The 60948-nt window shown below is 41.7% G+C and overlaps 2 protein-coding genes across 5 annotated transcripts; both read left to right on the top strand.

The window, feature by feature from the left end:
- Positions 1–974: 974 nt before the first annotated feature.
- Positions 975–26789, top strand: NONO (non-POU domain containing octamer binding). Of its 4 annotated transcripts, none has more exons than XM_060183323.1 (12): positions 1073–1131; positions 2534–2612; positions 15647–15800; positions 16650–16843; positions 17927–18228; positions 18642–18737; positions 18892–19088; positions 19989–20073; positions 22389–22515; positions 23334–23373; positions 23582–23691; positions 25786–26789. In XM_060183323.1, the coding sequence occupies exons 3-12, from the start codon at positions 15656–15658 to the stop codon at positions 25918–25920; spliced, it is 1431 nt and encodes a 476-aa protein (XP_060039306.1). In that variant the 5' UTR covers positions 1073–1131; positions 2534–2612; positions 15647–15655; the 3' UTR covers positions 25921–26789. The 4 variants fall into 4 exon arrangements, with proteins under 4 accessions (XP_016049297.1, XP_060039306.1, XP_060039304.1 ...); XM_060183321.1 differs by lacking the exon at positions 2534–2612 and adding an exon at positions 7799–7891 and having other exon boundaries at positions 1085–1131; XM_060183322.1 differs by lacking the exon at positions 2534–2612 and adding an exon at positions 7799–7891 and having other exon boundaries at positions 1087–1131; positions 22389–22491.
- A 495-nt stretch (positions 26790–27284) lies between these two features.
- On the top strand, positions 27285–32586 carry ITGB1BP2 (integrin subunit beta 1 binding protein 2). Its single transcript, XM_007535955.2, has 11 exons — positions 27285–27482; positions 27856–27905; positions 27993–28049; positions 28125–28270; positions 29986–30080; positions 30174–30232; positions 30365–30435; positions 30550–30649; positions 31469–31582; positions 31811–31873; positions 32196–32586. The coding sequence occupies exons 1-11, from the start codon at positions 27419–27421 to the stop codon at positions 32448–32450; spliced, it is 1074 nt and encodes a 357-aa protein (XP_007536017.1). The 5' UTR covers positions 27285–27418; the 3' UTR covers positions 32451–32586.
- The last annotated feature ends 28362 nt before the right edge of the window (positions 32587–60948 follow it).

Raw genomic sequence — 60948 nt, 5'->3', positions numbered from 1 at the left:
TTTTCTTACTGATGAAGACTTGATTGCACAGTACAGGTCTATATCGCTGTATTCCCACATTAAGTTGGTGCCAGCTGGGGTACTCTGGATTCCTGAATATATATTATTTAATTAGTGGGACTTAACCTCCTACACCTATCGGTTGAGTTTTCTGACCCTTGATTAACCAATTACAGTGCTAGTTAAGAATTATTTTAAAATGGTGATTACTTGTCTAAGGAAGACATAATCATCTTTATTTAGAGGCTTATAATGGCAATAATGACACCTGTTCAATCTCTGCAAATCAGAGGAACAATAATGGTGTTTAGACTCCTGGTTTCCATGGTTACCATGGAAATGAGGTTGCTCCTTACAATTCTGTGCACTCACACAAGCTAAGGTATCAATCTCCTTTCCTTTCTCCAGCCCCTTTCTAAAATCGTAACTATAGTGATACCTATTTCATTTGTATTTCAGGAGTAGAAATGGACAGTAGGAGAAGCTACTGGAAATCTGATTAAATATAGGGCGTTAGGCAAGTTCTAATGAAGTGAAAAAGAAATATGGCGGGGCTCCCCCCCCCCCAAGGAAAAGGCTAGGTCTACAACAGAATACAATGACATTGTTTCTCTTGTTTCTTGCACAGGCGCAGTGCAGGGATTTTTAGGACACGCCTACGCGCGGATTTTCTTCTTTCCACTCTCTTTTTCCTCCCTCTTCTTCCCCCCTCCCTCACTTGTTCTTTCAGTGTTTCCGTTAATAAGATTATGTCGCTCCTTCTGATCCTCCACATCTCCCTCCCACCCCTTTATCCTCCTCCTTCTGCCTGGCCGTTTCTACAGGATGGCAAGCCGCACATGCGCATTAGGAACAAAACGTTCCTCTTTGTCCCCCATCTGCCGTTCACACGAACTCAAATCTTTCTCATTCGGTAGCCAATGGGGTTGGCGAAATGGCGGAAAAATTATTCGACCTCTGGTCATAAACCTTGATAGGCAGGTCAGATAACCAATCAGTGACGCGGCTTGGTACCCCTAGGGAGGTACCGAGCTCCGTCGTCTCGTTTCCGGCGGTCGCGCGCTCTTTTCTCGGGACGGTAGAGGCCGTGTAGCGTCGCCGTTACTCAGAGGAGAGAACAGTCATCGGAGGGTGAGTTTTGGGGCGACTTGGCTCACGTTTGCGAGGGTAGTAGGGATTTTGCGACAACCGGTGATGGAGGAGACACGAACTCGACTCGATTTGGAAGGAGATCGGCCGTTTATTCCACGACCCCTTGAGGCCTTGTCCCCGCCGCCTCCGCAGCCCACCCGCGGGGGCCCATCGCTCTCAACTTGCCTCTCCTTCCGCCTTAACTTGGCCCTGCTTTCCTTTGCCGCCCTGTTTCTTTGTGCGACTCTTGCTTTCTATCTCAACCGCAGTTCCCCGGCTCTTGAGCCGCCCTGGGCCTGAGGCTATGGAGGATCTATTATCCTGGAGTCGCGACTTGTCTGGAAGTCGCGGCTGGAGGAGCCGCTTTATCAGATGCTATCTCTTAGCCTCTCTAGACCACAGGGAATGGGAAACGGGTCCCCTTCCTGTGGATGTTTCTTTGTCATAACTCTTAGATGGGAAGTTCATCTCGTCCAGACCCTGCCGTTTTCCTAGCCAGATTCCTGTATGCGCACCCCCCCACACACCCTTTTTATAGTTGCCTAAACTGCCCAACCTCCTTCATAAAATCCCTTTTGATTTAAACCAAAACCTAATTTTACGAGTTCCCTGTGGGATATTTCCACTTCGAGGAACTATTGTCGTAAACTCACCTCTTTGTGTTCAAAGAAGTCCAGGCTAGAGAGAACTGGAATATAGTTTGGTATCTTCACCTGAAGTTGAGATCTGTGTGAAGGAGTGGAGGGTGGGTTGCCAGGTAAAGTACTCAACAATGAGTTCCACATAAGCAAGAAATTAGCTATTACTAAATATTGCGTGGGACTTACAAGTTTTTTAAAAGCCCCCCTTTTTTTTAATCTGAAAAACCCAGTTTAACTATTGTGTTTGTATTTGATAAATCTGGCAGTTCTACTTGTGTGACACTACATTTATAATGTGTCTTTGTCCAACTTAACTACTTAGTAAATGAAAGGTCTTGAGAAACTAAGAAAAAGACCTTAGCTGTTAGAGCATTTCAGGCAGTCATCTGGGTCTGGTATTTTAAACACTTACTCTCTTAGCTTCTTTTAGAGAGTTGATTCATTTCTAAAAGTTAAGGTTTCAGATGGTCTGAGTATTTGGTCCCGTCCCTAGGTAACATTGTCGTACCCAGTGATCCCGATTTTTATATAAGCCAACTGGGAAATAGCTCAACTGACAGAGCTCTGGACTCCTGCTTGAGAATTCCTGTGCGATCCCCAGCACTGTGTACTGTAGTGGCACTCTGGCTTTTATTTTTCTCCTGAAATAAATAAGACGAGTAGTTTAGAAAATTACTTTTATCAGGGCTAATTTTTAGTACAGATAAGTAGACAAATCCTTGCTGCTGATCTTTTGTGCTTTGTTCTTCTTCGAGGTGCAGTGGTTAGAAGGCAGTGAATTTATTGCTCTGAAGATTTTTACACTTATTTCCAAGTTATATTTTTGGTCATCAGAAACAGGTGAGAAGAACAAGGCCTTTTTGAGTACTTGCTAAGCTTTTAAGGTGATTTAAGCAGTATTCCAAAGTTTCTATTAATACCTGCTTGAGGACAGAAGGGGGGGGGGACTGGAGAGACAGCATAATGGTTATGCAAGAAGAATTTCATACCTGAGGCTCTAGGATCCCAGGTTCAATCTCCCCAGCACCACCATAAATCAGAGCTGAGCAGTGCTGTGGTTAAAAATAATAACAATAATAAAATGGAAGAATAAGATTAGTGGAATAGGACAGAGGGTAGATAGCATAATGGTTATGCAAACAGACTCTCATGCCTGAGGCTCCAAAGTCCCAGGTTCAGTCCCCCACACCACAAGCCAGAGCTGAACAGTGCTCTGGTTAAAAAAAAAAAAAAAAAGATTAGTGGAATAAAGACAACTATTCAAAAACACAAAGATAGATAATTTGATAACAGTGATTTTTTTTTCTAGAATCCAGAAAAAGAATGTAGTTGATGACTTACCTAACTAGAACATACAATATATAGAAATAAGGGTAGTGGTAGCCATCCAGAATACATGGCTGCTGTGTACATGATATCATTTAGTCATATAATTATAACAAGCCCTGTGAGATAGTGTTACTCTCTTACATGTGAGGAGACAGGCTCACAAGTTAACTTTACCAGAGCACTGCTCATATCTGGTATTAGGGATTGAACCTGGGCCCTCAGTGCCTCAGGCATAAAAGTTGTTTATTTTTAATGAAAGAGCTAGAGAGGAAGAGACCAAAACATTGCTCAGCTCTGGTTTATGGTGTGCTGGGAACCTGAACCTGGAACCTAACAACCTCAAGCATGAAAAGTTTCTTAATGATAATTACACTGTCTTCCCCAGCTCAGCAGACCTCAGAGTTCTACTGTTTTCCATTACACTTAAGTGGACTTGGATGAGCAAAGTGTTCTCTAGACATCAGTTTTTTTTTAATATAATTTTCTTAAAGATTTTATTAATGATAAAGACAGGAGAGAAAGAACCAGACATCACTCTGGTATGTGTACTGCTGGGGATTGAACTCACACTTGAGAGTCCAATGCTTTATCCACTGTGCCACCTCCCAGATCACTAAATTTTTTGTTATATTTATTTATTGGATAGAGATAGCAGGAAATCAAGAGAGATGGGGGTGATAGAGTGGGAGAGGCACCTGCAACACTTTTATCTTGCATAGCTTTCCCCCATAAGTGGGGACTGGGGGCTCAAACTTGGGTCCTTGCACATTGTAATACGTGTGCTCAACCAGTTGTACTACCACCCAGCCCCCATCAGTTAGTTTTCTTATCCAGAATAGTTGTCAGTGCTAAGTCTTTGGAAAGTGCCTGACAAAATGCCTCTACTTCTCAGGCTGCCAGACTACACTGTATCTTTTTTTTTTTAATCTAAGAATAGCCAATCTTGAAGTAATCGTAAATGTTGGAGACCATTCTGTCACTTTAGTCTCAGGGAGGTAGGCAGGCCATTTCTGCAGTGATGTAAAAAGAAAAAAAAACCTTTGAAATGTAGTTTAGATAAGTTTTATTACTATTTTGAACATATAAGGACTTCTATTAAACACATAAATATAGTTGTGTACTCCTGAATGAGAGGTAGGATAATGAGAAAAAAGGTTCTGTGGATTTTAGCCAAAGGTGAATTAGAAATAACCATAGGGGCAGAGTGGTGGTGCACCTGGTTGAGCACATGTTACAGTGTGTAGGGACCCAGGTTCGAGCCTCCAGCCCCCACCTACAGGGGATAAGCTTCATAAGTGGTGAAGCAGGGCTGCAGGTGTCTCTCTCCTTTCTCCCTTCCTCTCAGTTTCTGGCTGTCTCTATTCAAATAAATAAAGTTAATTTAAAAAAAGAAGAAATAACCATGGAGATAGTTTGTTCTGTTTATTTGATAGACAAATTGAGAGGGAAAGGGAAGATAGGGAGGGAGACACCTGCAGCACTGCTTCACTGTTTGCAAAGGTTCCCCCCCCACACACACACAGGTGGGGGACTGGCTTTAACCCTGCTGGTTAACACTGTAACCAGCCAGACCACCACCTGACCCCTAGTTTGTTTCTTCTCTGGGTCACATTTGGGTCAGGGAAAGGGAGAGAAGTTGGATACCTGGTTCCTTGATCTGATTCTGATGCCTCCTTTACTCCATCCTCAGTTGTTGTTCAGGGAGACTTGAAATTTTTTTCCTGTTTTCCTTGCCAGGGCTTCACTATTCCCACCTGACCTTTACAGATAGAGGAAGAGAGGGAAAGATACCACAGTACCTTCTAGTGCAGGGAGGGCCAAACTCAAACTTGGGTGTCTTCCCAGGTGAGTTTTGTCCTGCCAGCCCAAATTCTGTATTTTCTTTAACATGGATTTATGTTGTGACATTCCAGGATACCACTCCTGTATATGCAGTGCTGGAGATCTATTTTAAGGCCTCATAAAATGCAAATCCTGTGCTCTACATGCTGAACCACCTCCTGGGCAGTTTTTTCACCAGTGAACTGCTTAGCTCTAGCTTATGATGGTGGGGGGGGTTGAACCTTGGAGTCCAGTGGCGTGAGAGTCCTTGCATAACCATTATGCTATCTTCCCCCACCTTGACAGTTACCTATTTCATAAAAAAAAGAGAAAAGCCAAAACATTACTCTGGTCTGTGTTGTGCCAGGAATTGAACTTAGGACCTCAATGTCTGCAAGCCCAGTGCTCTGCTTTTCCCCAGGAGGTGGGGACCGGTGACTGGGGACTTGAACTTTAGTCCTTGCATATGAATGCTATACTGGGTGTACCACCTTAGCTGCTGCTGCTTCCCCCCCTTTAAATGTTTGTTTGAGAGGGAAGAGACCAGAGTACTATTGAGTCTGGCATGAAATGCTAAGAATTGAACCTGATCTGGGGTATGGAGTTAGTGCTCTTTTTTTTTTTTAGATTTTATTTATTTATTCATGAGAAAGACAGGAGGAGAGAAAGAACCAGACGTCACTCTAGTACATGTGCTGCCAGGGAAACACTGGACTCTTGAGCATGAAGTCTCGAGTTCAGTCCCTGGCTTCTCTAAGTTTCAGTTTATCACGAAGCTACCACAGCAATTTGTAGCTTTTTAAAATTTTTTTTTAAAAGACCATATTTATTTACTAATGAGAAACAGAAAGAACCTGACATCACTCTGATACATGTGCTGCCCGGGATTGAACTCAGGAACTCATGCTTGAGAGTCCGATGCTTTATCCACTGCACCATCTCCTAGACCACATTTTATTTATTTTTTAATTTTTATTAAAACTTTGTGGGGAGGCCGGGTGGTGGCACTCCTAGTTGAGCGCACATGTTACAATGCACAAAGACGCAGGTTCGAGTCCCCAGTCCCCACTTAGAAGGGGAAAGCTTCACAAGTGGTGAAGCAGTGCAGCAGGTATCTATTTGTCACCCTCTCTATCCCTTCCCTCTCGATTTCTGACTGTCTATCCATAAATAAAGATAATAAAAAAAATTTTAAAAACTTTGGGATTTTTTTTTTTTTTTGTGAAAAAGTAGTGTTCTATGGTAAAAGTCATCTATTGTAAAGAATTTACCCTATGGGAATAATTAGATATAAACAAGAAGGCATTTACTCTAATATTCTAATTAAGGGAAAGCTGGAGACATTCATAAATGTTTTGTATTAGTGAGTAGTTTTGTGAGTTTTATGTAGCCATTAAAATTGGGGGTGCTGGGTACACTTGTATTGCCAGCATGGTTTGAGCCTTGACACCACATGGGATCAGCACCTCTTTGTCTGAATTAAAAAGAACAGGCAGGTTGGCCTGGGATTCCTTTTTTTTTTTTTAAGATTTATTTTATTTATTTATGAGAAGTGATAGGAGAAAGAGCCAGAATTCACTCTGGTACATGTGCTGCTGGGGATTGAACTCAGGACCTCATGCTTGAGAGTCCAATGCCTTAGCCACTGTGCCACCTCCCGGACCATTGGCCTGGGACTCCTACTTGCAAAATGAATTGTGTTGCCATGATAGAGATGAGGAAAAACTAACTATATAGTGGTAGATTGTGGTTAATTGAAATGATGTATATTTTGGAAGAACATAAAAATTGGTGGAGGGATATTAACTCAGATGTGATCAAAGATTTATGTGAACAGGGAATTTGGAGGGGCCAAGGTGGTACATCTGGTTAGTTGCACACCACAGTGTGGAAGAGCCAGGTTCAAAGCCCCTTGGTGCCCACCTGCAGGGTGAAGTAGAGCTGCAGGTGTCTCTGTCTCCCTCCCCTTCCTCTCAATTTTTCTGTCTCTACCGAGTAATAAATAAAATTAAAGGAAAGAAAAATCTTGAAAGAAAAGAAGGGGATTATAAGATCGCTAATGCAGTAAAGCATACATTGTACTGTGCTTGAGGGACCCAAGTTTTGAGTCCCCAGCCACCACATGGGGGGGTCACCATGCAAAGGGAAGCTTCATGAGTGATGAAACGCTGTGGTGCCTCCTCATCTGAACAAGAGTTAAAAAACCCAAGTGTCTCAACATGAAGGATGTTGATGAATACTGAGTTAATAGTTTAGGAGATTTAGTAGTAGGATAACTATTCTTGCAATAAAGTAGAAAAAGGTCACAAAATAGTTCATGTACTATCCCATAGCAATTACATACAAATAACATAAGTCAGTAATTGAAGGGCATACCAAAATGACAAAAGTGACTTCAGTTGGAGATATTTGAATACTTATTTTTGTCCTAAGGATGCATTTTGCAATAAGTGTCTTATTGTCAAGGAACAGAAGATTGATAAAATGATCTAAATGAGGAAGTTAAAGTTTTCAGCCTAAATTGTCAATTTTCCATTGAGGCCTGCTTCACAGTTCTATGTAAAATTGCAGTCCTGTAAAGTTATTAAGGAAACAGTTTTGGGAAAGAAGGGGAGTGGATAAAGGATTCTATTGGTGGGACACAGGAACTTTTGTGGATGTGAATTATATACATATGTGTGTATAACTACTAAAAGTGTATAGTACTGTAAACCAATGTTAATAGAAATTTAGGTTGTTGCACACACTTTACAATTAAAATAAATTTGTTTTGTGGGCTTATCTGGTAGAGTGTAAGTCCCTGGCCCTCATCTACAGGGGGCAAAGCTTCACAAACAGAAACAGTGTTGCTGGTGTCCTTTCTTTGTATTTGATAGAAACAGCCAGAAATTGAGAGGAAAATGGATGGCAGAGAGGGGGAGAGTCACCTGCAGCACAACTTCACCATTCGTGAAGCTTTTCCTCTGCAGGTAGAGACTGGGGTACTCAAACCTGGGTCCTTGTACACTAACGTGTGCTCAATCAGGTGTGCCACCACCCGGCCTGCTCTTCTCTATCACAAAATAAGAGGGCCTGGAACAGTGGTGTCATGCAGGTGCTGGGCCCCTACAGTAACCCAGGTGGCATTTTTTCTGTTATTTTGGATCAAGCAGTAGCTCACCTAGTAGTGGATGCTTTATTATGTATAACCTTGATTTGAGACTTCAGCCACCACTTGCTACCAGTGGAACAGCATACAAAGGGAAGCTTATTGGGGCCAAGTGGTGCTGTGGTCTTTCTGTCTTGAGGCTCTATCTTGGAAAAGAAAAAGTTGACTGGGAGTGATGGAATCTTGCAGAAGCAAAGACACGTTAAAAATTACTTCTTTTTAAAAATGTTTTATTTATTTTTGAGAGAGATGCAGAGAGAGAAACACCAGAGCACTGCTCAGCTCTGGTTTATGGTGGTGCAGGGGATTGAACCTGGAATTTTTGGAGCTTCAGGCATGAGAGTCTGTTTGCATAACCATTATGCTATCTTCCCTGCCCTCACATGAACTGGTTTTATGTGAGAGAAGCCAGAGCATATATTCAGTATTTGTAGAGGCTGGTATCATACCAGAAGTCTCAAGCTTACACAAGTCCTACTCTCTGCCAGTTGAGCTATTCCCATAGTCACTTTTGGAAGGAAAAAAAAACCCTCCGGTTCTCTCTATTAAATGAAAAAGAATTGCTTTCCTCTTAAAGGACCTAACATTTCTTAGGACTCTTTTTAAATTATTTATTTATTTATTTGATAGTCAGGAATCGAGGGAAGGGGGAGATAGGGAGACATCTGCAGCCCTGCTTCACCTGAAGGTGGGGACGAGGGCTTGAATCCGGGTCCTTGCTCACTGTCACGTGTGCTTAAAACCAGGTGTGTTTTTTTCTTTTTTCTTTTTTGCCTTGGTTTATCGCTAGGGCTCTGTGCCAGCACTAGGAATCCACTGCTCCTGGAGGCCATTTTTTTTCCATTTTATTGGACAGGACAGAGAGAAATAGAGGAGGGAAAGACAGACACCTGCAGACCTGCTTCACCGCCTGTGAAACAACCCACCTGTAGGTTGGGAGCCGGGGGCTCGAACCAGGATCCTTATGCCGGTCCTTGTGCTTGGTGCCATGTTTGTGCAACCCACTGCACTACCACCCGACTCCCTTTCTTTCTTTTTTTTTTAAGATTTTATTTATTTATTAATGAGAAAGATAGGAGAGAGAAAGAACCAGACATCACTCTGGCACATACGCTACCTGAGATTGAACTCAGGACCTCATGCTTGAGAGTCCAAAGCTTTATCACTGCGCCACCTCCTGGACCACTCTCCTTTCTTATGACCTTTTTTAAATGCTGTATTATGTTTGATAATACAGAGAAATTGAGAGAGGGTAGATAGCGAGGCAGGGAGAAACACCTGCAGCACTGCTTCACTGCTCATGAAATTTCCCCTCTGTAGATGGGTCCTTGGGCATGGCACTGTGCACTCAAATGAGTGTACCAGCACCTAACGTTTGCATAAAAAAGAGGAAGAGGATTCACATGCTTTTTTTTAAATGCATTTATTTACAAAATGATAACACTGACAAGACCATAGGATAAGGGGTACAATTCCCACCATCAGAGTTCCGTAACCCATCCCCTCCCCTGATAGCTTTCCTATTCTTTAACCCCATGGGAGTATGGGATGATCCCACTCAAAACTTTTTTTTTTTAAACCAAAGTGCTGCACAGCTCTGCCTTATGGAGGTACGGGGATTGAACATGTGATTTCAGATTTCAGAGCCACAGGCACAAAAGTCTTTTATATAACCATTATTCTACCCCTTAACCCCCAACTTCCCTTTTTATAGTAAGAAACATGACCCTAATTTGAAATATTAAAGTGATTTTTACTGTTTCGTTACAATAAAGGCCATCACAGTGAATATTTTGTGGAATGATTTTTTTTTTGTTTTGTTTTGTTTTATGCCAGCACTCTAATCCACTGCTCCTAGTGGACTTTTTTTTTCTTTTCATTAGATAAGACAAATTGAGAGGGGAGGGCCAGAGGGAGAAACATATCTGTGGACCTTCACTGCTCAGGAAGCGTCCTCCCTGCAGGTGGGGAGTGGGGGCTTGAACCTGGGTTCTTGTGCATAGCATAGTACTATGTGCACTTAACCAGGTGTACCACCCATCCAGCTCCCTAGTTTTTAAGAACTTAAAATTTTAAATTGTGTTGGCTGGGGGTAGATAGCATAATTGTTATATAAAGAGAGTCTCCTGCCTGAGGCTCCAAAGTCCCAGGTTCAATCCCCTTCACCACCCATAAGCCAGAGCTGAGCAGTGCTCTGGTTAAAAAAGATAAGAAACAAACAAAAAAAAGAATTGAAGATAAAGTTTCAGTAGTAGAGCTTTTTTTTTTTTTTTTCCACCAGCTCCGCTCTGGCTTATGGTGGTGTGGAGAATTGAACCTGAGACTTAGGAGCCTCAGGCATGAGTTTCTTTGCATAACCATTATGCTATCTACCCCCACTCAGTAGTACAACTCTTTTTAAAAAAATTTTTTTTTTATTATTGGGGAATTAATGTTTTACACTCAACAGTAAGTACAATAGTTTCTACATGCATAACATTCCCCAGTTTCCCATATAACAGTACAACCCCCGCTAGGTCCTCTGAATCCTACTTGGACCTGTAAAGTTCTTATACATGTGAAGTATGTCTATTCTAAATACCTATCTAAAGTCAATTGTTATCAAGCCTTTGCCGCATTTTCTTTGTCCAAAGACCTTGTTTTCTCTATTTTAAAGGAATCGTGAATACTGGAGAAATGACTCAGCGGGTAGAAACGTGCATGCCTGGGGTTCCAGGTTCAGTCACTGACCTTCTCTGTTCTCACATGAAATTAGTAAAAATAAATCTTGACTTTATTTAGGGTTCCAGGTTCAGTCACTGACCTTCTCTGTTCTCACATGAAATTAGTAAAAATAAATCTTGACTTTATTTAAGATAGAGAAGAAAGAAATAAAGAGGGAAGGCTGAGGGAGGGGGCGGCCTGCAGAATTCCTTCGAGACTCCTGGAGCTTGGCCCCCTGAAGGTGGCGACCAGGGGCTTTAACCTGGCTCCCTTAAATTTTGTTTTCTTAACCTACTGTAAAAGAGGATAAAATTATTTCTCAAGGTAGTCTTATAAATATATGAAACTACAAGTTGTGGGAGTCGGGCGGTTGCGCAGCGGGTTATGCGCCACAGCAAAGCGCAAGGACCTGCGGGAGGGTCCCGGTTCGGGCCCCCGGCTCCCCACCTGCAGAGGAATCGCTTCACAGGTGGTGAAGCAGGTCTGCAGGTGTCTGTCTTTCTCTCCCCCTCTCTGTCTTCCCCTCCTCTCTCCATTTCTCTCTATCCTATCTAACAATGACGACATCAATAACAACAACAGTAATAACTACAACAATAAAACAATAAGGGCAACAAAAGGGAATAAATAAATATTAAAAATTTTTTTTTTTAGAAAGAAAATACAAGTTGTTACTGGCATGCACTAAGCACTCAGATATTTTTATTAACCATGACTGAAAGACAAAACTACCAAATCGATATAAGCAGCAAATACAAAAAGATGAACATACTTTTTTTACAATTTTTTTCTTTTTTATATTTATTTACTCCCTTTTATTGCCCTTGTTCTTCTATTGTTATCGTTATTGTTATTTATGTTGTTGTTGTTGGAGAACATACTTTTTAAAAATTTATAAAAAGAATACACTGACAAAAACCATAGGATAAGAGGGGTACAACTCCACACAATTCCCACTACCAGAACTCCGTATCCCATCCCCTCCCCTGATAGCTTTCCTATTTATCCCTCTGGGAATAAGAAGAACATACTTTATCTGAACAAACACAGATCAATGAAGACTCAGTGATGGGTGTGGTGGCTTACACACACACACTTTAGCAAGTGTGAAACTGCCCCTGATAACTTTGTAAACCACTAAAATCACTAAATTTAAAAAAATGTAGGGGTGGGGTGATAGTACAGAAGTCATACAAAATATTTAACTGCCTGAGGCTCTGAGGTCTCAGCTTCTATTCCAGGCACCAACATAAGCCAGAGCTGAGCAGTACTGTGGTTAAAATTAAAAAAACAAAAACCAAAAAACTCTCATCTTTGGGGAAAGGATTTAAGATTGTGTTTGAAGAATTTAGTTGAAGAAGGTAGATTATCTAGATTAGTTAGGAATTTTCCATTATAGTGGTCCAGAAGGTGGCATAGTAGATAATGTGTTGGATTCTGAGCCATGAGGTCCCAAGTTTGATCTCTGGCATTGCAAGTGCCAGAATGATACTCTGGATCTCTCCTCCTTTCCCCAATAAATAGAAACTTTTTTTTTTTTTTAAAGTGGTCCGGAAGTTGGCACATGTACCAGAGTAATGTCTGGTTCTTTATCTCCTCCTATCTTATTAATTAAAAAGTCTTTAAAAAAAAGAATTTTCAGGAGCCTGGTAATGTCAAACCCAGTTAAGTACAAATATTATAATGTGCAGGGACCGGGTTACAAGCCTCCAGTCCCCACCTACAGGGGGGAAGCTTCACAAAAGATGAAAGCTATAGGTTTGTGTGTCTCTGTCTCCCCCTTCCTTCTATATCTCTAATAAAAAATAATAATGTAAACAATTCCATTTTAATATATATTAACTTAATCAGCGCTCATCTCTGGCTTATGTTGGTATCTGCTACTGAACCTGGGACTTCAAGTGTGAAAGTTTTTTTTGTGTGTAATCGTGCTATTCTGTTATTAATTTCTTCTTACTGATTTAATAGTGGGTTATAAAACTTGAATTTTCATGGGCATGGTTTTTTGTGTGTGAGAGAGCCATCACACTGTTGTTAATATGCATGTATATTTTGTCATTACTGAGTTACTGCTCTGCTGTCTTTTTCAGAAGTGACTGTTCATCTTTTTATATTTGTTGCTTATACTAGGTAATAATTTGTCTTTCCATTTTAATTAAAGCTATTTTGAGTTTACTACAAGTCTGTTGAACCTGTGTTTTCCCATATTAATATGTGTAAAGTCATTTTGAGAGGTGTTTTTATTATCCTCTTTTAGGTTAATAAAAATTGATTTAGGTTAAATCAACATGAGATTAATGTACTAATGAACAGCTAGTAAATATTAAGACCTAAGTAAAACTTTGTGGCTCATACTTTTTCCATTGCTCTTTCCACAGTATCTACAATAGGCTAGAACTACAAGATGGCAAAGAATAATTCTTACCCTTGTGGTAAATCTGTCAATCATTACGTCCTTTTAAAAGATTTATTTTACCTATTAAATATGAGGACGAATTTCACATGAGACAACAGAGAGAGAAGCCTGAACATCACTCAGTACATGTGGTACTGGGTGATCCAATTGGGAACATCAGGCGTGAAAGTCTAATGGTCTGCCAATTGAACCATTTCCCCAGCCTCATCATTACGTTTTTTTAACCAGTGACTCAGCTCTGGTTTATGGTGGTGCAGGGAATTGAACCTAGGACTTCAGAGTCTCAGACATGAGAGTCTCCTTGCATAACCACTGTGCTATCTACCCCCACCTTCATTATCTCTTTTTAATATGCTTTTATTACAGGGCAGGAGAGTAGCATAATGATTTGTACAAAAAGACTTTCATGTCTATGGCTCCAGTGTCCCAGCTTCAATTCCCACCACCACCATAAACCAGAGCTGATCAGTGCTCTGATTAAAAAGAAGGAAAATAATCTTCTTCTAGCGTTTGCCCTTCTTCCGTAGCCAGTTAATGGCTTTGAAAGTGACTGGGATCCATGTGGATTCAGTCGGCAAGGAAGGATCGTCAGTTTCCCCAATGAATGGGTACTCACGGGATGCACCACGGGAAGGTCGATCCGATGCATCCCAAGGAAAATAATGATAGTTTTTATTAAGACAGGACCAGTTTTTAGGGGGGAATTTATTAGGCAAAGTACTTACCTAGTAATGTATAAATTGTTGGGCTAGAAGTTACCTTAGGCCATTCTAGTATAAGCTGTACTTGGGTATTTCCTACTGGTTTTTAAACATTTATTTTTTATTTGTTTAATTTTTTATTATCTTTATTTTTTGGCTAGAGACCGTCAGAAATTGAGAGGGAAGGGGAGAGAGTGAGAGACAGAGACACCTGCAGCACTGCTTCACCACTTGTGAAGCTTTCTCCCCTACAGGAGGGGACTGGGGGCTCGAACCTGGGTCCTTGCTCATTGTAATATGTGCACTCAACCAGGTATGCCACCACCCGGCCCCTTATTTTTTATTTTTTAAATTTATTTATTGGACAGATACAGCCAGAAACCGAGAGGGAAGGGGGAGAATGAGAGGGAGTGAGACAGAGAGACACCCGCAGCCCTGCTTCACCACTTGCAGAGCTTTCCTTCTGCAGGTGGGGACGGGGGCTCGAACGCAGGTCTTTGTGCACTGTAAGCTGTGCACTTAACCAAGTGCGCCACCACCAGGCACCTCATTTTTTATTTATTTAAATTATCTTTTACTTTATTTTTAAAGATTTTATTTATTTATTAATGAGAAACATAGGAGAGAGAAAGAACCAGGCATCACTCTGGTACATGTGCTGCCGGGGATTGAACTCAGGAACCTCATGCTTGAGAGTCCAGTACACTGCGCCACCTCCCGGACCACTATATTATTTTATTTTATTTATTATTATTATTTTTTAAAATAATTATTTATTCCCTTTTTGTTGTCCTTGTTTTATTGCTGTAGTTATTGATGTCGTCATTGTTGGACAGGACAGAGAGAAATGGAGAGAGGAAGGGAAGTCAGAGAGGGAGAGAAAGATAGACACCTGCAGACCTGCTTCACCACTTGTGAAACGACCCCCCCTGCAGTGGGGAACCGGGGCTCGAACTGGGACCCTTCCGCTGGTCCTTCCACTTTGTGCCACATCTGCTTAACCCACTGCACTACCGCCCGATTCCCCATTTACCTTTTTTTTTTTTAAATTATTTATTTATTTTCCCTTTTGTTGCCCTTGTTTTTATTGTTGTATTTATTATTGTTGCCATCGTTGTTAGGTAGGACAGAGAGAAATGGAGAGAGGAGGGGAAGACGGGGAGAGAAAGATAGACACCTGCAGACCTACTTCACCGCTTGTGAAGCAACTCCCCTACAGGTGGGGAGCTGGGGGCTGGAACTGGGATCCTTACTCAGGTCCTTGGCGTTTTGCGCCACATGGGCTTAACCCGCTGCGCTACCGCCGGACTCCCTCCCCATTTACTTTTATTGTAGCTATTCATTCATTACTTTTATGGTAGCTAGGGCATCATTGCTCCAGGGTGACATTTTTCCCAGATAAAGAGACATGGAGGGTGGTGTGTTAAATAGCATGGTTATGCAAAGAAACTCTTAATTCCCGAAGCTTCAAAATCCTGGGTTCAATCCATTCCTTGTACCACTTTTTTTTTTTTACCAGTGCTTTAAAAAAAAAAAAGTGGGGCATATGTGGATAGGGAATGAAGCAGAAATACCACAGTACCTGGTTTATTTATGGGGGAGGGATAGAGAACAAGTATCACTCTGGCACATGCTGATAGGTAGAACTCTGAACCTCGTATTTTAGAGTCCAACATTTTATTCATTGTACTACCTCCTGGTCTGCCTTAACAGCATTCTTACATCAGTGTATTTGACACTTGACATTTTCTCTTAGGGTGTAAAAATGCAGAGCAATAAAACATTTAACTTGGAGAAACAAAATCATACTCCAAGGAAGCATCATCAGCATCACCACCACCAGCAGCAACAACAGCAGCAACCGCCACCTCCACCAATACCTGCAAATGGTCAACAAGCCAGCAGCCAAAGTGAGTGTATACTGGGTAATGGCATAGAAATAAGAGTCCTCTTGGGAGTGACTTCCTAGTTTTTAGATTAGTCTCTTGGGATTATAAAGCAGTAGGCCTTTGTCACACACCTTTGTTCATTTTACCATTTACTTAAAAATCCTTTAAAAGATTAATATGAAAGGAGAGAGTCAGAGGGTCACTCTGGCAGATATGATGCAGGGGATTGAACACATGCATTTATTTAATCTAGCCACTGTACCACCTCCTGGGCTACTGTTTACCTCTTAATACTGAATGGGGAGAGATATTTTTGAAAACCAAGGAGCTGAAATGTAGAATAGCAGTTGAGTATAAGTTGCTCTGCATACACATTCTGTGGCTAAAAGATTACTGTTTTAATCCCATAACCCCCAAACCTGAGTGAATATGAACTGCTGTCTTCTGAAAATTGGTTAGAAATTAGGAAAATGGAGTCAACTGTGTTTTAAATTTTAAAATCTGATTTCTTCTGACTTAGATCTCTTTGTCAAGCGTGGCTCTTGACCATGATAGAGCTGTGTACTCCCAGAACTCCATGTACTGCTTTCATATTTTAAAATAAATCTACCTGTTACTCATGAGAGAGTGAATTTCACGTGAGACAGAGAAGCCAGAGCACCACTCTGAGCTGAGATCAGACTGGAAAACTTAGACATGTACATATAGTATAGTGCTCTACCAGTTGTTGTATTTCCTAAGCTGTTAATTTTACATTTTACTAATAAATAATGGATAAGTTTTATTGGAAGAACAATATTTTCAGCATTATAGCGATACATTTTTCCTAATCTAGTAGTCACATAAGTCTCTTTGAATTGAATCTTGCAGATGAAGGCTTGACTATTGACCTGAAGAATTTTAGGAAACCAGGAGAGAAGACCTTCACTCAACGCAGCCGACTCTTTGTAGGCAACCTTCCTCCTGACATCACTGAGGAGGAGATGCGGAAACTGTTTGAGAAATATGGGAAGGCAGGCGAAGTCTTCATTCATAAGGATAAAGGCTTTGGCTTTATCCGCTTGGTGAGCAACTGGGCAAAGGTGGGAAGGTCAGGGAGTGATGAATGTGGAATTTATTTATATGCCTTTGGACCTTTGTACACGTATAGTTTCAGGACTCCCAGACTGACTTTGTATTAAGTATATGGGGGGAGACATTTCTGGGTGTTACCTTTATAAATGAGGGATCTAGTGTGCTAGGAAGATTACTATCCATTTCACTTCAGACTAGGCAAGTCATTTTTCTCTGGGCTATTGACTCCTCCTCTTTAGTAGTTCCTTCAGGGTTTCTGTAGGTATTGAGGGGCATTCGTGACTTTTTAGACTTGTGTACAATGTGCTACAATTAAAATAATTCTGGTTGTTAGGGTATGCTTCAGGCTGATCATTGTCAATATGCTTTATTTATTTTACCACTTGGGAGAATAAACTAAGTATTCTAGGGAGAATAACCAGTGACCATTGGAGTGGTATTCTAGCTTTTAAGTTGCGTTATTATAAGGACATCAGCAGTTAAAAACACAACTCATCCAGTTATATTCATGCTTTAAAATTTTAAAAATTTTATTTATTTATTGGACAGAGAAAAATCATGGGGGAAAGAGAGAGAGGCCCTGTAGCATTGTTGCTTTTTTTTTTTTTTTTCACCAGAGCACTACTCAGCTCTGGCTTAATGGTGGTGTGGGGAGAATTGAACCTGGGACTTTGGAGCCTCCGGCATGAGAGTCTCTGCATAACCATTATGCTATCTCCCCACGCCCACATTGCTTCTCTGCTCAGGGCATTTTCCCTTTGCAGGTAAGGGTGGTGGTGGTGGGGGGGACCTGAACTCCAGTACTTGGACATTGTTATAGGTCCATATACTCTTTCTGTACTTGTTACCAAGGTTTCTGGAGACATTTCTGGAGCATACTAAGCTATGCTACGTTAGACTTGTTGATGACACTGCAGGTTATCTTTGTCAAACAGATTGTTTTTGTTACCAGAGGGTTGTTCATCTCTGACTTGTGTTAGTCCTAGGGATTGAGCCTAGACGTCCAGTACCTCTGGCACACCAATAATGCTGTCTTCCCAGCCCATAACAAAAAGTCCAACTTTATGTCCTAGGAAACACGAACCCTAGCGGAGATTGCCAAAGTGGAACTGGACAACATGCCACTTCGTGGAAAGCAGCTTCGTGTGCGCTTTGCTTGTCATAGTGCATCCCTTACGGTTCGAAACCTTCCTCAGTATGTGTCCAATGAACTGCTGGAGGAAGCCTTTTCTGTATTTGGCCAGGTGGAGAGGGCTGTAGTCATTGTGGATGATCGAGGAAGACCCTCAGGGAAAGGTATTGTTGAATTCTCAGGGAAACCAGCTGCTCGCAAAGCTCTGGATAGATGCAGTGAAGGATCCTTCCTGCTAACCACGTAAGTGAGGGGTCATTGTAACACACAGACTTTAGACTATTCTTTCTGTGGTCTGGGGAATTTGCCTCTAGGAACCTGTTCTTCTGTTCATGTAGAGATTATGTTATTCTAACTTAAGCTCTATAGATACTCTTTAGACTGGACATAAATAGTCTATTTGCCTACTTTGGACATTCTTTTAAAGCCTAGATTCAGAGATCTGAAAACTTTAACTCCATCCTTACTATAACTCCAGATTCGACATAAAGCCTTTAAAAGGATTTAGAAACTTGGAGCTTGGTTGAAAATAATCCTCCCATAACTTTACTTGTACATCTCTGACTTGTGATGGGTTGGCTATGAAAAGGGTAGATCTAGAAAGGATTCCCAGTATAGCTTATAATTTTGATTAAGTCTTGAGTTTCCATTTTCAGGTTTCCAAGGCCTGTGACTGTGGAACCTATGGACCAGCTGGATGATGAAGAGGGACTTCCAGAGAAGCTGGTTATAAAGAACCAGCAGTTTCACAAGTATGTTATCATCACAGAATCCTTAAGCCTGTGCTTAAGGAAACCTGTAAAGGAATGTGAAAGAAGCAGATAGTTACTGAATTGTATTAGCTGGCATCTTGGCTTAGCTGAGGAAATCTCGAACAAGTTAGTAACCCAGGAACTTTATCTATAGGGAACGAGAGCAGCCACCAAGATTTGCACAGCCTGGCTCCTTTGAGTATGAGTATGCTATGCGCTGGAAGGCACTCATTGAGATGGAGAAGCAGCAGCAGGACCAAGTGGACCGCAATATCAAGGAAGCTCGTGAGAAGCTAGAGATGGAGATGGAGGCTGCTCGCCATGAGCACCAGGTCATGCTCATGAGGCAGGGTTAGTATAGATCTGAACTTCAAGCTGAGTCTCAATAACTTTTTTTTTCTTCATCTCCAGGGTTATCATCAGGGCTCGGTGCTGCACTACCAATCCACTACTCCTGGAGCCTATTTTTTTCCCTTTTGTTGCTATTATTATTGTTACTGGATAGGACAGAGAGAAATCAGAGAGGAGGAGAAGACAGGGTGTGTGGGGGGGAAGATAGACACCTGCAGACCATTTCACTGACTGTGAAGTAACCCTCCTGCAGGTAGGGAGCTGGGGGCTCGAACCAGGATCCTTAAGTAGTCCTTGCGCTTTGCGTCATGTATGCTTAACCCACTATGTCACCACCTGGTGCCCCAATAACTTTGTTCACTTCTCCAGGCTAACTTATTTCCCCAGTAGAGAGGCGTAAAGAAAAACAAGGAAAGTAACCAGAGTTCTGAAGCTTCCTCCAGTGCAGTGAGGATCTTTGTTTCATGTTTAGAATCTGTATATCTCTGGTTGGGGGTATAGCATAATGGTTATGCAAAGAAACTTTCATGCCTGAGGCTCTCAAGTCCCAGGTTCAATCACCCACACCGCCATAAGCCAGAGCTGAGCAGTGCTCTGGTAAAAAAAAAAAAAAAAAAAAAAGAATCTATATCTCCTATGACTACTTAGGGGTGATACATATGCCTCCTTTCTGGGTCTTTAGTTTTTTGTTTGTTTTTGTTTTACCAAAGCATGGCTCAACTCTGGCTTATGGTGATACTAGGGATTGCACCTGAGACCCTGGAGCCTCAGGCAGGAGAGTCTCTTTCTTTGTATAACCATTATGCTATCTCCCCCCACCTGCTGCTTTCTGGATCTTTATGGAGAATTTTACATGTGTGAATAGAGTGAAGAGCGCTCTTAATCACTCTGTTTTTCTAGATTTGATGAGACGTCAAGAAGAGCTTAGGAGGATGGAAGAGCTGCATAATCAAGAAGTGCAAAAACGAAAGCAACTGGAGTTGAGGTAATTTGAAGATATATTTATTCCATGTTAGAAAAAGTCTATGCAAGGCAGTGGTGCACACATTACAATGCGCAAGGACCCAGTTTCAAGCCCCCAGTCCCCACCTGCAGGGGGAAAGCTTTGCAAGTGGTGAAGCAGTGTCGCCGGTGTCTCTCTGTTTCTCTCCTTCTCTATCCCCTCTCCCTTCTTGATTTCTGGCTGTCTCTAGCCAATAAATAAATAAAGATGATAAAAAATTTTTAAAAAAAGAAAGTGCATGCAAAGGAAACCAGAGTGCTGCTCTGGTATTTGCAGTGCCAGAGCTTGAACCAGGAACTTCAGGCACATGAGTCCAATGCTCTGCCTATTGATCTATCACCCCGTCCCCCTGAAGTTAAGGTAATTCTTAAACCAATGTTCTCTGACAACTTTATACAAGCAAAAGACACTCTTCCTTTCTACCACCATTTCTCTTCATGCCTCCAAGGTTATCACTGGGGCTCAGGGCTGGCACCATGAATCCACTGTTCCTGAAGGCCATTTTTTACTAGATAGGACACAGAGATTGAGAAGAGGAGGAGAGAAAGACACTTGCAGACCTGCTTCACTGCTTGTGAAGCACCACCCCTTTTTTTTTCTTATAACCACCGTTATGATATCTGTGGCCCCTTGCCTAATGCTATTTGTTGGTTTGTTTTCGACACCAGAATTATCATTGGGGTTTGGTGCCTCCACCACTACTGGTAGCCTTTTTCTTTTAGGATGTGAGAGAGAGAAGAGAGACGCTACCTCTTACGAAACACACCCCCCCCTTTTTTTTAAGTTTTTTTTTTATTCCCTTTTGTTGCCCTTGTTTTATTGTTGTAGTTATTATTGATGTTGTTGTTGGATAGGACAGAGAGAAATGGAGACAGGAGGGGAAGACAGAGGGGGAGAGAAAGACAGACACCTGCAGACCTGCTTCACCGCCTGTGAAGGGACCTGCCTGCAGGTGGGGAGCTGGGGGCTCGAACCGGGATCCTGACGCCGGTCCTTGTGCTTAGCGCCACCTGCGCTTAACCTGCTGCGCTACAGCCCAAATCCCACCTCCCACCCCCCTTTTTTACAGCTACTTTAATATGGTGGCTCAGGGCCTTGTGCCCAGATCCTTGTACATGGTAGTATATGTGCACTCTGCCTTTATGCATTGGTAAACATGCTAGCAGATGGGAGTTGGGCAGTAGCGCAGCGGGTTAAGCGCATATGGCACGAAGCACAAGGACCGGCTCAAGGATCCCGGTTTGAGCCCCCGGCTCCCCACCTGCAGGGGAGTCACTTCACAGGTGATGAAGCAGGTCTACAGGTATCTATCTTTTCTCCTCTCTCCATTTCTCTCTGTCCTATCCACCAACGACTACAGCAATAAAAAGGCAACAAAAAGGAATAAATAAATACTTAAAAATAAGCAAACATGCTAGCAGATATTTGGTTGTTTCTGAAGTTCTCCCTTAGGGTAAGAGATATTTTAGCTACCCATGATTTTAGGAGTTACCTGAGGCTACATTATTAAAGAGAAAGCAGCGGGGCTGGATGGAGGCGTACCTGGTTGAGCATATATGTTACGATGTGCAAGGAGCCGGAGTTCAAGCCCCTGGTCCCCATCTGCAGAGGGAAAGCTTCACAAGCAGTGAAGCAGGGCTGCAGCTGTTTCTCTTACTCTTTACCTCCCTTTCTCCTATGATTTCTGGCTGTCCCTCCAATACATAGTAAATAAAAATTAAAAAAAAAATTAGAGAAATCTGAGTACTAGTCTCATAAAGCTTTGGATAAAGAAAAACACACACACACACCCCTAAGCTGCTTTAGAACCAAGTACATTTAACAGCTGTAACTTCTAGTTGACTCTTAACTTATTTGCTTAGTCCCTTCTTAAGATAACCATTTTGGGGATTCAGGCAGTAGTGCAGTGGATCAAGCACACATGATGCAAAGCACAGGGATCTAGATTCGAGCCCCCGGCTCCCCACCTACAGTGGAGGGTCGCTTCACAAGTGGTGAAGCAAGTCTGCAGGTTTCTTATGTTTCTCTCCCCCTCTCTGTCTTCCCCTCCTTGCTCCATTTCTCTTGTACCATCCAAGAACAATGGCATCAATAACAATAATAACTACAACAATGATGAAAAGGAAAATGAAATATTTTTAAAAGATAGCCATTTTATTACATTAATGGTTTTTGTTTATTAGCTTCGCTCTGGCTTATGGTGATGCTTGGGAATTGAACTTGGGACCTTTGGTTCATTAGGCAAGATACCTTAATTATTGGAATGCTTCTGCTTACTCTGGTGACTGACTCTGTAGGCAGGAGGAGGAACGCAGGCGACGTGAAGAAGAGATGCGGCGACAGCAAGAAGAAATGATGAGGCGACAGCAGGAAGGATTCAAGGGAACCTTCCCTGATGCGGTATATCTCCCATGTGTCCTTAATGTAATTGACCAGTCACGACATAACAAATCCATCATGAATTTTCCACTAGTTCTGTAAAATGTACCAAGCCATGACCAATTTTCCCATTCTGTGAAACTATGGAAAGGAATCATGGGAAGGAAAGGTAAGATTTGAAGGCATACTCTTGCCTTAAAATCAACTTAGAATAAAAAGCTGGTGCCAGTGTGTACTGTTTACTCTTTAACTGCAGGAAGAGACATGCCCAGCCATTTAGCAGTTTTGACCAGATCTCTGCTGTCCTCAGTTGATATAGAGGTTGGAGTCATAGAAGAAATCAAATATTCCCATTCCTTTCGCCTTTCTTTATGTTCCTTTTTAAATTAGTTTCCCCCCTTCAAATTTACTTTTATCTTCAAATTTACTTTTTTATGCTTCAAATTTACTTTTATCTAGAGAGGAAAGGTAAGCACTGAAGCATCTTTCAATATAGCAGGGTTTGGGTTTGAACCTGGGTCACAGACTGGGCATGGCAGCTCACTGTCCAAGTGAACCAGCAGCTATAACCTTGAACTCATTGTACAACTATCAAGGGACTGCTTAACTTGGATTTAGTGCACATGCTATTGCTATCTATTTCTCTCCCTGTCTTGGGTTTTATTTATTTATTTTTGATAGGACAGAGAAATTGAGAGGGAACCTTATGGGGTGGGTGGGTGGTGGATAGCAGGACAGACAGACTGCTTCACCACTAGTGAAGCTTCCCTCTTGCAGTTGTGTGGACTAGGAGCGTGAACCTATGTACTGTATAGGGTGTGCCACTGCCAAACTCCTATTCTGAGTGTTCCTATACTTTTCAGAGAGAACAGGAAATACGGATGGGCCAGATGGCTATGGGAGGTAAGAACCCAGAAATTTATGGCTCTAATGTTCTTTATTGGGCTCATTTCTGGTGAACTATATAGCTTCTGCCTAGTCCTGATTTTGGGGGTTTGGCTGAGAGTATCTTTGGGGATTAGTGGTAACCTTCCTTGCTACAGAAGTAAATGAATTGTTTTCCTTTGTCACAAAGACATTATCTCCAGTATTGACGATTATTTTGTTTTAGGTGCTATGGGCATAAACAACAGAGGTGCCATGCCCCCTGCTCCTGTGCCAGCTGGTACCGCAGCTCCTCCAGGACCTGCCACTATGATGCCAGATGGAACCTTAGGACTGGTAATTGATTGCAGGGCCATTCATTAATTCTTTTTTTTTAATTTTTCTTTTTCTTTTTTTGTTGCCCTTATTTTTATCATTGTTGTGGTTATTATTATTATTGATGTTGATGTTGCCAGATAAGACAGAGAGAAATGGAGAAAGGAGGGAAAGAAAGATGGACACCTGCAGACCTGCTTCATCACTTGTGAAGTGACTCCTCTGCTGGGAGCTGGGGGCTCAAACTGGGATCTTTGCGCCACCTGCGCTTAACCTGCTGTGTTACCACCTGACTCCCACCTTTTTTTTTTTTAGATTTTATTTGTTTATGCGAAAGATAGGAGAGAGAGAACCAGACATCACTCTGGTACATGTGCTGCTGGGGATTGAACTTGAGGCCTCGTGTTGGAGAATCCAATGCTTTATCCACTTCGCCACCTCCTAGACCATAGGACTTTACCTTTAAATATATATATATATATATATATATGTAATTTTTATTTATTTATTATTGGATAGAGACAGAAATTGAAAGGTGGAGATAAAGAGGGACCTGCTGCTCTGTTTCACTACTTGTGAAGCTTTCCCCTGCCAGTGGGGACCAAGGGATTGAACCTCGGTCCTTGCATACTATAATATGTGGGCTTAACTAAATGTACCACCATTTGGCCCCCAAAAGGACTTTGCCTTTATATTCCCTGGATTCATAATGATTTTCCTAGATTCCATTCTCTAGGACTGTTGTTATGTGCCATTGAGATTTTTATTTGAATCTTGAGCAATCTCAGTCTCAAACTATACTTTATCTAGGAGTTAATGACAAATGTCTGTCTGACTGGCCAGTTATGTTGGTTAATTGTTATCCAGAGTGAACAGGTTCTTTTTTAGAGGTAAGGAAATGAAGGTTGGACATTATCATCAAAGTTAGAGAAGAAAGAGCCAGTTGATAGCATATCCTGTAGAGGACACATGTTAACAGGGATCCTTGTTTGTGTTCCCAGTCCCTACCTGCAGGGAGGAAACTTTTAAGTGGTGAAGTAGGGCTGTGGGTGTCTCTCTCCCTATCACTCCCTTCCTTCTTGATGACTGTTTCTATCCAGTAAATAAACTACACATTTTTTAAAATTAGAGGGGAGGGGAGGGCAAGGTTGTGGTGCAGTGGGTTAAGCGCATAAGGACCAGTGTAAGGCCTGCTGGTTTGAGTCCCCCACGCCTCACCTACAGGGGAGTCTCTTCATAGGTGGTAAAGCAGGTCTGCAGGTCTCTTTTTCTCACCCTCTCTGTCTTCCCCTCCTCTCTCTTGACTTCTCTGCTCTATCCAACAATAGTGATAACAATAACAGCAAGGGCAATAAAAATGGCCTCCAGGAGCAGTGGGTTCATAATTATCACTGAACCCCAGTGATAACCCTGGATGCAAAAAAAAAAAAAAAAAAAAAAAGATTAGAAGAGGATCCAAAGAAATTTTTTTGAATATTTTATTTATTTATTCCCTTTTGTTGCCCTTGTTGTTTTATTGTTGTAGTTATTATTGTTGTTGTCGTCGTTGTTGGATAGGACAGAGAGAAACGGAGAGAGGAGGGGAAGACAGAGGGGGAGAGAAAGATAGACACCTGCAGACCTGCTTCACCGCCTGTGAAGCGACTCCCCTGCAGGTGGGGAGCCGGGGTTCGAACCGGGATCCTTATGCCGTTCCTTGTGCTTTGCGCCATCTGCGCTTAACCTGCTGCGCTACAGCCCAACTCCCGATCCAAAGAAATTTTGTGATTTGTACAATCCTCAGTTCATTTTAGTTCTAACACCAAACTGTTAACTGGATAGACATAATGTTACTAAAGAGTGGTGGCCTGTTCTTGTCCGCATACTTAGTGTTTGGGGAAAAAACTCAAATGGAAATATAGTCTGGATAACAAAAGTAAAAGGTTGATGCTTCTGTAATTCATGTGACCATTGCTTTCAGAGATATCTAGTAGAGTTCTAAACAGGCTTAGCTACCTTATATTAGTCAAATAATTGGATGAACATGACTCATAAAGGAGGGGTTACAATACAGGTGGATGGGAAGTTTAGGTCATAAGCTCTGTTGTAACATTGTTCTTTTTTCCCCTCCCTAAGACTCCACCAACAACTGAACGCTTTGGCCAAGCTGCTGCAATGGAAGGAATTGGAGCAATTGGTGGAACACCACCTGCATTTAATCGTCCAGCTCCTGGGGCTGAATTTGCTCCAAACAAACGCCGCCGATACTAATAAAATTGCATTGTCTATTATTCCCAAAACCCTTAAAAGAAGGACCCCTTTTGGACTAGCCAGAATTCTTCCCTGGAAAAGAGTTAGGGATTCCTCCCAATAGTTAGGTTCTCTTTCCTGCCTGTGCTACCCTTGGGGTATATGCTGGAGGCAGAGGGCAAGGGAGGGGTGATAATCAAGAAGTCAGTTAATGTGTGGTATGTTGCTTCATTGATTATGTGTGGTACATTCCTAAAATCTCGTGGTTATTGAGTTAGGGCATAAGCCATGGCAAAATGAATCCAGTTAGAGCCCCATTGATCTTGATCATTCCATCTTTTGCCCATCTTTTATTTGCTTATTCCTTATATACACTTCAACCCCCAAATCACTGCCGCATATACCACAAAAAACAAGCATCCCCCAGTGACCTTAGCCCCATTGCTCCATTCCTTCACTCCCTGGTTGGTATTTAGGCAGATGTCCACAGAGGTCACAGACAGCATACATATATAATTGTTATGTTATCCCATATATTACCCCTTCTTGTTCTCTTAGAGATTTTCATTTTAGTATATCTTTAAAAAAAATATTGTGTTAAATTGCCTCCATCTTTTTCATGGGTGAGGACAACCCAGGAATGATCCTTTTGTGTTACGATGTTGCTGTTCACAGCTTTTCTTGATAGGGCTAGTACAATCTTGTGAGAAGGGTTGCTGTATGCTGAAGATCACAGACAGTAGCTCTTAGCCTGGCCTATCTTAGGTAGTTATGCTGTGCATTTTTTATTGGTGTATCATGTCTGATTTGTCCATATCTTTGGAGTTTTTCTGAGATGATGGAGCAGAAATGCAGCATCAACTTATTAAAATACATTTTAAGCCTTTTAATTTTTCTGTGCTATTTTTGAATGGGAATGGGGGAGGGAAAGTCCTGTCTCAAGATGATGAGTAGGTTCTATGAGGATAATCCGTTGTGGTGTTTTGGCTAAAATAGTGATCATTCACATAGGCCCACATAGGAAATTGAAAAATTATACAAAAGGACTAAAGGTATTGGCAACAATCCATGCTATTGATAATATACAATGAGAATGGAGGAAAGCTGTCTTCCTAAAATGGAAGGGGAAAAAAGTGGATGAATTTTAGTACTCTGAGCTGGGGCAGTCTTAAATTTATTGTTTTCTGAGCAGCTGTTGGTATGTCAAATGCTTACAATTGGTATGGTAAATCTAAAACTGTCTCAGCAGTGGTTAGCTGACCTCATCCAAGTTCCAATTCCTATGCTGCCTGATCCCTTTTTCCTGAGCCTGAGTTAAAATGTTCCTGTGCACTTTCCTATTGGCTGGAGAGGCGAATTGAAGTTCCCTTGCCCATGTTAGGAGGTATACGCCTCCTGAACTAAAAATAGAAACAGCTGGCCTTTCCAGGCAACTAAAAACCTCCAGACTAAGAGGTGTTCCCCCACTCGGCAGTCAGACTCCTTGAAATACCCTTTCAATAATTCTACCAAGGCCTCCATGTCTCGTCTCTGCCATAACAAAGGCTGTGGGCAGCACTTTGACCCCACTACCAACCTTCCTGGTGAGTAATGTTGAACTTGCCAGGGACTCTGGATGCTGCTGTGTGCATTCTGTTAAAATCGGGGGAATTGTTAGGTCTTGTCAGTTTTTTTTTTTTTTTTTTTTTAGGATCTTATTTATGAGAAAGATAGGAGAAAGAACCACTGGCATATGTGCTGCCGGGGATTGAACTCTAGACCTCATGCTTGAGAGTGCAAAGCTTTACTACTGCGCCACCTCCCGGACCACAGATACTGTTAGTTTTAATTCGTCTGGGCTGTCAATCTTTACAGACTTTTTTTTTAACATTGAAATAAACAGCATATAAATGGGTGGAGAGGTCAAAAGTGCTGTTTGGTATAGTCATCTTTTCTTCCTTGATCTGGTATCCACAGATTCCTGTTGCCATCACCCTGGGCTCCCAATCTTCCATGATGCTCTTAAGGTGAGGAGTAGGGTGAGAAGATAGCAAGGATAACTTTCTAAAGGATATAAATCGAGGAATCTAAACTGAGATGGTTCTCATTACCAGGGTTGGTCCTGCTGCAGGAAGCGTACTGTAGATTTCTCTGAGTTCTTAAACATCAAGGTAACATTTTTACTCCCCTAGATTCTGGCCCTAATAGAAAGATTGTCTCCCTAATCCTCTCCTTGTCTGTACTAGGGTTGTACTGTGGGACCACACTGTGCTGAGAAGCCCCCCGAGGCCCCTCAACCCGAGGGCTCTGCCACAAGCAGTTCACTTCTGGAGCAAAAACCTCTGAACATGTTTCCAAAGTCGGCAGAGACCTTGCGCCGGGAGAGGCCCAAGTAAAGAGGAGAGGGTCCCTGGGTTTTTCCTACATTCCTACAGTTTCTAGGGATGATTGGGGTTTAGCAACTAAAGAAGTGAGGAGGTCCAGGTACTGGCTTTGTGTGTATTTTGTGCTTTAGGGGAAAAATAGGGTTCTGGAAGTTGATACCTTTGGCTTAAGTTGCTGTGGAGTTGCGAAATATTTCAAGTCAACAAAACAGGTCTTTATGAATACAGTTAAAATAAAAAGTGGGGGAGTCGGGCAATGGCACAGCGGGTTAAGCGCACGTGGTGCTGCATAGCACAAGGACTGTCATAAGGACCCCTCGGCTCCCCACCTCAGGGGAGTCGCTTCACAAGCAGTGAAGCAGGTCTGAGGTGTCTTTTTCTCTCCCCCTCTGTCTTCCCCTCCTCTCCATTTCTCTTTGTCCTATCCAACAACAACAACATCAATTACCACAACAATGTTAAACAAGGGCAACAAAGGGGAAAAAATAAAATGTAAAAAGTAAAATAAAAGGTAGGTGGTCCGGGAGGTGGCGCAGTGGATAGAAAATTGGATTCTCAAGCATGAGGTCCCGGTTTAGTCCCCGGCAGCACATGTACCAGAGTGATGTCTGGTTCTTTCCTCCTATCTTTCTCATAAATACTTTTAAATAAATAATTAAAGGGCAGGAGTTGGTGGTAACGCAGTGGGTTAAGTGCACGTAGTGCAAAGCGCAAGGACTGGTGTAAGGAATCTGGTTGGAGCCTCTGGCTCCCACCTGCAGGGGAGACATCTGCTTCACAAGCAGATGTCTTTGTCTTCCTCTCCTCTCTGCATTTCTCTCTGTCCTATCCAACAATGACAATAACTACAACAATGAAAAAGGCAACAAAAGGGAATAAATACTTGAAAATAAATACAAGACTGGGTGTTGGATGACATTTTGGGGAAAGCACTCAAGTTTCACATGAAGAAAAAGATGGGAGAAGATAGTTCACTTGGTAGAATGTGCCTTGCCATGTGCATGGCCCTAGTTTGAATCCTGCCACCATACAGGAATGCCATACTATCAGGGGAGGCTTTGGTGCTGTAGTCCTCTCTCTCTGTCTCTTTCTGAAATAACAATGAAAAAGTTGTCCTGGGAGCAATGAGATCATGGTTGCTTGGCCCTTATTCTGCTCCTCCTGCCCTCCCCCCTCCCCATACACACACACAAAATGAGGGACAGGCAAGCTCACCTGAGAAAGGTACCTACTTTGCTATGAACATAACCTAAGTTTGCCCTGTACTCTACATGGAGGTAACGAGGCAACAGAGGAAGCTTCCAGTGCTGTGGCTTCCCTCTCTGAGTTACCTGAAAAATCAGCCCAGTGTGGTGAAACCCCAACAATGACCAGGAAAAAAATGTATTTGCAGCCATGTGGTGACACAGAATAAGTTACTCTGTGAGAATAGTATGGATAACAGAAAAATTATATTTGCTTCACAACGGGAAGATGAAATGGAATGGTTTAGCAAAGAAATGTGATGAGATTTAGAGCAACTGAATAGATGAGAAAGAGGAGTACCAGAATTCAAGAATTTGGTACCTCTAGAGTTGAAGAATGGCAATGGGCTTCCTACCCAACTTCTCCAACTCAGCTCCAGTTTAGTGGATTTCAACTCCATTTCCATTGGTGGGAGTGTTAAGAATTATCGGTCATGGTTAATGTGTCAGAATTCAATCACTCAACCCGTACCTACTAGGTCAGAGTTACCTCCAAAGCTGCTGCCAGTAAATATATCCCAAGCTCTGGGAATGGCATTGGAACAGAAGGAACTAGACCAGGAACCTGGAGCAGGTAAGTGGGCCAGACAGATTTTGTGAGCTGGAATTGAATGAAAGTTGTAATTAGATAGAATGGATAGGTTCCTGACTCTTTGTATTGGCTCAGGACTTGACAGTAACCTGATTCAGACTAGTTCCAGCTGCCAGAACCCAGGATGTGATGCTGTGAGTTGGGAGATGTTGGGGTGGGGGTGGAGGTTCAAGGCACACCTGTGGGGTGACGGAATATAGAGATCTGAAGTTGCATGGGGTATACTTTAGTGTGTCCTAACACCTTTCCCGGTTCTCCATTATTAGGTTTACCAAGGCCCTGAAAGTGATGTTACCCCGTGTACCTACCACCCAGGAGCACCTCAGTTCCATGAGGGGTGAGGGAGTGAATAGTGTGGGCCATGATACAGGATTTTCAAGGTTGATAAAAAGATGGAGGTGGGGGCTTGTCAGGGAGGGGAAAGGAACTTTAGTTGATTTATCCACATCAGGATGAAGTCTTGGAGTTGTTGTGGCATCCAAACATTGGATTTTGGAGCATTCTTGGCACAACCAGGATGCAGAGTTGGTAGACATGATTGGGGGAAGCAGGTAAGCTTCAACTTCCCTGAAGTTAATTATTTTACCAGAACACTGCTCAGCTCTGGCTTATGGTAATGCCAGGAACAGAACCTGGGATAGAGCCTTAAGCACTGAAGTTTTTTTTGCATAATCGTTATGCTATCTCCTCAGCTCTTTTCTGAAGTCTTGATTAGAATCCAGTTCCAAAAGTGATTTTTCCCTGTACCTCATGACCAAGGTCTATCTTCTCCCAAATGAAATTATGTTCCTTTCTCAACAGCCAGTCAGAGCTTCACTTTAGCACGTGCAATACCCAGGGATCAAAATTCAAACCTCATGCTTGAGAGTCCAATATTTTAACCACTGTACCACCTCTCAAAATGCTTTTTATTTTTATTTATTTATTTATTTATTGCAACCAGAGTCATCACTGGATGGTGCTAGCACTATGAATCCACCATCCCCAGAGGCCATTTTTCCTTCTTATTTCTCTATTTTATTTGATAGGACAGACAGAAATTGAGAAGAGAGGGGAGAAAGAAAGACACCTGCAGCACTGCTCATGAGGCTTTCCCCGCTATGGGTAGGGACTTTGAACCTGGGTCTTTGATCGTGGTATTATGTGCACTGAACTCAGTGTGCCAGTGCCTGGCCCCCCTTTATTCTTATTTTTAGGATGATTTTTCTAGAGAAAACACACTGAGTGTAAAAAGCAATGCTCAGCTCTGGCTTATGGTGGTGCTGGGTGTTCTGCCAGTTGTGGTATTTCCTTGGTCTTGAAAAAAAACATTGAAGTAATTTTTTAAAAATTGACAATTCTGACCACTCCATTTCTCATCTTCTCTTTAGCTGCCAACATCTTGCCATCATGATTGGCACCAGACAGATTCCTTAGTCGTGGTGACTATATATGGCCAGATTCCACTTCCTGCATTCAACTGGGTGAAAGCTAGTCAAACTGAGGTGAGGAATGGCTGCTGCTGAATGTGAAGCTAGTGAGTTGAGTGCTGGTGTAATCTTAATGGTGGATTGCTCTGTGCTATTAGCATTTATATCCCATGGTTCTCTGGGAGAGGAAGGCAGAAGATTTTCTGGTTGACCTATAGGAATCAAACCTCTAACCTGGTTGTCTGTCCTAATGACTTGATCTGACTTGAGATTAATACTGCCACTGTAATTCTTTTCTCTTAGCTTCATGTCCACATTGTCTTTGACGGTAACCGTGTATTCCAAGAACAGATGAAGCTCTGGGGGGTAAGTGCAGATAAAGGGACACAAGAAGGGGAGGCAGTTGGTGTAAAAAAGAAGGTTCAGGCTAAAATGAATTAACAGTATATTGAAGAGTGGAGTTGTAATGGACAAATGGAGGGATTTTTTCCCCTTAATTTGCTTTGATATTTTCTCTCTTCCTCTCTCATCCCCCATCCTCTTCTGTTTCTTTCTTTTCCCCTTACTATTTATTATTCCTTCCCTATCCCCTCTCTTTTTTCTGTTGTTGATCATAACTCCATCCTGACTCCAGTCCCTTTGATTTCCTCATTTTCTCTTCTGTGTTCTGTCTTTCCCTCCTCCTCAGGTCATAAACGTGGACCAGAGCTCTGTCTCTCTGATGCCATCTCGGGTTGAAATCTCCCTGGTCAAGGCTGACCCAGGATGCTGGGCCCAGCTGGAGCACCCTGATGCATTAGCCAAGAAGGCCAGTGCAGGGCTTGGGTTAGAGATGGATGAGGAAGAATCTGATGATTCAGACGATGACCTGAGCTGGACGGAGGAGGAGGAAGAGGTGGTGGAGGAAGAGGAACAGGAACAGGAGGAAGTAATGGGGGAATAGTTATGCACAGCCTAGATGGGACTTCAATGACTCCCTTTATGAGTCATTGAGCAGCTGGAGACTGAAGGGAAAGGAGAACAAAAGTGTCCAAATAATGCTGTTTCCCCTTAAATAAATCTTGTATTCTGCAGTTTCACATAGTGTTACTCTCTCGCCTCACTATATATATATATATATATATATATATATATATATATATATATATATATATATATTTTTTTTTAAACCAGAACACCACTTTTTAGCTTTGACTATTGGTGGTGCCAGGGATTAAACCTGGAACCTCTCACATGTAAATCCTATGTCTTGTCTTCCTAGCATACGTTGATATTCAAGATAATGCTCAGCCCCCACTCCAAAAACAAACAAAAAAAAAACCTCTGTACGTTTCTAGAATACATGTACAAAAACAAGTACATTTGCATTCAGTATGTTCTTCACATTCACCAGGTGTTTACTGAGCATTTACTGTGTACCCAGTTATGTGTTAGGTGGCTTGGACATTTCTGCTAAGACTTATTCAGCAGCACAAGAGGTGGGCAGTGTGGTGGTAGGAATGGCTAGAGGTCTTGAGTTCAATCCCCAGCATCACATATACCATTTGGTTCTCTCTTTCTCTCCCTCCTTCCCACCCCCCTTCTCTGCCTTATACAAATAAATAAATAAATAAAATTACTTTTTTTTCTTTTCACCAGAGCACTGCTCAGCTCTGATTTATGGTGGTGCAGGGAATTGGACCTGGGACTTTGGAGCCTCGGGTATGAGAGTCTGTTTGCATAACCATCATGCTATCTCCCTCTGCCCTAAATAAAATTATTTTAAAGAAAAGACTTTTTCATTGCTCTCAGAAAAATTATAGTCTGACTGACATCAACTACTTAACATTGTCATGTAGCCTAGCTGAGTGCTGAAATGTACAGTGCAGTTCTTTTTTCATTTGCTTTTTTTCCCCTTTTGTTGCCCTTCTTTCATTGTTGTTATAGTTATTACTGTTGTTGTTATTGATATCATCGTTGTTGGATAGGACAGAGAGAAATGGAGAAAGGAGGGGAAGACAGAGAGGGGGAGAGAAAGATAGACACCTACAGACCTGCATAACCACCTGTGTAGCGACTCCCCTGCAGGTGGGGAGCTGGAAGCTTGAACCAGGATCCTTATGGCAGTCATTGCACTTGGCACCAAGTGTGCTTAACCCACCATGCTACTGCTTGATCCCCTGTGCAGTGCAGTTCTTTTCTTTTCTTTTGTTTTTTTTTAACCAGAGCACTGTTCAGCTCTGGCTTATGGTGGTACAGGAGATTTAACCTGGGACTTTGGAGCCTCAGGCATGAGATTCTGTTTGCATAACCATTATGCTATCTACCGTCCGCCATGCAGTGCAGTTCTTAAAAGCTATACAAATTGAGAGAATGGCCAAATTTATATGAAATTGTAAAAATATAATTTAAAAAAGATTTATTTATTTCATGAGAGAGACCGAAAGGCCAGTGCGTATGCAGCGATATCAATCAATTTTAGAACATTTTCCTCACTGCATCAAGAATCCTTGTACCCACTAGTAGTCACTCCCAGTTTCTTCTCAAACACATATCCCTGAGCAACCAGTCTACTTTTTAAATAAATTTACTTGTTCTGCATATTTCATCTGAACAAAATCATGCAATATGTGGTCTTTTATCATAAGCTCCTTTATCAAACAGTGTTTTTAAGGTTCATATCTGTGTTGAAATGTGTATCAGTACTTCATTGCTATTACTTTGTGTTTGGGTTTTGGTGGAAATAGGACCTCACACATGCATGGTTTCACCAGTTGGGGTCTTTTGAGTTCACATAGTGAGACAGAGAAGAAGTACCGTTGCACTAGAGCTTCCTTTGTTGCCATAGCACCTCTCTTGTAGTACTGGGGTTCAAACCGGGGTGATGTGCATAGCAGTGCAGGCACCCTACCAAATGAGCTCTCTCTTTGACTATTTCATTCATTTTTTTTTCATTCTTTTCTACTAGAGAGCTGCTTACCTCTGACATATGGTGGGTGGTACCTGGTATTGAACCTGGGACCTTGGAACCTCTGGCATGAAAGTCTTGTGCATAACCACTATACTATCTCCAGGACAAGTGGCTTTTTTAATTTCTTTTTTTTCTGGGGGGGTCTTCCTGCCTGCATGACTTCACTGCTCCTGACTCACTTTTTTCCCCCAGATTGTGGGTGCGAGACAAAAGGAGAGAGGGAGATATCGCAGCACTGTTTGACTACTCATGAAGCTTCCCCTGGTCCAGGTGTTTCTCTTATATAGTACTGGAGTCTTTTGCATGGTTAAGTCTACTTCAGTACTCTGTTGATTGAGTTATCCCTTGGCCCTATTTAATTTGTTTTTTTATTAATTTTTTATTTATAAAAAGGAAACATTGATAAAACCATAGGATAAGAGGGGTACAGCTTCACACAATTCCCACCACATCTGTATACCATCCCCTCCACTGATAGCTTTCCTGTTCTTTAACCCTCTGGGAGTATGGACCCAAGATCATTGTAGGATGCAGAACATTGAAGTCAGAGAGGGAAATGGGCAGTAGCACAGCGGGTTAAGCGCACATGGCGCAAAGCGAAAGGACTGGTGTAACGATTCCGGTTGGAGCCCACTGCTCCCACCTGCAGGGGAGTCGGTTCACAAGTGGTGAAGCAGGTCTGCAGGTGTCTATCATTCTCTCCCCCTCTTTGTCTTCCCCTCCTCTCTCCATTTCTCTCTGTCCTATCCAACGATGATGATATCAATAACAACAACAATAATAACTACAACAATAAAACAACAAGGGCAACAAAAGGGAATAAATACATAAATAAATATTAAAAAAAACATTTTTCAGAGAGATTAGAGTTCTGCTCTACCATTATGAAGTTCTATTTGTTTTTATTTATTCATTTAAAAATTATTTATTTTATTTATTTTTGTTTACCAGAGCACTGCTCAGCTCTGGCTTATGGTGGTGCGGGGGATTGAACCTGGGACTTCAGAGCCTCAGGCATGACAGTCTCTTTGCATAACCATTATGCTATCTTTTTTTTTTTTTTTTCCATTATGCTATCTATCCCCGACCTAATTGTTTTTTTTTTGTGTTTTTTTTTTGTGGTTCCTTGTACTTGGGTCTTCATGCTTTCAAGACAAGTGCTTTAACTCTTGGAGACATTTTTTAAATTTATTTTACAAATAAAGCCCACCACCTTTTTATTTAAAAAAGATTTTGTTGGGGGTCAGGTTGTAGCACAATGGGTTAAGTGCATGTGACCTGAAGCGCAAGAACCAGTGTAAGGATCCCAGTTGGAGCCTCCGTCTCCCCACTTGCAAGGGAGTTGCTTCACAGGTGGTGAAGCATGTCTGCAGGTGTCTTATCTTTCTCTTTACTCTCTGTCTTCCCCTCCTCTCTCCATTTCTCTCTGTCCTCTCCAACAACAGCGGAAACAATAACTGCAACAACGATAAAACAACAAGGGCAACAAAAGGGAAAAATTTAAAAGATTTTGTTTATTAATGAGAAAGATAGGACATCACTCTGGTACATGTGCTGTTGGGGATCGAACTCAGGACCTCACGCTCAAGGGTCTAATGCTTCTTCCACTGCCCCACATCCTGGACTACCTTTTCTTTCCTTTTTTTAATAGCTCCTTCTATCTCATATCTCATGTCTTTTTGTTATCAGTGTCTACTGATTTCTTTTTTACTTTTGTCTCTTAATTAGTTCTGTATCCTTATATCATAACTGTGGGTGAATTCCTTTTACACCTTAACCTTGAGAGGAATTGACATAGCATTTTCCAAAGGGGCTTCACCAGTTCACATTCTCACCAGCAGTATAACAGTTCATTTGTCTGTATCCTTAATAGCACTTGTTAGCCATCTTTTTATTTTTTATTTTCATTATAGCTACCCAAAATAGGTAATATCTCATTGTGATTTTACTTTGCATTTTCCTGATTGATAATGATTTTGAACATTTTTTTTTTTTTACCAGAGCACTGCTCAGCTCTGGCTTATGGTTGTATGGGGGATTGAACCTGGGACTTTGGAGCCTCAGCCATGAGAGTCTCTTTGCATAATCATTATGCTATCTTCCCCACCCTATTTTATATTTTATTTTTTAGATGTTGAAATCTTTTATTGACTTTTTAATTTTTTATTATTATCTTTTTATTTATTGGATAGAAACAGCCAGGAGTCAAGAGGGAAGTGGGAGATAAAGGGGAAGAGAGGTAGAGAAAGACACCTGCAGCACTGCTTCACCACTTGCAATACATTCCCCTGCATTGGGGACTGGGGACTCGAACGTGGGTCTTTGTGCATTGTAACATGTGTACTCAATCAGGTGCACCACCACCCAGCCCCAGATGTTGAACATCTTAACATGTACTTATTGACCAGTTGTGTATCTTCTCTGAAGAAATTCTTTGCCCATTTATTAAATTAGGTTGTCTTTTTACTGCATTGACTTGTTTTTTTATTTTAGCTATTTTTGTTTGATTTTATTTTATTTACCTCCAGGGTTATTGCTGGGGCTCAGTGTCTGCACTATGAATCCACTGCTCCTGGAGGCCATTTCCCCCCCATTTTTGCTGCCCTTGTTGTTATTGCTGCTGTTGGATAGGACAGAGAGAAATGGAGAGAGGAGGGGAAGACAGAGGGGTGAGAGAAACAGAGACACCTGAAGACCTGTTTCACCGCTTATGAAGCGACCCCCCTGCAGGTGGGGAACCAGGGGCTCAAACCAGGATCCTTATGAAGGCCCCTGCGCTTCACGCCATGTGCACTTAACCTGCTGCGCTACCACCGGCCGCTTGACTTGTTTCTTTGTAAAATAGAAACAGAGGCTGAGAGAGAGTTAAGAGCCACAGCACTGAGAACTCCTTCAATATGGTGGTGCCAGGCTCAAACCTAGGCTGTGCCATGGCAAAGCCGCACACCACCCAAGGGAGATGTTTCAACGACCCTTTTTTCACTGAGTTGTAATTTTTATTACAACTCTAATTTCTTGATGGTGTTTTTTTAAAAGAATATATATTATTTATTATTATTTTCCAAATACTTATTTACTTGTTGCTGATATATATATTTTTCAGAACATATCTTTTATTTTTAAAAATACATTTTTGGGATGAAGAGATAGAAAACTCAACATGAAGGAGGCTGGATGGTGGTGCACCTGGTTAAGTGTACATGTAACAGTGCGCAAGGACCCAGGGGGAAAGCTTCACAAGTGGCGAAGCAGTACTGCAGGTATCTTTCTGTCTCTCTCCCTCTCTATCACCTCCTTCCCTCTCAATTTCTGGCTGTAGCTATCCAATAAATAAATAAATAAATAAGAGATTTATTAAAAATGAAAAAAGAAAACTCAACAAGTAGTACATATGCTTTGCCATTCTCATAGTCTAGGTTTGAGTTCAGACATAATATGGGTGATGCTCTGGTGCTGGGGTCTCCTCTCTCTTGTCTCTCTCCTTGTCTGTCTGTCTGAATTAGAATGCTAACCTAGGAGCAGTGAAATCACACATATGTGAGACCCCAGATCAACAATAAATAAAATATAGACTCTTTTTTTAAAATACACATTCTTTGGGAGTTGGGTGGTAGTAGCTCAGTGGCTTAAGCACACATGGTGCCTAGCACAAGGACCAGCGTAAAGATTCTGTTCAAGCCCCTGGCTCCCCATCTGCATGGGAGTCGCTTCACAGGCGGTGAAGCAGGTCTGCAAATGTCTTTCTCTCCCCTTCTCTGTCTTCCCTTCCTCTGTCTGCGTTTCTCTCTGTCCTAGCTAACAATGATGACATCAATAACAACAATAATAACTACAACAATAATAAAAAAACAAGGGCAACAAAAGGGAAAATAATAAATATAACAAAAAATATACATTCTTTAAATTTTTTGTATTATTTTTATTTATTCATTGGATAGAGACAGCCAGAAACTGAGAGGGAAGGCAAAAATAGGGAAAGAGACAGAGAAATAACTACAGCCTTGCTTCACTACTCGCAAAGTTTCCTCCCCCCGCAGGTGGGGACGAGGGGCTTGAACCTGGATCCTTATGCATTGTAACATGTGCACTTAATCAGGTGCGCCACCACCCAGCCCCTATATATACATTCTTAACTTAGAGTAGCAATAGCTGTTTTTTGAGTCTCCCATTTGTGAAATTTACTCCCTTAATAAGATGGCCAAGAATCTGGGGGATTCAAATTCCAGAAAATATCAAATAGCAAGCTTATGAAGCCTCAGATGATCTCAGTTTCTTTGCATGACACTGTTTGCCTCTCAGCTTGAATCAAAAGAACATGTATCATTGTACTAGGAGTACAATGGAGACAGTAAGATGGACATTATCAAAGGTGAGGAGCCAATTTGTAGTCGTTACAGGGATACAGTTCCACATTTCCTCAAAATAGGTGTCAGTACACCTCACCCTCTACCAAACCATGGGAATAAAAACCAAAGCATCATTCTGGTATATTTTATGCCAGGGATTGAGCTCAGGACCTCATGTGTGAAAGTCCAGTGCTTCCTCTACCATATCACATCTCATTCTATGATGTCATCATTTCTTCTATGTATAGTATTCCGTTGTCTATATATGCTGCCACTTCTTAACCAATCATCTGCAGAAGCACTATCCAAATGAGCTATTTTTGCCAGCCCAACTTTGAGCATCATTTTATATGCCTGTTTACCATCTGACTATCTTTGATGAAGAGTTGATTTATGTATTTCCTGCATTTTTATGAGGTTGTTTGGGGATTTTTTTTTGTTATGAGTTATTTATATTTTTTTAATATTAGCTCTTTTAAGTCATGTAGCTATCTTCTCTCAAAAGAACACACACGACAGCAGAGTTCTTTCCAATAAGCACCTACAATACCTCCCCCTTTTTTAAGGTAGGGAAGGTTCTTATATATTTTATACTTGAGCTACAGATTCATGAAAGTCAAATCTCTGTTAAAATGCTTTTGTCATCTCACCAAAAGGTCTCGGTTTCCTATCTAATAGAATAAAACATCAATCATACTGTTCATACTGTTCTCTATAATAGAGCAGACGGCAATGAGACAGATCACCATTCAGGGGAGAATTCTGGCCTTAAAATTTCCAGAACTGTAAATATAGAAATACAGATCCAAAGCAAAATGTGTTTCTTTTTTAAAATTATTTCTTTATTTATTCATGAGGGAGATAGGAGGAGAGAAAGAACCAGACATCATTCTAGTACATGTGCGCTAGGGATTGAACTCAGGACCTCATGGTTGAGATCCAATGCTTATCCAGTGTGCCACCTTCCGGACCACCCAAAATGTGTTTCTTTCTACTCCCTAGAATTTTTGGGATTTTCTCCCAAGTCTGTGCTCCTCTGTTGCTTTGGAGAATGGTTCATGGATCTGCAACAAATATAAAGCTAGATGAAAACTTAGTGGTTCATTGCAGAACTTTTATGTTTTTTGAATATTATTGTTTATTGATACTGTGAGTTATTTCAGTATGAAAAAAAGTACTTACTTGAGGTTGACGAAGATTTCTAACTGTAAATTGCTGTCATTGTGAAAAGGAAGAAAGAGGGGGCTGGGCGGTAGCACAGTGTGTTTAGCGCACATGGTGCAAAGCACAAGGACCAGGGTAAGGGTCCTTGTTCAAGCCCCAGGCTTGAACAAGAGGTGAAGCAGGTCTACAGGTGTATGTCTTTTTCTCCCTGTCTCTGTCTTCCCCTCCTCTCTCCATTTCTCTCTGTTCTGTCCAACAACAGCAGCAACAATAACAACAACAAGGGCAACAAAAATGTGAAAAATGGCCTCCAGGAGCAGTGGATTTGTAGTGCAGGCACCAAGCCCCAGCAATAACCCTGGAGGCAAAAAAAAAAGGGGGGGGAGAAGGGAGAAATAACCATATACAATATCCTGCAGGCAACTCAATTTACATTTAAAGATAAAGCCCTATTCTGCAAAGTACATTACATTTATTACTGCTGGTTATAGTTATAATACTATTATGAATTAGTTACTTATTTTTTAATTTATTTTTCCCTTTTGTTGCCCTTGTTATTTATCATTTTTGTTGTAATTATTGTTTTTGTTATTGCTGTCGTTGTTGTTGGGTAGAACAGAGAGAAATTGAGGGGAAGACAGGGGGAAAGAAAGATAGACACTTGCAGACCTGCTTCACCGCCTGTGAAGCGACTCCCGTTCAGGTGGGAAGCCAGGGACTGGAACCGGGATTCTTATGCCGGTCCTTGTGCTTCGCGCCGTGTGGGCTTAACCCACTACGCTACTGCCCAGCTCCCTGTTATTCTTATTTTAAAGATTAAGGAAGTATAAAAATTTAAGTCAGTTGCTCAAGGATATGCTTACCAGGAAGGAGTCATATTCACCAGAAGGTGAAAGACAAATACTAGATGATCTCACTTATAGATGAGATCTAAGAAACAAAGTACGGACCTATATTGGCTACATCCCCAAAGGACTGTGGTCTATCACAGCAGATCTAGGGACTTAGAATTGAAAAGAGAGGAGCACTAAGGAACACTGGGTAATCTATGGTCCTTTGATGGCGCAGGGTGACTGAAGATAAAGAGTGAGATATGCTGATACCTATCTTGGGGAATTAAGGAAATGTACCCTCATATGAACAATGATTATGTAAATCATTATTTGCTCAATAAAATGATACTGACATTGGAAAAAAAAAGTCTTACCAGGGAAAATTATCTAAGCCACATATACATTTAGAAAATTGAGGGGTTTTAAATTTTATTATCTAATAAGAAAAATGGTTCCATGGAATTTATTAAGTTATGTAAGAAAACTTTAAAATATTTTCATTTATTCAGTCAGCAAATATTCAATAAATGTGTGTTATGTGTCAAAAACTGTAATGTGTTAAAAGTGAAAAGAAACAAAGCCCCTTAAAGTCAGGTTGTGGTGTATCAATCCAGGTTCAAACTCCTGCTCTCCATGTGTAGAAGGAAAGCTTCACAAATGGTGAAGCAGGCCTGCAAGTCTCTCTCTCTCTCTCTCTCCCTCTCCCTCTCCCTCTCCCTCTCCCTCTCCCTCTCCCTCTTCCCCTCCTTCTCTGTCTCCCTTTCCCCTCTCAATTTCTCTCTTTAAAATATTTATTTATTTTCCCTTTTGTTGCCCTTGTTTTTTATTGTTGTTGTTATTGATGTCGGTGTTAGATAGGACAGAAATAAATGGAGAGGGGAGGGGAAGACAGAGAGGGGGAGAGAAAGAGTGACACCTGCAGACATGCTTCACCGCCTGTGAAGTGACTCCCTTGCAGATGGGGAGCTGGAGGCTTGAACCAGGATCATTACACCAGTCCTTGTGCTTTACACCCCTTGTGCTTATCCTGCTTCACTACTGCCCGACTCCCCTTCTCTCTCTTTTTAGAAAACTTTTTTTTGTCTCCAGGGTTATCGCTGGGGTTCGTTGCCAGCACTATGAATCCACTGCTTCTGGAGGCCATTTTTCCCATTTTGTTGCCCTTGTTGTAGTTGTTATTGTTATTGTTGTTAAAGCTGTTCTTGTTGTTGGATAGGACAGAGAGAAATCAAGAGAGGAGGAGAGAAAGATAGACACCTGCAGGCCTGCTTCACCTCTTGTGAAGTGACCCCCATGCAGGTGGAGAGCTGGGGGCTCAAACCAGGATCCTTACCCCACTGCTTTGCACCATGTGCACTTAACCTGCTGCACTACTGCCCAGCACACTAGCTCTATATTTTGTATCTATAAATTTTATGAAGTTTTTATCAATAATATATGATCATGGCTTTGTTCATTGTTTTTTATTAGAGTAAGTTCTTTTTGGTTCAAATCTGGTCAATAGATGATTTCCCTGGTGAACCTGGTGCATGTCCTTTTTAAAATTTGTTATTTATTTATTTAGTTATTCCCTTTTGTTGCCCTTGTTTTTTTTTAATTGTTGTAGTTATTATTATTGTTGTTGGATAGGACAGAGAGAAATGGAGAGAGATGGGGGAAGACGGGGGGAGAAAGATAGACACCTGCAGACCTGCTTCACCACTTGTGAAGAGACTCCCCTGCAGGTGGGGAGCCAGGGCTCGAACCGGGCTCCTTAGGCTGGTCCTTGTGCTTTGCGCCACCTGCGCTTAACCGGCTGCGCTACAGCCGGACTCCTCAGCATGTCCTTTTAATAAGCAATAGAAAAACATCTATTGAGGAGTTAATGGTTTATTTTTCTCAACACTCCCGTCACTAAAGGTCTGTGACCCTGTCTCCATACCCACCCACTTAGATAATCACTATAGTTCTCCCCCAGTCTTAGATATAGATTAACTTTTTTCCACATTTGTGCCACGTGTGCTTAACCCGCTGCGCTATGGCCCAGCTTCCCTGCTTTTTTTTTCCACATTTGTATGTTCAATTTTCTATATTACATATGTGAATGAAACCATTCTGTAGTTGTCCTTTACCTCCTTACTTGCTTCACTAAGCATAATCTCCAATTCCATCCATTTTATCCCAAAGGACACAATATGACCTTTTTTTTTTTTTTTATTTTTCTGCCTCCTGGGTTATCACTGGGGCTCAGTGCCGACACTACGAATCCACTGCTCCTGGAGGCCATTTTCTCCATTTTGTTGCCCTTGTTGTTGTTATTGTTATTGTTTTCATTGTTGTTGTTGGATGGGGAAATGGTTAGAGGAAGACAGAAAGACAGACACCTGTAGACCTGCTTCACCGCTTGTGAAGCGACTCCCCTACAGGTGGGGAGCTGTGGGCTCGAACCGGGATCCTTACGCCGTTCCTTGCGCTTTATGCCACATAATTTGTTATGCTTTATGCATAACTTGCTGCGCTACCACCTGACTCCTTTTTTTAAAAATTTATTTTTTATTTAAGAAAGGATAAATTAACAAAACCATAGGGTAGGAGGGGTACAACTCCACACAATTCCCACCACCCAATCTCCGTATCCCATCCCCTCCCCTGATAGCTTTCCCATTCTCTATCCCTCTGGGAACATGGACCCAGGGTCGTTGTGGGTTGCAGAAGGTGGAAGGTCTGGCTTCTGTAATTGCTTCTCCGCTGAACATGGACGTTGACTGGTCAGTCCATACTCCCAGTCTGCGTCTCTCTTTCCCTAGTAGGGTGTGTCTCTGGGGAAGCGGAGCTCCAGGACACATTGGTGGGGTCTTCAGTCCAGGGAAGCCTGGCCGGCATCCTGATGGCATCTGGAACCTGGTGGCTGAAAAGAGAGTTAACATACAAAGCCAAAAAAATTGTTGGGTAATCATGGACCCAAAGGTTGGAATAGTAGAGAGGAAGTGTTAGGGGGGTACTCACTGCAAACTCTAGTGTACTTCTGCTTTCAGGTATATATTTTGCACTAGTTTATGGATAAGTGTGAACATATGCTCTCTCTCACAGAACCTGATCTATATCTAGGTTTTGGGACTTTGTTAGAAAGTGAACCACCTGGGATGGAATTAGAGAATACTATGAAAGGAAAGGTCTCATCCGAGTAATGAAGCTGAAGGGTTTCATTCCACACGTGAAGTTTCTGGACACAGTCTGAGCTGAAGCATGTTGAGGTGGCAATCGCGTCTAACTTTTTTTTTTTATCTAGTCATCTGTCAAAGGGCATTTTGGTTTTTTCCAAGTTTTTGCTATTGTGAATAAAGCTGCTATAAACATGGGGGTGCATATATCCCTTTGAATCAGTGTTATTAAATCTTTTTTTTATATTTTATTTTTATTTATTCCATTTTTGTTGCCCTTGTTGTTTTATTGTTGTAGTTATTATTGTTGTTGTCGTTGTTGGATAGGACAGAGAGAAATGGAGAGAGGAGGGGAAGACAGAGAGGAGGGGAAGACAGAGAGGAGGAGAGAAAGATAGACACCTGCAGACCTGCTTCAGCGCCTGTGAAGTGACTCCCCTGCAGGCGGGGAGCCGGGGTTCGAACCGGGATCCTTATGCCGGTCCTTGTGCTTTGCGCCACCTGCGCTTATCCCGCTGCGCTACAGCCGACTCCCAGTGTTATTAAATCTTATTGGTAAATGCCTAGGAATAGAATTGCTGGATCATAAGGTATTTCCATTTGTATCTGCTTAAGTATTCTCCATACTGTTCTCTGCAATGTCCTTCATTTGTCAACAAATCACGCATTGATATTACACTTTCCTGAATAACTTACTTCCATGTCTCTGATCACCTCATCTCTCACCTTAGTGCAACCATTCGGCACTTTACCCCTCATTTCTTCCAGATGAGTAATGGTCTCCCAGTCACACTAGATTCAGAGGCTCTGGGACCCAAGCCCTGCCTCCTTTGTCCTTTCAAAGCCCCAGGACACTTCTAGAGGGGAAACCAAGCAGACCGATATAAATCCATGATGTCCCATCTCAGCTTGACCTTGCAGCTGCTCAGCAACCTTTTATTTGTCTCAGACATTCCTTGGCACTATCCCAACAAAGGCTGTTTCAGAACTTCCACGTCTCAGATTCCAGCTCCTCCTGTTCCACTCCTTCAAACTAATATACATACTTGCATCAGATGCTTGAATATAAAATAACGATGTCTTAAAACTTTTTATGGAACAGTCAGTGAGGTAGGACAGCTGTTGTATGTAACATGAGACTTGCATGCCTAAGGCTCTCAGTTCAATCTCCAGTGCAGCTCGGACTTCTCTCTCATATAAACCTATCTCATGGAGAATTTAAAACATGAACAAAAATAAGACAGACTAGTTTAATGAATCCCTATTTTCCAGACACTAAGCTTTAACTGGCACAAACTTTTGGACATTATTGCTTCACTTATTTCCTTTATCTCATGTTATTTTGTAGCAAATTCTACATATATAGCATTTCATATCTAGATATTTGGTATGTATTATTTTTGTATTGTTCAAATTTTATTGTATGTGCTGCCAAACCAAGCACTGTGTGTGTTTTTACTTTTTACAGAGATTAACATGAATTTCATGCATATGAAGTATTCCTTATTTTAAAAAATACAGGGTCTGAGAGGTTGGCACAGTGAATAAAACATGGGATTTTCAAGCATGAGGTCCTAAAGTTCAATTCCCAGCACTGCTTGTGCCAAAGTGATGTTCTGGTTCTCCTGCCCCATTTCGAGAAGAATGTATACTTTGCTTTTGAGGGGATGAAGAGCTCTGAAATAAGTTTTTATAATTTATTTATTTTGGATAGAGACAGAAATTGAGAGGGAATGGGGGGGTCAGACAATAGCACAACAAGTTAATCACACATGGCGCAAAGCGCAAGGACTGGTATAAGGATCCCGGTTTGATCCCCTGGCTCCCCACCTGCAGGGAGGTCGATTCACAAGCAGTAAAGCAGGTCTGTAAGTGTCTATCTTTCTCTCCCTCTCTCTCTCCCCCTCTGTCTTCCCTTTCTGTCCTATCCAACAGGAACGACATCAATAACAACAACAATAATAACCATAACAATGATAAAAACAAGGGCTACAAAAGGGGGAAAAAATAGCCTCCAGGAGCAGTGGATTTGTGGTGCAGGCACCGAGCCTTAGCAATAATCCTGGAGGCAAAAAAAAGGAGAGAGGGGTGGTCCAGGAGGTGGCGCAGTGGATAAAGCATCAGACTCTGAAGCATGAGGTCCTGAGTTCAATCCCTGGCAGCACATGTACCAGAGTAATGTCTGGTTCTTTCTCTCTCTCTCTTTCTCTCTTTCTCTCTCTCTCTCTCCTTCTCTCTTCATGAATAAATAAATAAAATATTTAAAAAAAAAAGGAGAGAGGGAATAGGGAAGGAGGGAAAAAGAGACACCTGCAGCACTGCTTTACCACTTGTGAAGGTTTCCCTTTGCAGGTGAGAACCAGGGGCTTATAGCATAATGGTTATTCTTCTTTTTTTCTTTTACCAGAGCACTGATCATCTCTGTTTTATGGTGGTGTAGGTGATTGAACCTTGGACTCTGGAGCCTCAGGCATGAGAGTCTGTTTGCATAACCACTGTGCTATCTACCCCTATAGCATAATGATTATTCTAAAAGACTTTCATGCCTGAGCTTCTGGAGTCACAGGTTCAGTTCCATGCACCACAATGAACCAAAACTTTGCAGTGCTCTGGACGTAAATATGTGTGTATGTATGTATGTTGATATATGTAAAAGTACTAATTGAGGGCTAGGAAATAGCCCTTACTATATGTGAGTCCCTGGGTTCAAGCTCCATCATATCATGGTAGCACTATGGAAAGCTCAACAGGTGGTGGTGCATTACTGTAATGTCTGTAATATGCTCTCTCCTCTAGCTGTGTCATAAAGATGAAAAAAAATAATAATAGGCCAGGTGGTGGCTCACCCAGTAGGGCACACATATTATCATATGGGAGAACCTCAGTTCAAGCACCCAGTTGCCACCCACGGGGGAGAGGGGGATACTTAACAAGCAGTGGAGCAATGCTGCAGGTGTCACTCCTTCATTTTCTCTCTCCTTTCCCTATCTCTATCAAAAAGAAAGAGAAAGAAAAAGAAAGAAAGAGAGAAAGAAAGAAAGGAAGAGAAGGAAATGAAAATAATGACCACTGGGAATGGTGCAACTGTGTAAGGGGGCTGGGCGGTAGCGCTATGGGTTAAGTGTTCATGGCACAAAGCACAGGGACCTGTATAAGGATCCCAGTTTGAGCCCCCAGCTCTCCACCTGTAGGGAGGTTGCTTCACAAGAGGTGAAGCAGGTCTGAAGGTGTCTATCTTTCTCTCCCCCTCTCTGTCTTCCCCTCCTTTCTCCATTTCTCTCTGTCCTATCCAACAACAATGACAGCAATAACAACAATAATAACAACGATAAACAACAAGGGCAACAAAAGGGAAAAAATAGCCTCCAGGAGCAATGGATTCACAGTGCAGGCACCGAGCCCCAGCAGTAACCCTGGAGGCCAAAAAATTAATAAAAATAAATAAAATCTTTAAACAAATTATCTATTTTATGTGATAAACCAGAGCACAGCTCAGCTCTAGCATATGCATGTCAATTCAAAACTAGGTTTCTGCTTTCTTTCCTTGTGTTTTTTCTTCATTTTTGTATTTTTGTTTGTTTTTGCATTACTAGGACTTTGCTCATACACAGCTGTGTGCATTTGCTGCTTCTGTACAGACTTTACCCCCATTATTTTAAATATATATGGGAGAGATACTCCGACACCAGAGCTTCTCCCAGTGCCATATCACTCCCAGGTGGTACCAGGATTCAAACATGGGCCCTGGACATGGCAAGGAGTGTAGACTACCAGGTAAGCAATTTATTTATTAATGACAGGGAGAAAGCTAGAGAATTACCCTGGCATAAGTAGTACCCAGGAATTGAACTCTGGACCTCATGTTTGGAAGTCCAGCAGTGCCACCTCCTGGACTGTTCTTAGAGTTTTTCAGTTGAGTATATCTGATTCTTTTTCTTTTTTTTTGAAAATATTTTCTTAACACAAAATAAGAGAACCAGAGTATCACTCTGACATACAGGATACCTGGTATCGAACTCAGTACCTAATGCTTGAGGGTCCAATATTTTATCTACTGTGCAAGGTTCTGGGTCTCTAGATAGTTTTTCAGTAGTGAGTTTTACTGATTTTATTTCCTTTACCTGCATATTATATTTTTGGTAAAAAAAAAAAAAAAGTCAGTCACATCTGTGTAATATATGTTCCATATTGATTGTCCTTTCTTCAGTTGCGTAGGGGAATTGTGAGATTATTTCTAGAAGATCATTTGACCCTTGTAATGTCATCTCCTTTGTCTCCACTTATCCAATTCCTACTTTTCTTTAATGACCAACATAGGCTTCCTTTTATTTTTTGCTTGTAGGTACATAATTTAATCTCTGGAAGAGATTAATGGCAGTGTTTCTTTCCTGGGAAGGTTACTGGATGACTAGAAGACAAAGCTGGAGAGAAGGTTATTATTGGTTTGTTGACAGAGGAATAGTTAACTTGACGACCAGTTCTAATCTGAAGTCTAGAAATAGAGGCAAGGGGATAGGGATTTATAATTTGAGGAGTAAGAAGAAAGTCTGAAAACAGCCTTTGCTGGGATAATGCCAAGGAATGTCAGATAAGTTAAAGGTTGCTGAGCAGCTGCAAGGCCAAATTGAGATGTGACAGCACAGTTTTATATAGGTCTGTTTGGTTCCCCCTCTAGAATTGCCCTGGGTCTTTGAAAGGGCTAGGGTCCCAGAGAGAGTAGCACTGAATTTGGTGTGACTGGGAGATCATTACTGATCTGGAAGAAGTGAGAGTTAAAGTGCCTAAAAGTTGCACTAAAGTTGGAGACATGGAAGTTGTTCAGGAAGGTGTGATGTCAGTGTGTGGTTTGTTGATTGATAAAGAGCATTGCAGTTTCCCAGAAGTACTTGAGGAAGGGTTTCTGCTAGGCTAGAGGGGTACGTTGTCAGGCTTTTTTTTTTTTAATTCCTTCTTTGATATGAGGATGAGACAGAGGAGAGACATCCACAAAATTGCCCCGCTGCTTGTGAACTTCCCTCCTCAAGTGGGGGACCAGGGGCTTGAACCCCAACAGACTTCTCTTCTTTTTTTTAAATTTTTATTTATTCCCTTGTTGCCCTTGTTGTTTCATTGTTGTAGTTATTGTTGTTGTTGTTATTGATGTCGTCCGTTGTCAGAGAGGACAGAGAGAAATGGAGAGAGGAAGGGAAGACAGAGGGGGGAGAGAAAAATAGACACCTGCAGACCTGCTTTACCAGCTGAGAAGCAACTCTTCTACAGGTGGGGATCTGGGGGCTCGAACCAGGATCCTTATGCCTGTCCTTGAACTTTGCGCCACATGTGCTTAACCCGCTGCACTGCTGCCTAACTCCCCAGACTTCTGAGATGCCAGTTAGGTCCTTACGTTTGGGATGTTCTCAGCTGGTGCTAGAACTCTTAGCAACAACTGAGGGTATTTTTTTTAAGACTAACGTATTCATTTATTTTATAAGTGAAATACTTTGAGATTAATTAATGAGAAGGAAAGAGAATGAGAGCATTTCTCTGGCACATGCTATGCTGGGGATCAAACTCAGGCACTACGAATCCACTCTTCCAGTGGTTTTTTTTTTCTATTTTATTTGATAGGACAGAGAGAAATCAAGAGGAGAGGGAGAGAGAGATACCTGCAGACCTGCTTCACTGCTCTTGAAGTGTCCCCCTTGTAGGTAGGGAGCATGGGCTCAAACTCGGGTTCTTACTCATGGTAATATATATGCTTAATGGGTGTGCCACCCCCCCAAGCTGCTCACCCATTCTTTACGGCCTCTATACTAGCAGACCCTCTTACATAGAAGACTATCCCATATATTCAATAGCTGGCGCCTTATCGTTCAGGTCTTACCTCATGAATCACCTCTCACCATAGGGAACCTAATTGCAAATTTGAAAATTTATCAACAACAAATTTGTGTGATTTATTACAAAATCATTCCTATGCATGTACAAACTATTGTATTTACTGTTGAATGTAAAGCATCAATTCCCCAATAAAGAAATAAATTATTTAAAAAAAAAATCATTCCAACAAAGTGAGTGGCTTTACAGGTAAAACTACTCAAGTGAAGAAAAAAATCAACTCTCAGGCTTTTCTTGACTATACTATCTATATTGCCATGCACTTAAGGATCCAGGTTCAAGCCTCTGGTCCCCATCTGCAGGGGGAAAGCTTCATAAGTGGTGAAGCAGTTCTGCAGGTATTTCTCCCTCTCTATCCCTCCCTCACAATTTCTCTCTGTTCTATCAAATAAAGTTTTTTAAAGGATTTTTTAAAACATTTATTTATTACCTTTTTGTTGCCCTTTTTAAAAATTAATTTTTTTAAGAAAGGATAAATTAACAAATCCATAGGGTAGGAGGGGTACAACTCCACACAATTCCCACCACCCAATCTCCATATCCCACCCCCTCCCATGATAGCCTTCCCATTCTCTATCCCTCTGGGAGCATGGACCCAGGGTCGTTGTGGGTTGAAGAAGGTGGAAGGTCTGGCTTCTGTAATAGCTTCCCCGCTGAACATGGGCGTTGACTGGTCGATCCATACTCCCAGTCTGCCTCTCTCTTTCCCTAGTAGGGTGTGTCTCTGGGGAAGTGGAGCTCCAGGACATATTGGTGGGGTCTTCAGTCCAGGGAAGCCTGGCCAGCATCCTGATGGCATCTGAAACCTGCCCTTTTTTTTTTTATTGTTGTTGTTGTAGTTATTATTGCTGTTGATGTCGTCGTTGTTGGATAGGACAGAGAGAAATGGAAAGGGGGGAAGACAGAGAGGGGGAAATACAACAATAACTACAACAACAATGAAAAACAAGGGGAACAAAAGGGAAAATAAATAAATATTTTAAAAAAAAAGAAAGAAAAACAATTAAGCCCAAGGACTGGCCTAAGGATCCTAGTTTGAGCCCCTGGCCTTCCACCTGCAGGGGAGTCGCTTCACAGGCGGTGAAGCAGGTCTGTAGGTGTCTATTTTTCTCTCCCCCTCTCTGTCTTCCTCTCCTCTCTCCATTTCTCTCTGTCCTATCTAACAATGACAACATCAGTAACAACAACAATAATAACTACAACAATAAAAAGGGAAAATTAAAAAAAAAAGTTAAAAAAAAAACAGTTACATGGCCTGAGAAGTGGTCCTTTGGATAAGGAATTGGATTTTTAAGTATGAGGTCTGAAGTTCGATCCTCAACATCACATGTACCAGAGTAATGCTCTAGTTCTTATTCAGTCAGTCTCTCTTTCTCTAATATATTTAAAAAGAGAAAAAAGAAAAATGATTATAAGATGACTGCTCCAAGGCATCAAGCTTAATAACATGCAGAGGAATAGTGCTTTTGACAGAAAGTGGAAAATAAGAATCTAGATTAAATACTGTTTGGGCAATGAATTTTATTTTAGCCACAAGTTTAATGGCTGACAAAGCACATCACTGGAAATACTACCTGGAAGTTCAGTTATAAGTGTAGAACTGGAGATCATGAAACAGCACTGAAAATGGGTGCTATTCACATCAATGTATAACTTAAATGTTCATTCTGTTGGGAGGTGTTTTTTGTTGTTGTTGTTACTTTGTTAGGGGGTTAATAGTTTTTTTATATTTATTTATTTATTCCCTTTTGTTTCCCCCCCTTTTTTTTAACGAAAGACATTAACAAAACCGTAGGATAGGAGGGGTACAACTCCACACAATTCCCACCACCCAATCTCCATATCCCATCCCCTCCCCTGATAGCTTTCCCATTCTCTATCCCTCTGGGAGTATGGACCCAGGGTCATTGTGGGTTGCAGAAGGTGGAAGGTCTGGCTTCTGTAATTGCTTCCCAGCTGAACGTGGGCATTGACTGGTCGATCCATACTCCCAGTCTGCCTCTCTCTTTCCCTAGTAGGATGGGTCTCTGGGGAAGCGGGGCTCCAGGACACATTGGTGGGTTCTTCAGTCCAGGGAAGTCTGCTTGGCATTATGCTGGCATCTGGAACCTGATGGCTGAAAAGAGAGTTAGCATACAAAGCCAAACAAATTGTTGAACAATCACGGACCTAAAGGCTGGAATAGTGCAGATGAAGTGTTGGGGGGGGGGGGGTACTCACTGCAGACTCTTGTGTACTTCTGCTTTCAGGTATATATTTTTCCCTGGTTTATGGACACGTCTGAAAATATGCTCTATCTCAGGGGACCTGGTCTATATCTAGGTTTGGGGACTTTATTGGGGAATGGACCACCTGGAATGGAATTAGAGAATACTATGAAAGGAAAGGTCTCACCCGAGTGATGAAGCTGAAGTGTTGTCGTTCCATACCTGAAGTCTCTGGACACAGTTGGAAGTGAAGCATTCTGGGGTGGCACTCGTTGCGTTAATTAGGTTGCGATTGGCAGATGCAATATTATTTGATATGAATTGAGAGAAGCATGCAGGAAAGTGGGCCCCACCCTAAGGTTCCAGGACTGAGGGAAATATAGGCTCTATATTGGAAATGCCTGAGGACCCAGATTCAACCTCTAGTACTGTGTATGGCAGAGCTGAGCAGTGTTCTGTTCTTAGTCTCTCATCCTCTTTCTCTTATAAAAATTAATTAATTAGAGCAGGAGCATAATGGTGATGCAAAGAGACTCTCATGCCTGAGGCACTGAAATCCAAGGTCTACCCCACCATAAGTCAGAGCTGAGCAGTGCTCTGGTAAAATAAATAAATAAAAATAAAAACAAAAATTAATAATAAAAAAAGACAGACAGACACCTGTCTGTCTGTCCCTTTGCAGGTGGGGAGCTGGAGCTGGAACCAGGATCCTTATGACAGTCTTTGTGCTTTGCACCATGTGAGCTTAACCTGCTGAGTTACCACCCAACTCCTTCTCTTACTCAATATGTGTGTGTGTGTGTGTGTGTGTGTGTGTGTGTGTGTGTGTGTATGTGTGTGTGTTGGGGATTGAAAATGGGGCCTTGTCCAACCCCTGTGGAGAGCAGTCTGGAAAACTCTCAGAATGCTAAAAATGGACCTACCCTATGTCCCTGTAATTCCTGTCCTGGGGATATATACTAAGGAATAAAACACATCCATCCCCAAAAAATCTGTGTATACCTATGTTTATAGCAGCACAATTTATAATAGCCAAAACCTGGAAGCAGCCCAGGTGTCCAACAACAGATGAGTGGCTGAGTAAGTTGTGGTATATATACACAATGGAATACTATCCAGCTATTAAAAATTGTGAATTTATATGTTAACTCTATTTTCAGCCACCAGGTTCCAGATGCTAGCATGATGCCAACCAGACTTCCCTGGACAGACAACCACACCAACGTGTCCTGGAGCTCCAATTCCTCAGAACCCTGCCCCACTAGGGGAAGAGGCTGGGAGTATGGAACGACCTGTCAATGTCCATGTTCAGCAGGGAAGCAGTTATAGAAGCTGGACCTTCCACCTATATCCCACAATGACCTTGGATCCATACTCCCACAGGGTTCAAGAATAGGAAAGCTATCAAGGGAGGTGATGGGATATGGAGTTCTGGTGGAGTTGTATGGGATATGGAGTTGTATGGGATATGGAGTTGTATGGGATATGGAGTTCTGTGTGGAGTTGTATCCCTCTTAGCCTGTGGTTTTGTCAGTATTCCTTTTTGTTGGATAGTATGCCAGCTCCCCCTGGCTTCTGCTTAACCATATGCCTATATAGGGATAGATTTAATCCCATTCAAAGCTTTGATCTATTTACATAAATCACTTTTACATTTACATAAAGCACCACACTCCCTCCAGGGCATTGGTGGTTTAGTGGTAGAATTCTCACCTGCTCCACCCCCTCTCCTTGTCACACCCTGATCTTCCACCAGTCACTTTTCGCTCCACCCTCTCTATATCACATCCTGTTTCCACCCTACTTGGAGAGTATAAAAACAGCTGCTCTTCTGATTAAAGACACTTGGAAATTGCTTTCCGGCTCCGAGAGTTCCAGAGTGTATCTCCTGCGAAGTTAGTGTGGCACGAGTTCCTGATCCCTCTCCCACGCAGCAGCCTAGATCGGCTCCAGTTGAGTTCTCTCCAACCCAGAGAGCACTAGCTCGGGAAGAAGTACCCTCAGGCTATCCCGGCACCTTTTTATAAATAAATAATAAAAAAATCTAGCTCATCTTAGATGGAGCTTGAAGGAATCATGCTAAGTGAGATAAGCTAGAAAGAGAAGGATGAATATGGGATGATCTCACTCATAAACAGAGACTGAGAAAGAACAGAAAGGGAAACACAAAGTAGGACTTGGAGTGGGTTTGGTGTATTGCACCAAAGTAAGTCTCTGGGGTGAGAGGGAATTTTCAGGTCTACCGTAGGAGGATGAGGGTGAGGACACAGACGATGGTAGGAATGGTGTTAAAGTATACTTCTATTAACTTGTAATTTTATTTTTCTTTATTGGGGGTATTAATGGTTTACAACTTATAATCTTATAAATCACTACTTAGTCAATATGTCAGGGGGAAAATAGATTGAATATTTCAATTTTTTTTTGCCTCCAGTGTTATTGCTGGGGCTCAGTGCCTGCACCATGAATCCACTGCTCCTGGAGGCCATTTTTCCCCTTTTTGTTGCCCTTGTTGTTGTAGCCTTGTTGTGGTTATTATTGTTGTTGTTGATGTTGTTTGTTGTTGGATAGAACAGAGAGAAATAAAGAGAAGAGGGGAAGACAGAGGGGGGAGAGAAAGATAGACACCTGCAGACTTGCTTTACCGCCAGTGAAGTGGCTCCCCTGCAGGTGGGGAGCCAGAGGCTCAAACCCAGATCCTTAAGCCGCTCCTTGTGCTTTGCACCACATGCGCTCAACCCGCTATGCTACTGCCCGACCCCCATATTTCAAGTTCTTTAACTGCCTAGACTTCAGTTCTGAGTTCCTTTAGTCTAAGCATTTAATGTTGCAAATTTATGAACTGATTGAATTATGACACTGGACTTAAACTGTGAAATCATTTCTAACAATTTCTTTTCAACCCAACACACCCATCCAAAAAGATATGTGTACACATATGTTCTTGGCAGCACAATTTGTAATACCCAAAACCTAAAAGCAACCCAGGTGTCCAACAACAGATGAGTGGCTGAGCAAGTTGTGGTATATATATATATATATATATATATATATATATATATATATATATATATATATATTACTCAGCTATAAAAAATGGTGACTTTACCATTTTTAGCCGATCTTGGATGGACCTTGAAAAATTCAGGTTAAGTGAAATAAGTCAGAAACAGAAGGATGAATATGGGATGATCTCACTCTCAGGCAGAAGTTGAAAAACAAGATCAGAAAAGAAAACACAAGTAGAACCTGAACTGGAATTGGTGTATTGCACCAAAGTAAAAGACTCTGGGGTGGGTGGGTGGGGAGAATACAGATCCAACAAGGATGATGAAGAACCTAATGTGGGTTGTATTGTTATATGGAAAACTGGGAAATGTTATGCATGTACAAACTATTGTATTTACTCTTGAATGTAAAACATTAACTCCCCAATAAAAAAATAAAAAAGAAAATAAGGAAAAAAATAAATAAAAATAGTGTAAATATATAAAAAAGACTAGAGCTCAAATAAACTAACAACAAACAAAAAAATTCTTTTCAAATACTAAGATAACTGTGACCTTAAACTAGATATATCAGAGTTAGCTGGTCCTCTTAGTATCTAGGATATAGTTATTAGTAAACAGTATTAAATGACAAAATTCATAGTGAGGTCAAGTATAGTACAGTAAGAAAACCAAGCTCCCAAGTAACTTGGTTATATAACAATTAATTAGCTATTGCTTCTTAAACTCTAAGACTGCAAAGAATCTTCCCCATTCTCTTTAAAATCCATATTCCTACCAGTCCTGGAATCTCTGGGACTTTGCCTGTCCTCTTGATCCCTTACCCTGTTATACTGCTTCTGCTGTCCTCGACTAAATCAGTGCAACCAGTGCCTCCATATCATGTTATGCTGCCACTGCCTTTTTGCTTCAGGTTGTATCCAGAGACACAAATCCTGAGATGTCAACCTTCCAGCTCCAATAACCTAGTGAGACCTTTCCTAATACATGGGACTCCCTCATTCCATTTCAAGTGGCACATACTCCAGCAAAATTACAGACCCTAGTATAGGCTAGGCCCTCGGGGACTCGGTAAGTGTATACACATATCCATAAGTTAAGGGCAACTACATACCTCAAAGTAAAAGTGCTTAATAGTCAGCTTTGATTAGACTTAGACATAAAAAGCTCAGCAATCAAGCAGAAAGGCCTAAATAAGGCAACATAAATTGTCTAATCAAATATTTACTACTTAGGGCTAGACACCCTCCTCTCATACCACCTATTTCACTTTCCTCAGTCACTCTATCTACTCAACTAGCTACACAAAAGAAAGTAAGATATATCTCCTAACCTCTTCTGACAGCATCAGCGTTACTGTTATCCCTTGATAGTCTTTAGAAGAGAAATAGTGTATACAATTGGCCAAGAGATATACTGGCAAAGCCTTCCAGACACCAAGTTGCAGATGCTGTCATGATTCCATCCTGACTTCTCTGGGCAGAAGACCTTACCAATGTGTCCTGGAATCTTGCCTCTCCAGAGCTCAGGTGCACTAGGGGAAAATAGAAACAGACCGAGGGTATGGATCATCCTACTAAAGTTGATGTCCAGCTGAGAAGCAATTACAGAAGCCATAACTTCTATCTTCTGCACCCCAAAACCAATTACGATCTATACTCCCAGTGGGGGAGAAGTGATAGGAGGAAGAGGATAAGAGGGCTTTGAACACCAGCTCCATCAGTACCCGGAGAGAAAGGAGGAAAAAGTGAGAGACATTTAGATGTAATAGGGTTATATGTGACTTGGAGGGGAAGAGAGGACTGAACCTGGAAGAAAAAGGGGGCAATTGTGTACAAACATAGACAATTGTAGAGATGATGGTTAACCCATGTCTGCAACCTTGGGAGAACTGCTGTGGGTTGCAGTGGAGGGATTGGGGACTCTGGTGGTGGGAAAAGTATTGAATTGTACCCTTGTTGACATTGTAATTTTGTAAATCAATATTAAATCACTAGAAAAAATTTTTTTTTAAAGAGAGATATACTGGCAAAAAATACATGCCAAAAAAAGTACGACTGCCCCTGTTACAGCCTTTATCCCATAAACCTAATACCAGTTTGGATACAATAAATGACACTCAACACTTTAACAACTGGGAGAAAGTCTAACATTGTCAGATCTAGAAGGGACTACAAAAGCTGGACAAGGGCAAGAAACTGGCTCACTTTAATGATGGTCTTTTTGGCCAATACCAGGCCACCCTGGGGCCAGGCTGTGGCGCACTTGGTTAAGTGTACACATTACAGTGCACAGGGAACCAGGTTCAAGCCCCTGGTCCCCACCTGCAGCGGGGAACTTTATAAGTGGTGAAGCAGAAGGATGAATATGGGATGATCTCACTCTCAGGCAGAAGTTGAAAAACAAGATCAGAAGAAAAAAAAAAAAAACACAAGTAGAACCTGAAATGTAATTGGCATATCGCACCAAAGTAAAAGACTCTGGGGTGGGGGTGGGTGGGTGGGGAGAATACAGGTCCAAGAAGGATGACAGAGGACCTAGTGGGGGTTGTATTGTTATATGGGAAACTGGGGAATTTTATGCATGTACAAACTATTGTATTTACTGTTGAATGTAAAACATTAATTCACCAATAAAGAAATTTAAAAAAAATACTACAAATACACACACACAAACACAAGTGGTGAAGCAGGGCAGCAGGGGTCTCTCCCTCTCTTCTCAACTTCTCTCTGTCTTTTTTTAATTTCTTTATTGGGGAATTAATGTTTTACATTCAATTCAACAGTAAATACAATAGTTTGTACATGCATAACATCCCCCAACTTCTCTCTGTCTTAATCTAATAAAAAAATTTAAAAAATACCAGGCCAACCCATCATCTGGGGGCTCTAATCAGGGAATCCTTGGATTTCCACATAGATACTATAGGCCTCTAGTAGATGCCTCTCTTTACCATCACTGGTTATTTCCATGAGGAAAAACCCTCTTGTGGACCTTTCCAGGACCTTGTCCTCACTATAAAGTAGCAATGGTAGAAATTGCCCCACTATGCAAAGGGAGGCTCGTCATCCTATCATGCCACTTGAGGAAGACTGATCCTGAAATGAGTGCAGAATGTTTCTTTTTAAAAAAAAAATATATATATATATATATATATATCTTTAAAGAAATAAATTTAAAAATATATCTTTATTTATTTGATAGGGACAGCCAGAAATAGGGAAGGGATGATAGAGAGGGTGAGAAACAGAGAGACATTGCAGCACTACTTCACCACTTGTGAAGCTTTTGCCTGCAGGTGGGGACCAGGGTCTCAAACCTGGGTCTTTGTGCTTTGTAACATGTACAGTCAACCAGGTGCGCCACCACCTGGGCCCAACCTAGAATATTTCCAGTTGTTAGCATGGACTGCGAGCTCAGACTGACAGAGACTCAGAAGGCTCCTATGCTAAATATGATTAATATAAAGGCCCTGAGTTTGATCAGGTAGCTAATTGTTTTTTAATTTTTTAAAAATCTTTATAGATAGAGACAGCCAGAAATGGAGAGGGAAGTGGGTAACGGGGGGGGGGGGAGACACCTGCGGCCCTGCTTCACCACATGTGAAACTTTCCCCCCCTGCAGGTGGGGACTGGGGGCTTGAACCTGGCTCCTTGTGCACTGTAGCATGTGCACTAATTGTTTTTATATATTTTCTTTGAGTTTGGTAGCTACTCTCTGCCCTAACTCGACTTTCCAGCCCTACTCTCAACTCTGACACCATCTTCCCAGACAAATTTCTTCTTTTTTAAAAAAAAGTTCTAATATTTTATTTTTATTTTTATTACATAAGATAGAGAGAGGGAGAGAAAGAGACACCTGTTGACTTGCTTCACAGCTTGTGAAGCAAACCCTCTGTAGGTGGGGATCAAGGACTCGAGCCCAGGTCCTTGAACTTGGTAATATGTGCACTTAACCAGGTGTGCCATCACCCTCCCCCCACCCCCAGACAATATTTTAGGTCACTTGATGCTATCTATCAAGCTCAAGCAAAATTTATTAAGGTCACAGGCCCCTAGGAACATAGCTAAAAAAAGACTTCCTAGCTTTTATCCACCCTAATTCCCTATCTCCATTTGCTTTATTCTAACTTTTTGGTTCCTGTTTATTAAATATTTTGTCCTGCTTTATATCTTACTGCCTTTCAGCTACCAAGTTGCAGATGCTACTATGATTTTTTTAAAATATTTATTTTATTTATTCCCTTTTGTTGCCCTTGTTGTTTTATTGTTGTAGTTATTATTGTTGTTGTCATTGTTGGATAGGACAGAGAGAAATGGAGAGAGGAGGGGAAGACAGAGAGGAGGAGAGAAAGATAGACACCTGCAGACCTGCTTCAGCGCCTGTGAAGCGACTCCCCTGCAGGTGGGGAGCCGGGGTTCGAACCGGGATCCTTATGCCAGTCCTTGTACTTTGCGCCACCTGCGCTTAACCCGCTGCACTACAGCCCGACTCCCGCTACTATGATTTTATCCTGACCTCCCTGGTCAGGACATCATTGTGTCCAGGAACCTCACCTCTTCAGAGACCTCTCACTAGGGAAATATAGAAACAGGCTGGGGATCGACCTCTCAGTTTCCATGTCCAGCAGAGATTCAATTCAAAAACCAGAACTCCCACCTTCTCCACTCCATAAAGAATTTTGGTCCAGGATGGGGTAGATAACATAAGGGTTATGCAAAGAGACTCTTGTGCCTGAGGTTCCGAAGTCCCAAATATGTCCCCTGCACCACCATAAGCCAGAGCTGATCAGTGCTCTTGTTTAAAAAAAAAAAGAAAAAGAATTTTGATCCATATTCCTAGAGTGGGAGAAATGTTAGGGGAAGATAACTAGAGGATTCTGGAATCCAATTTTATCAGGACCCTGTAAAAGGAAGAAAAATAGAAAGACATTTCCAAATAGTAATATGTGTAGGTGTGATTCAGAAAGGAAGAGAAGGCAGGAACATAGGAAAAATGAGCAAATATATAAAAATATAGATAGTTATATAAATAATAATCAACCCACATCTGTGACCTTGGAAGAACTATTACAGTTTCCAGTGGAGGGAATGGAGATGCAGACCTCTGATGGTGGGAGCAGTGTGGAATTATATCCCTGTTATTTTATAATTTTGTAAATCAATATTTATCTAATAATAAAAAAGAAGTCTTGAGGAAAAATTTTTAAAAAGGAAGAAAGAAAGTGGGACCTTGGGGGCAGAGTGGTGGTATACCTAGTTGAGTGTACATGTTACAATGTGCAAGGACCTGGATTCAAGTCCCTGGTCCCCACCTGCAGGGGTTAAGCTTTGCAGGTGGTGAAGTGGTGAAGCAGTGCTGTAGGTGTCTTTCTCTCTCACTCTCTATCTTCCCTTACCCTCTCGATTTCTGGCTGTCTCTATCCAATAGAGATATATACATTTTTTTAAATTGGACCTTGGAGCCTCAGACCTGAAAATCTTTTGCAAAACCATTATGCTATCTCCCCATATCTTTTAAAAACATCAAAGTTGGTCCAGCAGTGGTATACTTGGTAGAGCACACATTACCATGCTCAAGGTTCTGGGTTCCAAGACTCTGGTCCTTACCTACTGGAGGGGAAACTTCATAGGCAGTGAAAGAGTGCTGCCAGTGTCTCTCTTTTTCTCTCCCTCCCTACTTCTCCCTTTCCCTCTCAATTTATCTCTGTCCTGTCAAATATAAAAAGGATTAAAAAAAAAAAGAGTTGGCCCGGCAGTAATGCAGCAGGTGAAGTGCACATGGTGCAAAGCACAAGGACCTGTGTAAGGATCCCTGTTCAAGGCCCCGGCTCACCACCTGCAGGGGGGGTCACTTGGCAATCAGTGAATCAGGTCTGCAGGTGTTTATCTGTCTCTCCCCCTCTCTGTCTTCCCA

Source organism: Erinaceus europaeus, chromosome X, assembly GCF_950295315.1.
Source record: "Erinaceus europaeus chromosome X, mEriEur2.1, whole genome shotgun sequence".
NCBI lineage: Eukaryota > Metazoa > Chordata > Mammalia > Eulipotyphla > Erinaceidae > Erinaceus > Erinaceus europaeus.
Note: the sequence above shows the minus strand (reverse complement) of the source record. Positions and strands in the feature narration are given on the sequence as shown.

What these genes read in the sequence shown, in the direction of transcription:
- NONO (XM_060183321.1), top strand. Translation starts at nt 7,823, where the DNA reads ATGGATGGCAGAGAGGGGGAGAGTCACCTGCAGCACAACTTCACCATT. An exon ending in GGATCCTTCCTGCTAACCAC is followed by an intron (nt 18,229 to 18,641) that starts GTAAGTGAGGGG and finishes TTCCATTTTCAG; the next exon opens with GTTTCCAAGGCCTGTGACTG. An exon ending in GGGCCAGATGGCTATGGGAG is followed by an intron (nt 23,374 to 23,581) that starts GTAAGAACCCAG and finishes ATTTTGTTTTAG; the next exon opens with GTGCTATGGGCATAAACAAC.
- ITGB1BP2 (XM_007535955.2), top strand. Translation starts at nt 27,419, where the DNA reads ATGTCTCGTCTCTGCCATAACAAAGGCTGTGGGCAGCACTTTGACCCC. An exon ending in GCACCTCAGTTCCATGAGGG is followed by an intron (nt 30,436 to 30,549) that starts GTGAGGGAGTGA and finishes TATCCACATCAG; the next exon opens with GATGAAGTCTTGGAGTTGTT. An exon ending in AACAGATGAAGCTCTGGGGG is followed by an intron (nt 31,874 to 32,195) that starts GTAAGTGCAGAT and finishes CCTCCTCCTCAG; the next exon opens with GTCATAAACGTGGACCAGAG.